The following is a 72,089-nucleotide window of genomic DNA, read 5'->3' as shown; positions in this document are numbered from 1 at the left end:
ATGTGTTTCAGCGCTAGTCAAAAAAAGGGGTTGGGCATGTATCTTTAGAATGTCCAAAGATGAGTACACTCAGGCACTGTCCGTGAGATGTCTGCTAGATAAAGCAGCCCATTTTAAAGTCCTCGTTTAGGCCGTGAGGGGTGAGGGTATTCAAACGATAAATCCATTTGAGTTCACGCTGTAATAAGAGTTTGTCTCTGTCTCCACCTCGCCTAAGTGGCGGTATGTGGTCAATGAGATGACATTTGAGGTGTCCGATATTGTGTCCTTTTTCAAGGTAATGTCTTGCCACAGGGAGTTGTTTGAGGTCCATGGTCGCATTAGTAGTAGATGAGCTTTTCTTAATGGATGACCTATGTTGTCCAAGTCTCTCCTTAATCATTCTGGTCGTCTTGCCGATATAGATCAGCTTACAAGGACATATTAACGCATAGACTACGTATCTGCTATTGCAGTCTAGTCTGTGATGTAATTTGTATTTCTGTCCAGTTGCTGGGTTTGTAAATTCATTCCCGGTGACCAGAAAGTTGCAATTGGTGCAACCTGAGCATTTGTATACTCCATGTTTGCGAGATAGCCAGGTCGTGGCGTTCTGGGTATTAGGAGATACATCTGTAACCACCAGGAGGTCCTTAAGGTTCTGTCCCCTCCGGTATGCAAACCTGGGGGGCGTCTTCAGTACAGGTTCTAAAACTGGATCACTCGCAATCAGGTGCCAGTGTTCTAGAATTTTTTTCTTTATGTGGCTGGACACTACCGTATAAGTGCTGCAGAAATTTAACCTGTTGTCCGCTTCAGTCAGAGTCTTGGTTTTGTGTAGGAGCAGATCTTCCCTTCTATGCTCAAGAGCTCTGTGTAGTGCTGTGTCAATGTCCTGTTTGTTGTATCCTCTCTCCAAGAAACGTTTTCCCATCTCTGATAGAGCTAATGGTAGTTCTTCTGGATTGGAGATGATGCGGCAGACTCTCAGCATCTGGGAGTAGGGTAAGCCCCTTTTGAGGGGTTCTGGATGGTAGCTGTTGGCATGAAGCAGGGTGTTCTTGTCCGTTGTTTTGCTGAACACTCTGGTCTGTAAGCGGTTGTCTTTTAGTGTTATGTTGACGTCAAGGAAACTGATGGTACTGCAGCTAAAACTGATGGTAAATTTAATTGTCCCAGGGATGTTGTTGAGGTGATTTAGAAAGAGGAGTAGATTCTCCTCACCCCCAGTCCACAGTAAAAACAAGTCATCAATGTATCTTACATACAGCTTGATGTATTTGTTGTAGGTTGGGTTCCCACTGATGTGTAGTCTTTCATAAGCCGTCATGAAAAGGTTGGCGTAGGCAGGGGCCATATTGGACCCCATGGCCGTGCCCTGGCGCTGGAGATAGAACCTGTTAAGGAAGAGGAAATAATTCTTATTCAAGATAATTTCCATCAGAAGGGTAAGGTAATCAATGGGTGGTCCAGTGTAGGTGTCACTGTTAGTAATGATTTCACGGCAAGCTGCAATCCCCAAGTTATGGGGGATGTTAGTATACAGGCTTGAGACGTCCAGGGTCACCAGTATTGAGCCAGGTGAGATATCAGTAATTCGGTTCAATTTGCGCAAAAAGTCAGAGGTGTCTTCTATAAAGCTTTCAGTGCTCTTGACCACTGGTTGCAGATAAAAATCCACCAGTTGAGAGATGGGCTGACATAAAGACCCTCTTGCCGAGATTATAGGTCGTCCGGGGGGAGACACAAGGGATTTATGGACTTTTGGCAGGGTATACAGAATAGGAATGATGGGGTTAGTCTGGGTCAGAAAGTTAGCAGTCTCGCTGTTGATGTAATTGTTTGCGACTCCAAGATTGATGATGTTGTCAATCTCTCTTTTGTATTGCCACGTGGGGTCCCGGTCAAGTGGAAGGTAACAGGTTTGGTCGGCTAGTTGGTTGAGTGCTTCTTTTACATAGTAAGAATAGTCCAGTAATACGATGCCCCCTCCCTTATCCGCCGCCCTGATGATGAGATCCTTATCATCCTTCAGTGTTTTGATTGAGTTCCTTTCCTTCAGGCTAATGTTATGATATGACACTTTATGTCTTTCCACAATAGGGCAAGTATCCCTTTTTAATACCCTGAGGAAGGTGTTGACTGAGGCGTTGAGTGAAGGGGGGTCGAATTTGCTAGGTTTCTTCAGAGTGCTGGTCCTAGTCTCAGTTGTAGTTTGAGATTGGGGTATAGGGTTTTTCTGGAAAAAGTCCTTCAACCTTAATTGCCTGCCGAACTTATACATATCGACTTGCCAGTCAAATTTGTCCTGGGACACCGTCGGTACAAATGATAGTCCTTTGTTAAGCAGTGTAATCTCAGTTTCAGTTAGTTGATGTTTAGATAAGTTATATATCACTGAGCCTGTTGGTGTCTGCTGCCCTTTCTTTTGTCTTTTTCGCCCACCCCTACGGGTGGGTAGAGGGGGTTTTTTGGGGGCCTTCTCTGTCTGTCCGATCGGGCCAGGTATTGCGTTTCTTGGGTGGTTGAAGATTGGGCGTCAGAGTCGCTTGCCGATGTGTGGCTTTCAATATCTTATACTATACATCTAGCCGCACTGACAGTTCAGCACAGCCGTGACTGGGATTTCCCTATGACGCGCTGAGCAGCTAGACTCCCCCTTGTAGTTCCTTAGCAACTAGACGCTACAGCACACCCCGTGGTGCTGAGTGACAGCGCTAGTACTGGAGTTTGGGCGTACTTGGCGCCTTTATTTGTATTATAAATGTAGCTGCCTTTGTAACTGTCAGTACCCCTGATGAGAGCTGGACGAATGGTCCAGTTTGAAACAGCTGTCGGGTCAGCTGTGATGTTGTATTAACCTATTGTACTATGCTGTGATACAACTTGAATACACAGATTTTTTTCATCTATTTACTGAGTGCTGGTCTGTCTCTTATCTTACTGCAAGGTTGGGTAAGTGCTTCCTTTATATATATATATATAAATAGACACACAAAGAGAAAAATTGATCAACAATAAAATGTCAAAAAATGGATTTCATAAGGTACCGGCCGATACCATACATTAAAAAAGGTATATAGGTATATATCCCACCGAGGTGATGGGGATAAGCTCTAAAAATAAAGCATGAACAGCACCCTAGGTATTAGTGGGTTAGGGTTAATCCTGCCATGGGTTAATTCCAAATTGATTTAGTCAATTCTCCAGAAAAAAAATCAAAAACAAAATTTTTGCATGCAGCCAGTCTGTTAGTAATAGATTATTAGGCAATGAACTTCAGCAAACAATGTAATATTTACAGGTTCCCAAATAACCGATTCCAATGGCATATAGGGATATACAGAAATGCTCCCAAAGTTAGTTTTCTCAAACCTGTGTACCGAATGGTGGGGGATAAAGCAGGCTCCGTTTTTTGAAAAGTGCAGATAGGATTCAGCTGGAGAAGGAGGCCGGCCGGCTAGTCCTTAAGAGCAGAGGTCTGTTATGGATCGACGCGTTTCCCCGCCAACTTATCACGGCGGCTTCATCAAGGATCAAGTGTACTAACGTAAGCCACTTTTATTATTTTTTATTTATTTGTGATCATTAAAAAACTCATTTTTATACTACGGAGTTAACACGCACCTTCTTTCATACCTGCACCTACTACACACCATGGGGAGTTGGGTCATAAAGGAAATCATCTTATGGGAAGGGACACCCCAGCAGCATCCAGAAGACTTCTGATAACCCACCATTGTGAAAGGAAGAATCCTTCAAAAGACCATATTCATATGAGCACAACAGCACAACCTAGGGGTACCCATATTACTTATTATTCACTTGGATCTTTGAGAATACTTTGAGAAGGTTGACCCCAATGCAGTACAGCCCACCAGGTGTTCCACTTTACCCCTGTAGGCCAGTCCGCTGGCTGTAACATTGTTTTTATTAAAGCGGAAAAAGGCGGCAAAATCAATGATGTCTCTACACTTTAATCAAATTAGTGAGAAATTAAATGAAAGCCTTAATTTCATCATTTTACTTTGCTTCTTTACAATTATGTATATGCTGTTTGTTACCACTGTTCTATGTGGTTAGGGATACATATAAAGGGTATGAGTCATTGGGTCAACCCACCAATGGTCGAGATGCATTAGGTTGGCCACAGAAGGTCCACATGGCTTAGGTCAACACCACAATTAGCTCAACATGCTTAAGGTCGATGGAAGGTCAACACAAGAATTAGGTCAACAGTGTCAATGTTGACAGTCAAAAGGTCGACATGGGGTTTTCACTTTTTTGTGTGAATGTCGACATGGTCAACATGGTGCACTTGCCATGCTTTCGGCACACTATATTTTCTCCCTCCATGCCCTAGTGGAAGGTAGGGTATGAAATACCACCTGTCGGCACATAAAAAGTGAAAAACCCATGCCAACCTTTTGACTATTGACCTTAAGCATGTCTATCTATTCCATGTGTGGACCTAAGCCATTTATAAGACCGTATACCTATATACAAAAAAGTAAGCAGAAAAAAATGGCCTCTTCTCACTTTATGTTTATCTTCCTATGTATTATTTCTCTGTTTTTCCATCAGTTTGAGTTTCAGCAAGTCAGTGGAATGCAGAAGCCGAGAAGAGTAACCCTTTAAGTGCCAAGTGAATTTGTCAAAATAGGTGTGAAAATTGGCAAGCAAACATTTAGTCATCATTATGACCTGTAATGTTTACCTTATATAGGAAGAATCATTTTTTTTTACGCAACATTTTTTATTTGAATTTATATAACAAATGTGAGCGACGGCAGCATCTTAGAGATGTTGGCACTCAAAGGGTTAACCAATTTACACTATATATTCCTGTTAGGAGGTGCACAGTAGATCTTATAGGTTCTGCCAGTTGCTGCAATGATACGTAGTGATAATGATGACTGCCAGAAGTACTATATCATCTTTTCATTGTCTGGTTCTATATTGACCCTTCTAGCTCATAGATTTTAATTATCAGCAATGCATATATACTGTATATGTCAGATCATGGCCATCTACATTAACATCACTTGTTTGACTTTTCCATTAAGACTATAGCAGGAAAGAATATCCTTTGAGATTTATAGAGGTAAGCAATTGATATTGAGGTGTTTGGGTTTATTTATTTATTTTTTACATGGAAAATGGGACTCACATTTATTAAAATCTCTTTCACCACTCTCTTTAATTAGCCCTTTATTACTTTATTGTGTATACATAAGGAAATTTTACATTACTGTTACTTCCCCTGAACAAACAGTCATTCAAAAGGGCAAAACTGGATGATACAGTTAAGTCATTTATTTGAAGGACTTTTAATTGAATGTATCCAGTGTAACTACAACAGTATGTGTTTGCATGAATACTATACTGTTTGTCTATGCTATTCTCAATCTTTATTTCAAATTTCATAAATATTTTTTTCTAATTTATTGGAAAGGGTGGATGTAGGTTAACACCTACATGGATATGAATACATATGTGATTTTAATTAGATTTACACTGAAAATGTCCTATTTTATTATATTTGTGTTTTGTACTGATACTCTTGTATTGTGGTGCATCATTCTATTATTAACCCACAGTTGAATACAATAGGTTATAATTGTAAGTGGGTCTCTTGAGAGTATTTTGAATTGATGAGAATATTTCAGGGTATTTTGGTTTAGATCTATTACATACTGTAGATCTATTATATTCATATTGTGGCCATCAACCAAATTTCAACATAAGGTTATAAATGCATAAGAAATGTCAGGTTTGTTCTTAATGGGTTGGTTATGAAATCACAACAGTCAGAAGTCTGACAGCGGATTCTTGATGGATCCCAATACGTGTTTAAAACCCAACCCCTAACCATAACAAACCCCTGCCATAGGCTCAACTTAACCTATCTCTCCTGCAACCTAACCCTAACTGTCCCCTCCTGCAGCCTAACCTAACCACCCCTTCCCTCCCACAGCCTAACCCTAGTTCCTATCCCTAACCCCAGTACTTACTTCCACATTCTGTTGGATTTCTGTCTTCTGATTGTCAGGATCCCCATTGTCAGCATCTCTCCTTTATAACTACATTATATTTGCAGTTATAGATTATACCAACATATTTATATGATGTCAAATCCAACAACTACTACTATTATGTAAAGGTCTGAGCAGTGCAAAGTACCATGTGCTGTGTCTGCACTTGTGTTTGAATCCTTTATTGAAAGACCTGTTCTGTCTCTCTTTGCTCGGGTGTGGTATAGGGTTTGGACAGTCGGGATCCTGACAGTTATTAGCCCGACGTCAGGGTTCCCGACTGGCCAGACTCAGACAGCATGGCAAGCGCAACAAAGCCCCTTGCGGGCATGTTGGCTCACTATGCTCCCCATCTATTGTATTCTCCCTCTATGGGGGTCGTGGACCCGCATAGAGGGTGGCAGTCAGGAACCAGTCTGTCTGTGATTTAACAGTCGGGATCCCGACGTCAGGTAAATTACTGTTTGAATCCCGACTGTCGGGACCCCATCTGGCACCCCTTTGCTCCAGGTGCCGACTCACCGATATATGAAATACAGTAAATGTATATCCTGTATATAAACAATTCTGTCCTGGTAATATCTTAGATTAGATTATAACCTGGTGCTTTCAAATATTAAAACATTTTTAATTTGAGATGTACAATATACAAAGATACAGGGGTGGATTAAGGGCTGTGGGGGCCCTGGACAACAAAATTGTGGGGGCCCTCACAGCCACCCCCCCAGGGGAAGCTGGTACCTGGGCAGCACAGGCGGGCAGGGGGTCCCTGCAGCGGTCTGGGCAGTCAGCACCGGGGTCCCTGCAGCGTATGAGAAGTCAGCAGCGGGGTCTCTGCAGCAGATGGGATCTAGTAGCGGTATTGGCTACTAGTTCCCATCCGCTGCAGGGGCCCTGCCGCTGACTTCCCATCTGTGGCAGGGATCCTGGCACTGACTGCCCAGCCCTCTGCAGGGACTCCCTGCTTGCGCTTTGCCACCCGACCCTGCTGCCCGAGCACGGGGTGACAGGAGCTCCACATCAGCAGCAGTACCAGTGTGAGGGCCCCTTATGTGTTGGGGGCTCCAGGCGACCGCCCCTGTTTCCCCATGCTTAATCTGCCTCTGCAAAGATATGATTTACCACATATATGGTGAGCTTCAGAGATGGAGGCTATTGCTGTGTAATAATATGCTAATGCTACAGGGAAGTCAAGAACACACCCAAGGGCCACCTTTGGCCAGGAGAGGATAGAGAAAGAAAGACTTGTGAAGTGGGTGTGTTGTTAGCTAGAGGGTACCATTCTGGTATGGGTGTGTTAAGGGGTAGATGGTGGCAGGCTGAAAATGTGGGCATGTAAGGAGTCTAAGGTGGATATGTATTGAGAGCTGATACTCGGCTGATAATTTTCGTGACCCAAAAAACATTCTAAGGGTTCAAGTTAAGAGCATGAGGTTACCTAGGTAACTCAGGATGGCCAGTGTTTTTACACTGCTGGTACAAGTGAAGCTGCATCCAAAGACACAACCACCCGCTTAATCATGAACAGAAAATTCCAGATCATAATAGGCCGCATCATGGCAATCATGCTGCAGCTTGTCTGTCATCACCAAATTAGTTATGCATATGTGTAATGGTGGATTTCCTATTAGGCACATGAGGTAAGCTCTTAGGGGTGACACTTGCTGGAGGAGAGGGGCCTCCCACAGCAAGTGTTGAGAGCCCTGCTAGCTCTGTTGAACAAGCCCAGCATGATCATGAGAGCCCTGCTAGGTCGAGGGATGGGTCATTTAAACATATATTTTAAATGTGTAACTAGTCAGGATGGCCTTGATGGCATTGGGGATGGTGGACGGTGGAGGAGTTGAGGTAAGTGTTGCTTTGGTGATTGGGAAGCCTGTACATAAGTGACCTGATTGGGTGACCAATAATGTTGTGCCTAGTGGGTGAATTGACTATTAAATTTGCTGCTGTTCATATGCAGTACAGATCCGGCACATTTGTCTATAGCTTAATGTCGGAGATGTACGTAAAAAATGATGGTTGCGTGCCATGTAAGCACAATTTACTTAATTGTATATTTTCTGAAGAAAATCTCAATAAGAATCTTTGGTACTTATGTACTAACTGGGCTGACGATTTTGAAATCGGGTCCATCGCATCGCATCCGACCATATTGCATGCGATGCGATGCGATGGACCCGATTTTTCCATAGGATTCAATGTTAAAATGGACTGAGTCCATTTTAACATGGAATTCAATGGGAAAAGGGGTCCTTTTCATACCCCTACTATCCAAGTGGGCATGGAGTTGGATATAAACCTGTGGCGAGCGTAGCGAGCCACCGAGCCCGAAGCACGACGAGCGTAGCGAGCCCCGCGAGGGGACACAGAATACCGTCCCCTCGCCACGCTTCGGGCTTGGTGGCTCGCTACGCTCGCCACAGGTTTATATCCAACTCCATGCCCACTTGGATAGTAGGGGTATGAAAAGGACCCCTTTTTCCCATTGAATTCCATGTTAAAATGGACTCAGTCCATTTTAACATTGAATCCTATGGAAAAATCGGGTCATCGCATCACATGCGATATGGTCGTATGCAATGTGATGCGATGCAATATCGCATCGCATCGCATCTGATTGTATGCCTTAAGTTAAGGCATACAATCAAAAAGTCGGCAGCCCAGATAATACATAAGTACCGAATCTTTTGCCCTAAGGGGATTATGACACAATGTTGATGCTCTTAGGCACAGTGATTAAAAAAAATTGGTAACTATTGTTATAAAGGTTCCCCCTGCACTGTATGGTCGGCACTGCAGTCGCTGCTGGCTAAACTCAACTTAAATGCTGAACAGGATGTGAAAAACCCAAACAAGACACTATTTGCCAGTGCTGTAACTAGAAAGCATGGCACCCTGTGTTGCCCCACCCCCTGTGTGTGATATTGCGCACAGGGGCAGGGTCGCTGGCACCCAGAAACCACAGCGGTATCTTGAGTCTGGACTGCTGTGGGGGACACTACTGCCAAGCTAGTAGCTTACAGGGTGCTGTTTATTGTACCCTGCAAGCCAGAAGAGCGGGCAGTGCACCCACAGAGCCTCTGCAATCAGTGCACTGCACTAGTCGCCTACACGTGGTTACGGCCCTGCTATTTGTTAGTCCTAAAGGTTAATAGACAGGCTTGTATATGTACATTCTGATTTATTCATATTTGGCTACATTTAGGTGAAAGACACAATGTACCAATGTTTGGTATATTGCACATTTGCAGGACTCGTACTGAGCATGGACAGCATGATTCCTGCAATGTGGCTGCAAACATCAGGTGAATTATTGCCTGTGGCCATTTGCCGGCGTGGATGAGTAGTGATGGTCTCTGTTTCACAAAATATAGGCATGTTGCCCCTATCTTGTGGGAGTGCCAAAGCCTAGGTCTCCAGAAATTATTTGATTGCTGTTACTCATCCCTCATCCCCATTGATGTTGCACCCTTGGACTTAGCACTGGATCAGGCATGCATGCCAGAGGCTTCTTCATGCAGTACACCATACTGTATGCCTCCTGCTGCAGCATTACCCTATGAAAGAATGGCTGCTGCTTCCCATGAGTTCTACAACTGCACCAGGCTTGGCCTCAGAGACATTGATGGCAGTGAAATCACTACATGACAGTGCTGCAGCAATGGGGGTTCCAAACTCTATATTCGCTCACCAAAATGATTATAGTTAGACCATCCTGATGACATCATAAAGTTTAATGTGCATTGATGGCTGCCTATTTGCAGCTTTATAAATTACCCCTTTTTAGGATATTTTTTCTGAACTAAATTGTAAGCTCCTTAGACTAGGAATCTCATATTTCAACTGTCTTTGTTTATTGCCACTAATATAAATGATATTAGTGCTTGCCCTTTCATTTATGCACTCATAAAATATGCTGCATATCTCTGATAAAGATACAGTACACACATAAAAGTCCTATACATTTACCTTCATACTGAAAATGATTCCATTGTATTGACTCTGACATTAATACATAGCTTTAAGCAATGCAGTACACTATAGGATTTTTAATTATAATTTTTTTTCTTCATCTGAAATTTTTTTTTATGTTCTACAATCATTTTTATGTGTTCATTACGGATATGTTTTGCCTGAACGAGTTTCAATTGACTCCTGAAAATGATTGAATCATTTTGAAAATATCTCTATATAAGCCTCTTCTCAATCTGAGATAGCTTTAGAGAATACACTGATTATGTAATATAGAATTTACAATATGGAATGTACAGTACAAGTGAAAAGAGAGATATACAAAATAATCTATTCTGCAGTTTAATGTCTCAAAGTTATTACTCAGTTGTATAAAGCGGTGATTAGGTTGTTTTCATTTTAATATAGAAATCATTTGCACTGTTTAGACTCTTTTTTTTTCAGTTTGAAAATGTAAAGAAATAGAAAATTTAAGGAACTGATGATTCTTGGGTAATCGTCTACAATGGTAACTAATATAAAACATATTGATGTAGATACTGTAATAGAGTAACTGTACTATTGAGTAAAAGGAAATAAATGACACACATTAAAGTGTATATTTACTAAGCTTTTGGGGGTTATTCAGACCTGAACGTTTCTCTTTGAAAATTGCAGAGCCCTGAGATCAGATAGCTGCCGTCTCTCCATAATGAAAACATGCCCTGTGCAAGGCTGCAAATGGCTTGCAAAAAGCACGCCAATTGCTGAATAACTGCAAATCTACAGTATTTGCAACTCACTTACCATTGAATGATTTTCCTTGTATGTGCAGTCTGTGTGTAACCCAAAATCTACTATGTCGATGTGCAGAGGTGTAGAGAGGATGGCTCCGGGGGATTTCAAACTCCAGGTGCCCTCTCCCCTCCGCTGAGCCAGGAGACTTGGGTATAAGAAGCGGCGCCCCAGGGGTGCAGAGTCTCCATCATGCAGATGGAAACCCTGCACCCCTCCAAAATGGTGACTACCACAAAGGAAACAGGTACTAGAGGTCTTCTTGCACCTCTAGCATCTGTCAGGGGAGCACAGGATTCCCAGCACTACCCAGGTAACACTGGTACGTTTTGCCCCTGCAACTTGCACCATGGAGTCACCCTCTCCTCTGGGGATGCCAATCTGGGGGCATTTTTTCAATCCCAGGATAAGGGATAGAAAAATGCTCAAACCCGGCATTCCCAGGATCCCGGGATTGGCATTTCCAATAAAAAAATACACCTGTTCACCCACACCAGCCGCCCCGCACATTAACTTACACTGTTGGGTGGCCAGGAGCAGGGCAGACAGCAGCCATGAGGGGGTGCCCGGTGAGAGCAGTGATGTGCGGCTGGGAGGAGAGCGGCACTGTGCAACAGCATGACCTCAGCGTGATCCCGGTCCTGGGATTGGCCACCCTGCTCTCCTCTGCCTGCAACTTCTGGCAACAAGCCTTTAAGCCTAGCCCTCCTTCCCTGGGATCTTTTTCCATGTCAACTTTTTGCTTGTGTCGATCTTTTGAAAATGTTGACCTAGACACTGTTGACCTAATGACCCATATCCCATTGCTCTGTTTTAAAACAATAGACTAGAAACTGAGGGCTTTTCTGCAAAGCTCCATAACGATGCCTTTAGAAAGAGACAGGCTTTGCACTCAATACCACTTACATGAGATACTCAGAACTTACTGCAGAGCCTGCAAAAGACTTGGTTCTTCTATGGGCAGTTAAATCTCAATGCTTTGTCTGATGGCAAGGTCATGCAGATGTTCCATCTCAATCATACTTACTTGATTATCATGTTTGACCTTATCAATGATTGTTAAGAGCTAGACATGTCCAAGTCATGAGGCTGCTGGCTTATACGCATTTTATCGCCACTATCTTTTCAAAGTCAGTGACAACTAGAGTGAGGGCATGACACAGTCAATGTTTTCCCACCAACTCACCAATGTCTTCGTAGCCCTGGAGAACCTTTCCTACCCTTTTTGCTTCCCCAGTTAGAAGTCACAGTGGAATCAGGAAAGGGTAACTATCTCTGGTCCTTATTGCGGTCTATACTGAATTGCCTTAAGTCCTGGGAAATTTAAACTGCTAATACACATTGCAGCACAGTGCAGCACCTGGCTCCGGTCAATCAGCAGCAGTTGCCATTTTATAATGACCTTCGGTGGGTAACACCCCAAGGTGGTCTGCATCCCCGCATGAGTGCTGTATTGCGGGAGGGAGAAATTTTCACTCCACCGGTAAAGAGGTGAATCAGCAAGTGCTATAGCAACACGATGTGTACTGCTATAATACATCTACCCCTCACTTTACTTGTTCAGGCACTTTACTCATATATATATATATATATATATATATATATATATATATATATATATAATATTACAGTAACTAATCTTAAATAAAATGTTTTAGCTATTCCCAGTATGTCAAGTATAGCAGTACAACAAATAGTAAGAAGTAGACTATGGCTGTAAAAAACAGTAACTACAGTAGTCGCTGCGAGTCAGCTTAAATGTTGCAATAATCTTCCCACTTTTATGTTTATTAGAAAACTATTCATTTGAATAATGCTATAAATATCCAGCTGAGAATACTAAACTGCTGATCACATTTTAAGACCACAGTGTATGCTCTTCATGTACTTACTGTTGTCCTATAAACCAACTATTTTCATTACTAGAGATGATTTGTTAAAGTCAATAAATACAGTGTATAAAACTAGAGCCATTTATTTTTAAGTGCCCTACTGCAAAAAATCCATTACGGGATTTTTAAGTTCAATAACCTTGCAAAATAAACAATGCTTGCTATATTAACACATTTCATATTGTTTTATATTCTCTAACCCGGGAGGCCCAGTACTATTTATAAACAAGATTTCCCTGCAATTTCTGTATTAGCTCGGTACATCATATCCTCTATAAAATGTTTGCCTCTAAGACTATGTCATGGTTAAATATGACAGTGGAACCTTGATTATTAAGCTAAAGGAAGTTATCATCAATAGAAATTGATTTGTGATTCATTGTGCTTTATTGAAGTGTTTTAGGTTAAAGCGGGTCATATTTGAACTTAGGGGTAGATGTATGAAACAGTAATAAGGGAGAAGTGATAAAGGGCCTTATTCTAGTTCACTCTTTGAGGCAAATTCCTTCTTAGCTGGACAAAACCATGTGCACTGCAGGGGGGCAGATGTAACATGTGCAGAGAGATTTAGCTTTGGGTGAGTTACTTTGTTTCTGTGCAGGGAAAATACTGACTGCTTTATTTTTACACTGCAATGTAGATCTCACTTTGAAGAAAACCCCTACCCAAATCTAATTCTCTTTGCACATGTTACATCTGCCCCACCTGCAGTGCACATGGTTTTGTCCAGGTAAGAAGGAATTTCCCGCTAAGAGTGAACTAGAATAAGGCCCAAAGTGCCTAGTACTTTATCACCGGCCAATCAGCTCCGAACTGTTCCTTTTTAAACCCAGCCTGTAACTTAACAGTCAGGAGTTGATTGGCCGGTGATAAAGTACCAGGCACTTTATCACGTCTCCTCTCTTATCATTGCTTCATACATCTATCCCTGTGTTTCCTATCGTAAAAATCTAGCATTGTAACTTTCACTCTATAGACCAGAGGTCGGTAACCTTCTGCTATCAGTGTGCCAGCGACAATCTAGTTAAGCTCAGAAGTCAGAGGCTCACTTTTTTAAAGAGATTTTCCAGTATTGAAATTCAAAGATAAGATGGGTAAGGGGATCAGGTGCGGGCCCCCTCTTTATGTCAGATATACTGACTGAGAAACACAACTTGTTTTGCTAGAATAATGATTCAGAATCGCTCATTGTGGTCTGAATTCGGCCCAATCCTTGATGGTCAGGGTTTGCACATCTGCATGTGCATTTCTGCACATGAGCTTACGTGGCAGAGAACAGATTCGGTGAGTTACATGCTCGCCGAGCCATTCCCTGAGGGGAGGAATGGCCAAGGAGGTGGCAGCAGGGGAATGTCAAGCATTTTATGGGTGACCCCATGAAAACGCTGGGCGTTCCTCTGATGATGCCTGCTTGGGGAGGGGCTGTTGACATCACATGATGTCTGCGTCCACCCAATCTTTGGCAAACAGCGACGGAAGTAAAAGTCAGTATAGACTGACTTTTATTACCGAAGGTGCGAGAAATGCAAGGGGATATGTTCACGTAAACTGATCGTGTTGAATTCTGAACATATCTTAATTTTAACCCCTTCCCGACATTTGACGTACATTTACGTCATGGTCGGGAAGCACTTCCCGACACATGGCGTAAATGTACGTCATGGATTTAAACTGTCACCGCGTCTATAGACGCGGTGACAGTTTCAACATGTCTGCTGTCCCTGACAGCAGACATGTCCGTGCATGCCCAGGGGGGGCTGCGATGCCGCCCCCCCGTCGGCGATCGCTGTGATTGGCTGTTCAGTGTGAACAGCCATTCACAGCGTTTTCCTGTGTCACCGGCGAATAACGTTCGCCGGTGACACGGGATCGGAGGTGATTGGTGCTGTAAAGTACAGCACCAATCACCGCGGGGTGTAAGGGTGACACTGGTGTCACCCCACCTCACCCCGCCCGCCCCCAAAGGCCGTGATTGGTCCGTCGGACCGACGGACCAATCACAGCCATGGAGGGGGGTTTAAACTAACGGTGACTGCACTGCAGACGCCATTCCGGTCTGGAATAGCGTGCAGTGCGGTCACCGTGCCCACCTGCCGCCATATACTGACCAGAACCTTGCTCCATACTTACCTGATCACTGCTTCATCACTGCTTGATCACTGCTTGATCTGTGCTTGTAGTGTGCTGGATGCTTCCTGGTTCCTGTTGCTACTTGTGCCTTCCTGTGCTGTGAAATTGTGCTGCTGCAGTGTAATAGCTAGATAGAGAGATAGATAGAGAGAGATAGAGAGAGATAGAGAGAGATAGAGAGAGAGATAGTGTCAGAGAGTGCTATATTTTGTGCTGCTGCAGTGTGATATAGTTATAGATAGAGAGAGAGAGATAGAGAGATAGAGAGAGATAGAGAGAGAGAGATAGATAGAGAGGCCTAGTGACAGAGTGCTATATTTTGTGCTGCTGCAGTGTGATAGTTATAGAGAGATAGAGAGAGATAGAGAGAGAGAGATAGAGAGAGATAGTGACAGATTGTGCTATATATTTTTTATATAACTGACTGCTGCCCCCTCCTTTTGTGCTGATCAGTATAAATTAACTGATCAGCAACTTTTTGGGGGCGCAGGTTTTTTTTATATATAGATATACCTGTCAGTGCTGCTGCTGCAGTGTCATAGAGTGATAGATAGTGAGAGATAGAGAGATAGAGAGAGATAGTGACAGAGAGTGATAGAGAGTGCTAAATTTTGTGTCTGCTGCCCCCGCCTTTTGTGCTGATCACTATATCTGAGGTGATCAGCAACTTTTTTGGGGGTACAGAGGTTTTTTTTTTTTTATATATACCTGTCAGTTGCACTGTCAGTTGCACCAAAGGTTGTGCACCTGCTGCACCTCACTGGTAATCAGTGTCGCATCACTGATCACCTTTTTTTTTTTTGTGAGTGCTGTAGGGTCTTTTTTTAATTTTTTTTTTACACACACTGTGATTTTGTGGGTGTCCTGTGGCCACTGTGCGCTGATCAGTGACGTACATCACTGATCAGCTTTTTCGGCACAGGGTTGATCTATTTTTTTTTTTTTTGATCAAATTACTGTTGCCTTTGAGCGCTGTTCAGTGACAGACGTTACTGACCAACATCTGTGCTCAATTTTTGGCGCAGGACCTTTTTTTTTTTTTTTTTTTTAACCCCTTCAATTTTTTATTTTTAACCCCTTCATTTTTTTTTTTTTTTATTGGTATAAAGTATTTTTTTTTTTTCTGCACTACATACACACTACACACTACATACCCCCCAGGTTGAAATAAAGTTTGTACCCCCCCCCTACACTATACACGTGTTGAAACATTTCACTATCAGTAACACAAAAATAAAAATGGCATCCCAAATGTCCTCCCAAATGTCCTCCCAAATGTCCTCCCAGTCATCCAGGAGAATGTATTCAGTGGAGGAGGCATATGCCATGCTTGCCTCTGACTCTGACACAGCCAGTGATGCAAGCGGGGAATTTCAAGGATTCGTCTTAAGCTCCTCTTCCTCCTCTGGTGATGAGGGACCCCCTCAAAGACGCCCCCGTAGAGCAGCTGAGACCCCCCCCCAACAATTGATCTCGTATGGACCCCACCACCAGACAATTTTGAGCCCCAGGTTCCTGAGTTTTTGGCCATGCCAGGAATCCAATTTGATTCCACAGGTCTCAGAGAAATTGACTTTTTCAAATTATTTTTCTCTGATGATTTTATAAATTTAATGGTGGACCAAACTAATTTATATGCCCAGCAGTTTATTGCTCAAAACCCCACGTCATCATTTGCTAGGTGGACCCCTGTAGATGCAGTAGAGATGATGACGTTTTGGGGTCTGGTGTTTCATATGGGCATAGTAAAAAAGCCAGAAATTAGGCAATATTGGAGTACAGATGTTCTGTACAGTACTCCATTTTACCGTATGGCCATGACCCGGACTCGATTTGAGACAATTCTTAAATTTATACATTACACCGATAATGCACAGTGCCCACCCAGAGATGATCCCACCTTTGACCGGCTATTCAAAGTCAGGCCGGTCATTGATCATTTCAGTGCCAAATTTGAAGAGGTGTACATCCCTGAAAAATTTATTTGTATCGACGAGTCCCTTATACATTTTAAAGGAAGGGTTAAATTCCGCCAGTACCTTCCCAGTAAGAGGGCAAGGTATGGCATAAAAATGTATAAACTGTGTGAAAGCACCTCAGGGTACACCCACAGGTTTAGGGTTTATGAAGGGAAGGATTCAAGAATTGAACCGCCAGAATGCCCCCCCTCCCTCGTAGGTGTTAGTGGGAAAATTGTCTGGGATTTAGTGCACCCCTTCCTGGATAAAGGTTATCACCTCTATGTGGATAACTTTTACACTAGCATCCCCCTGTTTAAGGCCCTTGGTTCAAGAGGTACAGCAGCTTGCGGTACTGTGCGCAAGAACCAAAGAGGCCTCCCAAAAACGCACATTGCCCAAGTAATGAGAAGGGGTGAAAGCAGGGGAATATGCAACGAAAATATGTTGTTGGTCAAATATAAGGACAAGAGGGATGTCCTTATACTGACAACAATTCACGGAGACAGTACCACCTCCGTCCCTGTACGAGGTACCAGTACCCACACCTCCAAACCTAATTGTATCCTGGATTACAATAGGTACATGGGCGGAGTGGATCTTTCAGATCAGGTACTGAAGCCGTACAGTGCCCTGCGGAAAACAAAAATCTGGTACAAGAAGGTGGCCGTGTATATCATCCAGATGGCACTGTATAACGCTTACGTGCTATTCCGTTCTACCGGCCAGAGGGGGACATTTATGCACTTTCAAGAGGAAGTCATAAAGGGCCTAATATTTGGGAACCAGCAGGCAGAGGGCCCCAGTACTTCTAGTACTGGCCCCCGTATTGTACCAGGGCAGCATTTTCCTGATGAAATCCCCTCCACTGGAAAAAAGGGCAGGACACAAAAAAGGTGCAAAGTTTGCTATAAAAAGGGAATAAGAAAGCAAACTATTTTCCAGTGTGACACTTGCCCCGACAAACCCGGCCTATGTATAAAGGAGTGTTTTAAAATATACCACACATCTATGGAATATTAGGTTCATAATTTCACCGTGCTTCGGGGGTCTTGCTAATGCCACATAGCACCCACCATTCATTCCACCAGAATCTGAGCCGCAAAATCCAAAAATCACTCCTTCCCTTCTGAGTCCTGCCATGCACCCAACTGGTATTTTTTGGTCACATGTGAGGCATTGCCGTACTTGGGAGATATTGGGGCACAGATTTTGGGGTGCTTTTTCTCCTTCATTCCTTGTGAAAATGAAAAATTTTGAGCCAGAACTGCATTTTTGTGTAAAAAAATGTAATTTTTCATGTTCACTGCCCAGTTTTATCAAAATTGGTGAAACCCCTGGGGGTTTGAAATGTACACTATACCCCTAGATGAATTCCCTGAGGGGTGTAGTTTGCAAAATGGGGTCACTTGTGGGGGGGTTCCACTGTATTGGTGCTTGGGGGGTCTTGCTAATGCGACATAGCACCCACCAAAATTCCACCAGAATCTGAGCTGCAAAATCCAAAAATCACTCCTTCCCTTCTGAGTCCTGCCATTCACCCAACTGGTATTTTTTGGTCACATGTGAGGCATTGCGGTACTCGGGAGAAATTGGGGCACAGATTTTGGGGTGCTTTGTCTCCTTCATTCCTTGTGAAAATGAAAAATTTTGAGCCAGAACTGCATTTTTGTGTAAAAAATGTAATTTTTCATTTTCACTGCCCAGTTGTACCACAATTGGTGAAACCCCTGGGGGTTTGAAATGTACACTATACCCCTAGATGAATTCCCTGAGGGGTGTAGTTTGCAAAATGGGGTAACTTGTGGGGGGGTTCCTAAATTTTAGCATCTTATGGTGCCTAGAAACCTACATGGTGCCTAAAAAATAATCTCATAAAAAGGAGTCTCCAAAATCAAGTAGGTGCTCCTTCTATTATGAAGCCTGTGGTTTGGTCAACGTGCACACTAGGGCCACATATAGGATATTTTTGAAAACAAAAGAATTGGGGGAATCAATTTTTAGTCACATTTCTTTAGTAAAATGTACTGTGTTCCTTAGAAAAATGTATTAAAATTGCAAATCTGCAAAAAAAATGAAATTTTGAAATTTCACCTACACTTTGTTTTAATTCCTGTGAAACACCTAAAGGGTTAACAAACTTCCAAAATGCTGTTTTGAATACTGTGAGGGGTGCAGTTTTTGAAATGGCATCATTTATGGGGGTGTCTCACATACAAGTCCCTCAAAGTCATATCAGAACTGAACTGGTCCCTAAAAAAAATCAGTGTTTGAAATTTTCTTGAAAATTTGAGAATTTGCTATTCATATTGTAAGCCTCCTAGAGTCCAAAAAAATTAAAAGGAAGTTGAAATAATGATGGAAACATAAAGTAGACATATGGTCTATGTTAGTTATTAACTATTTTGAGTGGTATGATTATTTGTCTCACAAGCAGAAAATTTAACATTTTGCAAATCGCTAAATTTTCCATTTTTTCACGACATTTTGGTATTTTTCACAAAAAAACACAGACTGTATCGACCCAAATTTACCACTAATTTGAAGTACAATGTGTCACGAAAAAACAATCTCAAAATCACTGGGATAAGTAAAAGCAAAAAAAAGTTATCCCCACTTAAGTGAGACATGTCAGATTTGAAAAAAATGGCTCTGTCAGGAACGCAAAAACTAGCTCTGTCAGGAAGGGGTTAATCATGATGATCTAAATGCTAACACCATTAGTTGTCAACCGAACATCTGTTGACAATTCTGTCCAGAGCCGGCCCTAGCCTAAATGACACCCTAGGCAAGATTTTGGCTGGCGCCCCTTAGCACCGCCACTAGTTCTGCCTCTGACCCTGCTCCCCTTTCCCAGCACCATCAACCCTCATCATAGCAGTCATCATTTTGGTGCTCCTACCCGCAATATTTTAAATAGAAACAGTGCAAACATTCTGTGCACAGCCCAAACAGGGGTGTGTTCTTGCTGGGAAGGGGAATGGCCTCACTCACACACAGAATATAGGCATGCTGCATATCATTTTAATAAGCAGAAGCTGCTGATGCCCCTAGGCATTTCAAATGCCCTAGGCAATTGCCTAGTTGGCCTATGCCTAAGGCCGGCCCTGATTCTGTCTGTCCTCTTTCAGAACCTGACGATTTTCTGGTGTTGACATTCTAAATATCAGCTAGTCACACCCACTTTTATAGTTACTGCTTGTTAAAAATATTTGATCAGTACTTATATATAGTACATTTGTTGTAATGAAATAGTCACACACACAGTAGGAGATTCATTCAAGTAAAAAACAATGAAAATCTCATGAAGAATATGTAAAGTAAGAATACAGTATCATTAGTTGGCTAATGCATGATCCCTTTTTAGAACATTCTCACGGAGAAACCAGCATAAAAGTTGTCTCACTCTCATCAAGTTTGGATTTTAATCAATCTCCTACTGTATAAAGTATGTAACAGTTTATTTTTATTCCACTTAAAGTACTGTATATAAAAAACTGAATATTTTCATATTACATTAACTTTATGCAGTATGAGGCTATATATTGTTTTATAAGTTTAATTTTTTATATGTACAATTTGTTGTTTGTGGTGAATACAGTGGATATGTTTAAATGACATTGGTTCCATGTATTCAGATGGAATTATGAAATTTGTAGTATTAATAGTACAATCATTTTTGTTTGTTATTTCCTTGCTACTGTCTTTGAAGTTTACAATTTTCTTCTTTGGTTTCTGCTAATACTTTTGGTTTCCGCCTTGATTCCCAGTATTTCCCAGGCACTATATGAACCTTTTTTGATCATGGAATAAATTATTCTGATATTTCACCTCTATCTTCAGCCCAGGGTGTTTAACATTATGATACAGTTTACATTAAAAAAAATATATACTTGTTTTTGTTTTTTGTTTTTTTTGTACAGTACTGTAATAAAATGTTAACATTTCCTACTATTATTCACAAGTACATGTGAAAATGTAAGCGTAAGCAGGCCATGCACTAGGTGATTAACGCACGATTTAGGCTCTTTTCATGCGTTTGCAGTGATCAATCACGTAAAAAGTGCCCAAATCGCATGTGATTGACAGCAGGTCTGTTGGTCTGCACATAGCACCGGAGCCTGCTAGTCGCACAAGCTGCAGAAGCGATCTTTCGGATGGCATCAGAGCCGGGCAGGCTTGGCTGGAATTTAATGTGATATATCCTATGTGAAAGGACTGCATATGATATATATTGCATGCCTTCCAGCCACCTGGGAATGTCCAGGGTAATTGCGGGCGACTTCTCCACTCTGAGAAGTTGCCTTCGTTTAAGGTGGAGTCTTTTATATTCAATGTTTTTGTGTGTTTACAGTATAAAACAGCACCATCACAAAACAGACATGCAACCTCCACCAGACACCCCACCCTGCTGCAAATCCATCTGTCGAAACACATAACTCTATTAATTGTTACATAATAATGGACCATACAGTAGATGTTCATTTTTCATCATTCAATAAAGTAAAAAGAAAAAAAAAATACTATAACTGGTTGCAAATCATGAAATTTGTTTATCAGTTTGTGTCATATTCTAACTGCAGTATGTTTAAGCAAACCACAAAACCAAGTAAACACTTCTTAGACACAGAGACAAACATCATAACCACAATACTTAAGAGAGATACAGTAGGTGTCAAATATGCATTATACCCCTTTGTACTTTGCAACTCACAAGACGGTACAAAGACCCCTGCAGGGTAAATGTCTACAACAGTATCTAAAGGTAAAGATGGTTAAAGTGCCATATTATAGTATATAGTAGACAGCAATCAACAACATTACCAGATACATTTGCTGGGCTGCAGAAGAGCACAGCGTCTGACTTATCAATCTGGTTTTCAATTGAACAAATATTTTCTCTATCTTGCATCTAGTAATATTATAAAATATCTGTATATTTGTGGTTATCAGGAGTTTCTTGATGCAACAAACTTGTAAGTAGCCTTGAATGGCAGCTATAGTGAGGTATTCAATCACGGCTGAAATTTTGGCCATGCAAGAAAACTGCCATGATTTGCCTTTTTAGTATTCAGTCATGGGCATCTTTAATTCCATTTTTGTCGATGCCATTTAACTTTTTTGGGGAGAATCGGTATGGGAGAAAATGGCCGCAAAAATGAGAGAAAACTGACATCAATTTGCAAAAATATATGAATTTGTGGCAATTTCGCTGATACATGCGGTTTTTGCCGAAGCTGAATTTTTCCCCTGGTGAAAAATCAGCATTGGGATTGAATAAGCAAATCAAATTCACTGAAAGAAAAGGGTGAAAACGGACGTTTTTACACCTGTCGAAAAAGCTCAGCCGGGATTGAATACCCCCTATAGTCTTTGTAATCCTGGAGAGAAAACTCTATGGTAGGTAAAACTATGGTATGAGAGACATACAGACGCTAATCAGAGCGGCTCCCATTGTGCTGTCCACTGCCCGCCACTCTGTGCTGTCTGCCAGAATGGGGCACGCGCAAGTCCACCAGATCGCCATCTGCCTGAAACGTGAGGATGGAAGTCTAGCGGAAAAGGATGAGTCTGGCCCTGTCTGTAGCTATATTTCCTGAAACTTTTTATTGAATAACCCTGTCAGCTTTGCCGGGCTCATGGTGTCCGCTTCAATTGCTTTTCTGCAAATACGCTTCTGAATCTGTGTTGTCAGTGGCGACCAGGGGTGAAAGGGGATCTCCAGCCATTGTAGGAAGACTTCCGAGGGTGCAGGGGGAGCTGTGGGCTCTAGAAGCAGCTCGGGCCCCATACCAGTTACACCACTGGCTTTGGTAGGTAATATCTAGCAATTGATAAAGGAAGCAATTGGGTGGCCAATATTTATGTGGTATGGGAAAGGGGTTTTAATTTTTTTTCCCAAAGAACACTGTTTTTGACTAGCTTGTAATTAGTTTGCTACATTAAAATTAAAAAATGGAAATAGTGATACTTGGAACATTTCCATGAATAAGGACAAAGATGCATGATGATAAATTATTAACATTTTCCAAGTTGATTGTTGATTAAGTACTGTTTCAATCATTTGGTTTGATGCTGATTAAATAAAAAAGAAACTTTGACATGTAGAAGATCAGAAGTGATGTACTTTGAAAAATGGCTATTTGCTTCTTTCATTTTGAATAGGTGACACAGTACAGTGTGTGAGGCAGGGGGATATCAGTGGCAGAGTGCTCATTTTCAAAAAGTACCGGCTGGAAAAAGGACAGAACTGAAATCCTTGGAATCCAATTGGCATCTTCCATTTTGATTAATATCATGACAAAAGATGAAGCAATGTGGTTTTTCCTGGTTGCAGGTAAAGAGAGGATACATTTTTGTGAAATACTGATTAACAGAAGTTTGCCTTTGTATCGATAGATACATACATACATACATACATACATATATACACAAATACATACATATATACATACATTTTCTAATTTGATTGACATTATATAAATAAATGTATTCTTTCCAAAGAACACCATTCATTATGCGAATGGTGTTTTTGCGCGGGTTATTTGATTTTTTTATGGCATACATTGGGTTTAAGCACGTAGCGATCCAGTGTGGTCCATGTGCTTAATCCAATATAATATGTTAAAAGTGACAGATGTGTTTAACCCTTTGTGTGCCTAGATAATTTGTCAAAATTGGTGTGAAAATTGGCAAGCAAACATTTTTATTCATCATTATGACCTGTCATTTTTACCTGATATACTGCAGGAAATATCATCTGTTTTTGTAAAAAAAAAAAAATTACATTTATATAACAAATGTGAGCGACGCTGGCATTTTTAGCGGATATTTTTGCGCATCTCTCACAAAGATGTTGGCAATCAAAGGGTTAAGCCTACAAAAGAGAAGGTATTGGAACAGGTCTTAAAATAGAAATATATAATAGATACTTTATTTTATTTACTTATATCACCTGGTGTATTTATTATTAGTAATTGTGTACCCATACTGTAGTATATACAGGGCCGCCAAGAGAAATCCTGGGCCCCGGTACAACAACTTCCTGGCGCCCCATGGACGGAGATCCCCGCACACTCTGCGGACCCGGTGTTACGCCACTGCTTCTAAGGTGAATACACGTACAAAAATTTACACTGTAATGTCTATTACACATGTCACACACCCATTACATATTATACCACATGCCATCATGCTCATTACACGTTATGCCACACACCATAATGCTCATTGCATATTAAGAAGTTAACATGCTCTAAAAGGGGTTAACATGCTCTAAAAGGGGTTAACATTCTGTGCCAGGGTTTAATCTGTCTGCCCTGATTTACATGCTCTGCCAGGGGTTAACATGCTCTGCCAGGGGTTACATGCTCTTTGCAAAGGATTTACACATACCCTCCAACATGGCTCTTTCATTAGGTACAAAATGCTCTGTTCCTGGACTTCCCTGCCAGTGGCAATTACAGATGTGAGCCTGCAGCACAGTCCAATATTCAAAAGGGGGGGTCACATATACTGCCACCCCAAGCATCACTGTCCTGGACTCACTGTGACTGCCCCTCTTTGAATTTTGGACTGTGCTGGAGTCCAACCTCTGTAACTACCACGGGCAGGGAAGTCCAGGAACAGAACATTTTGTACCTAATGGAATGGGTCATGCTGGGGGAACTTGCCACCAAATAAAAAAAAAAAACCTGTGTGTCCAGACCAGGGCCCCCTGACAGGCCCAGACCCGGGTAAATTGTACCTGCTCCCCCCCTCTCTCGGCACCCCTGAGTATATACTGTAGGTCTGGTTCTACATCAGACACAGAGCTTTCATGGCAGCCGTGTCTGTGACTTTAGGCCTTATTCTAGTTCACTCTTTCTGACAAAATCCTTCTTAGATGGACAAAACCATGTGCACTGCAGGGGGGCAGATGTAACATGTGCAGAGAGAGCATCTTAAAGTGACTGGATTATTTTACATGATTCTTTTATGCCTCTGTTGTTGAAATCTTTCAGTCACATACTGTATAAATGATGGCTATTTGCTGTTCATGAGCAGTTTAATATTTGTCTTCTACTTTTAGCAGACTTGACCAAACAGCAGGGCCTTATGCAGTAGCTTATGTTACTGTACATATATGTTAGGCCCTAGGACCCAGGGAGGTTAGTCCTCCAATATGATGTGTTGCTGCACATGTGCTGCAGATCTTGTAGATCCTTACTTTGGTAATGCGTAAGACATGTGTGAGGTTTTACATGGTAAGACTCACAAGTCTCCATGCTTAACTCCAAAGAGATCTCCATATGAAGCTGCTCCAGCATCCATGCATACTACTTGCAAGCAGCATACACTCAACTGCTTTTGAGCTGTATAGAACCCCACTTTGCTTAAAGCTCTCCTCCATAACCCATGTATCAAGTGAGCATGACTGTACCTGCTATACAGTATTTCAATATACTAACATCACTAGGTCAGTAACTGGATTGTTCTTAGGGGTATGGGTCATTGGTTTGACCCACCAAAGGTTGACATTCATTGGGATAATGACCTTCAGGATCTCCCCTGTCGGGAAGTCTCCCCTGTAGGGAACTCATGAGTCATTGGGTCAACCCACCAAAGGTCATTATGCATTAGATTGACCACAGAAGGTTTACATGGCTTAGGTCGACACCTAAAATAGGCCAACATGCTTAAGGTCGACACAAGCATTAGGGTGACAGGGTCTAGGTCAACAGTCGAAAGGTCAATATGTTTTTTTTTCAGAATGTTGACATGGTCGAAATGGACACTTTATCGGTGCACTGTGTCCCCTTGCATGGCTTGCTTTGGGCACTATGCTATTCTCCCTCCATGCTCTACTGGGGGCATGTCAACCTAGTTCAAGTGTCGATATAAGCCATGTCTATCTTCAGTGGTCTAACTTGTCAACCATTTGTATGTCACCCCAACCACCATATACCGTTCACAGCCTGAATTGTTCACTGATGACTGGGTACATAACTCTGCAAACAACAAAACCTGCACATAAATTACTCCTAACAGCTTATTTACTTAGTTGTTTATAGTTTAGTTCTGAAATGTATTTATTGGGTGGCCTTGACACATTGCACAAAGCAGCATGAACTATATAGTAACATTGGAAATGCATAATAATAATGATTATTTAAAGAATTTATTAATTAATTTTATGAGTCCATAATGAATGGGCACTTCATCTGTGTTCATAACTATATAATAATATTTTCTAACATTCACCAATCTTCCCCATTCATTCTATACAGTATATTACTTTGTTGTACTTACAAATTGTTAGAGCTAATTTCTATTTCTCTTGAAACGATTCAGGGAACTCATTTTTAATCTCTTGACCTTGTTTGTTGCTTTTCATATTTTCTTTTTTTCTTTATAATTTCTATTTCAGTCCCTTTACAGGTTGTCAATCTGACTTTCTGAGCGTCTGTAATTTATTTAATCCATTAATGTTAGTTGTCAAGTGTTTTATAAAGAAAAATAAATTAAAACAACAAACAAAAAAGAATCATGAAAATCAATACGTGTAACAAGATGTGGTTGAGAGATACAAGGATTCTAAGAAATCTAACACTTGTGCTCAAAGGCAAATGTTATAGAAATGGAAATAGAAAATATTCCATCTACAGCTAATATTATAAGAAATGTATAAAATATGTATAATATGTCAATACATATATATAGTATATATATATATATATATATATATATATATATATATATATCAACACAGTAGTCTTTCCCTTTCCTACAGTATATACACATAATTAATATAAACTTTTTATACATAAAACATTTATTAAAATACAAATATATAATACAACGTTATTCTTGAGAATAAATCTTGTAGCAGAAGTGATTTTTCTTTAGATTATGGATCACAACAAGTACCCTTGGGTACAAGGGTACTTGTTGTGGTCCATAATCTAAAGTTGTTGTGATCCATAATCTAAAGAAAAATCACTTTTGCTACAAGATTTTTTCTCAAGAAAGGGATGAGACAGTGATATTGTCTATGCATAAAGCATTAGTAAAGCCCCACCTAGAATTCAGTGTCCAGTTCTGGGCACCACATGATAAAAAAGGACATCATCGAGCTGGAGAAGGTACAGAGATGGCCAACAAAATTGATCAAGGGTTTAGAATCATTAGACTCCAAGGAACAGTTAACCAGGTTAGGAATGTTTATGTTGGAAAATAGGTGATTTAAGAGGGGATATGCTAGGCTTCCGGTTCCACCTCTGATATGAGCGAACATGCTCTGGAGAGCTCCGCTGCACCCCGGCTCAAAGCTCCTGCCCGCACACGCTGCTGATCCGCCCTGCCCGTCTGCCTGTCACACACGGCTCCCGAAGCTCTGCTCTCGAGGTGAGCCGTGGTGGCTGGCACTGTCCCGCCGCCATCACACACCACGCTACGCACAGCGTATGGGGCCAGTGTGATTGGCAGCCCCAGACACTGCATCGTCGCTGCCCTATGCACACCAGCTGCTCCGCTAAGCTCCCCTTCTACAGCCCCTGCATATGGAGAGATTTTTCTCTCCACAAATGCCGAAACCAGGGGGAAAAAAAACAGAGAAGAAGGGGGCTGACTCTAAGATGGCTGCCGCTACTGAAGCCACACTGGATGTGCAGCCACAGGTACCTCTCACTACCTTGCTACAGGGTGACACTTCCTTAAGTGATGGGTCTCCAGCTACCTGTGATATGATAGTGAAGGCAATTCAGGCTACCATGGGGCCACTAATGGACGCTGAGGCAGATAAGTTTTCTCGGGTCATTAGAGACATGACGCAGCAGCTGCAGCAGATTACAAAGGCTCAGCAGGTCACTGACTGCAGGGTGGGCAAATTATTTACAGATGTTACTGATTTGAAAAAGACTACTTAAGATATCCAGTCTTCTTATTATCAATTACAAAATAAACTAGATAATTTGGAAAATAGATTGAGGAGAAACAACCTTTTATTATGGGGCATGAGGAATCCCTTAAAGGAACAAATCTCCTTAACGTTTTGCGGTCCTCATTACCAGAAATGCTCCAGATAAGAGAGGAATGTGAGGGGATGGTTATAGAGCAGGCGCACAGATTGGGCCCCCCATGTAAAGCCCCAAACAGCAGACCCAGAGTGGTTATTTTTCATTGCCTTTATTTTTTACACAAGGAAGCTATCTCGACAGCATCTAGGAAACAGAGAGACTTACTGTATCTTGGAATGGCACAAAAATATTTGTCTTCCAGGATTATTCGGCAGAGGTGATGAAGGTGCATAAAGAATTTGTTGCGGTTTGTGCACGTCTCTTTAATGGCAAGGAAAAATTTGCCTTGCTGTATCCCGCTAGACTGAGGATCTTTGAGGGGGACACTTTCAGAGACTTTATGACGGGGATATCTACAGAAGAGATCTAGTTCCACTGGAATGGATTCACCAACGTGGCCAGATGCCGGGGATTGTTCAATCCCTCCCCTTCTTCTATGCCATTTTGAGCCGTCACCCCAGCTTGTCCTCACTTGGGCACCCCTCTCCTCTTACTTGGGTTTCCCTGTACTACCTCCACATTGCAGGGTCTTGTTATAATGTTATTTCAGCTAGAAGGACTTTATGCTACTACATGCCCCCCACAGGATTATCGGCATCACTCAGACTGGGTCCTTGATCGTGCTATTGTGGGAGGTGATTGATGGCAGAGATGGGGGTGTCACCTTTGAAGCACCCTTGGGAAGAGTTTCATGGGGTCTGATGTGCTTTTCTTCCAGATTTTATGGTCTGCAGTTTCTATGAGATGTTGTTAGAGATTACTGTATATGTTCTCCCTATTTAGTTTTGTTTGACGAGCTTTCTCTTCAGTAACAATGTTCTAAGTAGTTTTTGATAATAGGTATTCATAACTTTTATTTGTTTACCAGTTCATTTTGATAATTGAGCCGGGGGCCACCAGGAGCGACCCAGTTTATGCTTATAGGCCTACCAGTGGCCTAATGGTGTGATATAACCAGCAGTTCTGATTTTGTGAATGTATCACTGTGGCTTTGCGGCCTATGTGACTGTTGTGTGTGTATGTGTGAACCCATTGTTTGTTTTTGTGCTCCCTACTGTGTCCTGTTCTGTCTTCCCTTTCAATTTTATCAGTCATGTGATTTTGCACCCTGTAATATATACATGTCTAATTAAAAATTAGTTACACTAAATGTGGGTGGGATTAACACATCTGCCAAGAGGAAGTAAATATTGATTTACCTGAACAAGTTGAAGATGGATGTGGTTTATCTACAGAAGACACATTTACTCCCTCCCGAGATAGAGAAACTAAATATGCTACGGTGCTGGGTACTGGCGTCTGCTGCTCAAACATCTAAAACCAGAGGGGTGGTTATTTTGGCCTGGAGCTCCCTTGATGTGACTACTCACAAGGTATAGGCAGATCCCCAGGTGGGTTATGTTTTGCTGGACACCACCATTCAGGGAACCAGGTATGCTTTGTGTAATGTGTATGCACCTTTGGTTAATAGATTGCTTACCTTCTCTACAGAATCGATTTTTATGGGGGGAGATTTTTTGAAACCAGGACCGTTTTTTGAGCCTGGGGCTGGTTATGCCCAGGAGGAGGGACCACGCACTGTTTTTTTTTTTATTTATTTATTTATTAACGCACATTACCATGTCTAAAAAAATGCACTCATTGCTAAAAATTGCACATGTCTAAAAATCGCAAATTTTCATTACTAAAAACCGCAATTTCCCTTGCTAAATAAAGTACTAAATCGCATGTGAATTCCGACTTTGTCTAAAAAATTGCACCCTATTACATTTGCAAATTTTTGTAAAAATGTATGTTTTTTTCACATGCAATTTAGTGCAATTTTAAAACATGACTTAAAATCGCACCCTATTAAATTTCAACCCAGGTGTCTGGGTTGCACCACATGCTCACACCTGGAAGCAGGGGAATACTTTTTGCACCCAAAAAGACCCATAAAACACATCCTCACCTGCAGCTCTTCATATGTAATTTATTACATTCGCTGCCCATGTGCCAAATTGTACATTGGGAAAACAACAAGTAAAATCAAGGAATGGATGGCACAACACAGAAGTGCCATACATTTAGCATTATCAGGAAAGAACACAGATCATCTGGTGGCTAAATATTTTAAAGAACAGAGACACAGTTTAGCCCAACTCCGCTATAAAATGATAGACCATGTTCCACTTAACCCGAGAGGGGGTGATCATGACAGAATCCTGTTGCAGCGTGAAACTAAATGGATCTTGGAGCTCAATATACTGTAGTATGCCCAAACCGCTTAAATGTTTTTCAGTTACCTGCTTCCTGTAACCAGTGTGTCCACTAAAATGAAATTGTTATTATTTAATGGAATCTTCCTACATTCTTGATTAAGTAACATTGTTGTAATTGGATGGGAATGATCTGTACCTGGTTACACTATGTCATTTACGTATCTCTGCTCAATTTATGAACGTACAATGCTTATTGACATGTATTTACAATATTATTCATTTTCCATGGCATTCCGTCCCCTAAGTACATACTGCATGATATTTGTTATCATATTAATTTTTTTCCATTTACTTATTTATATAGATTGGTGATGGTTTTTGTTGTAAATTGTCACTAATTTATTAGGCAATTAATGATGATGCGTCAGCAGCAGGATGGTCCGCACCTGGGTGGATGGGAGAAGAAGGTGGGCCCCATCCACAAAGGCCAGACCAGGGCTTGTGGGTTCCGCAGCCAGGATGGCTGAGTAATTGTGAACCTGTGGGAAATCTAGAAAGGGCTAAAGGTTTCATAGGTGCAGCACCTCTGATGCTGACTAGCAGCCAGAAGCTAGGGCCTGTAAGGACGGCTAGTGTCAGGTATCTGGAAGACTGTGTAAGCACAAATGGTGACCCATACGGGGACCTTAAAGTGAGCTTCCAGCCACTTTTCAGTGTGCCACTAAACCCACTTCCTGTCCCTACATCTAAAAAAAATGGATTCCTCCTGAGGACAGCCCCTCCCCATGTTATGAATTTGTGGAATCGGCCACTACAGACACATGTGTCCCATAAGAAGGGAGCCCATGGATTGTAATGCTGCAAAAGCAGCAGAAGAGGACATTGTGTTTTGCTCTATTTTTTCACTACTGTAGTTTATCTAGCTTTTATAAATGTACTTATAAAGACAGGGATCTATGACCTGGGGCATCAATAACCTATGTAGCCCAATTATTGGTAAAGTAACCATTCTGCAGACTTTTTTGTGTAAGAACTGTCCAAAATAGAGAGGCCAGTAGGGTAGATTAAAAGTCATCAGTAACATGAACTAGTACCTATGAAGACTTCAGTCTTAATATCCATGTGATATGGATGGTAACAGAGACTCCATTAAAAAAAAAAAAAAAAATTCCGGAGGGGTTTTATCAGCAATAAGAAATAGAACTTATTGAGACCTTACAAATGAATTTAATTTAATTATCATAACTCTGCAAATTTCACTAATATAATTATATATTAGTGAATTATAATTGTTAAGCACAGGTATCCGATATGAGAGAACTGTAATTGGAAGCCGCCGGTGATGTTCATACAGCGTACCCACAGTGTTGCTAGGATACCGGCAGCGTCTGAGGACTCCCAGTGTTCGCAGCAAGCTGGATCACGCGGAATGTCTTATGACGCGTGCTGTCCCTGACGCGCTGACGGGATGCACGCTGAAGTCAGGAGCCGGTGGTTCGCTTCCACTTCCAGCGTCCATACGGAAGGGCCTGGCTCGGGGGGATCCTGCACTAATCGTTAAAGTATAAATACCGTCTTATGATTTGTTTGCTGTGCACCCTGATGAAAAATGTTTAGTAACATTTGAAACGTTGGTATATCCGTGTAACTTTATATCTGATTGGAGTGCCGCCCATATTCCGACGCTATTTAAATAGCAACTTGCTGTATCCCTGGATGGTGACCACATTGTTTAAACAGAAATTGTAGGGAGATGGTAGAGTCACTTTCTCTCATGCACCCTGTTTTAACCTTTATTTCATAGCTTATGTTAACCACTTCCCTAGATGATTAGTGACAGGTGTGTTGGTAACCATTAACCTTTAAAAGCATATTCTGCTGTGGACTTTAGACCAGATAGCATGCCTGGAAGCAAACATTAATGTGATAGCTATGTATATTGTAATAATTTTGAGCAATAGTGTTAGGACCTGCAGAAAAGTGGGGTCTCGTGAAGGGGGCTGCAGGCTTAAATGCATTCACCAATTCATGAATTAAATCTCCACTGTTTATTAGTATCAGTTAATTTAGTGAGTGCAGAGCCCCTACAAAATTATATATAATTAATAATTATAATTAATAATTAATAATTAATAATTAATAATTAATAATATATATATATATATATATATATATATATATATATATATATATATATAGTCCAATAGAATAGAGCACTCAGGAGACTTCTCAATAAAGCAACATCAACTGTATTACGGTATGAACAGCCGTTTTCGGGACCACAGCCCCTTCATCAGATACCTAAAGCAGTTTAACACATACACAAACCCCCCTACATATACCCCATTACTTACCATGCCGCGGCATCTCTGCATGCTGTCTCTGTCATGTCGGAAACCATCAGAAGCCGCACTTCCGGTCGCAGTACCCGTGGTGCCATGGTAACCGCCACATTTGCGTTCCACAAGGCCCACTGTGCGTTCCACAGACTGCACGCACGTGCAGCCTGTGGAACGCACAGTGGGCCTGGTGGCTTACTCTATAAGTCACCAAGTTCCAGGAAGTACATTCCCATTTTTTAAAGCAGCAATAATCCTTTGGTGTGTTCTGACTCGCAGAAATTTGTACTTCTTTGGCAACTCATAGGCTAATATATCAGTGATTATAAAACTGAAGTATAGAGGATTTGGGCTCACAAATTGATTTATTATATATATTATATACTGAAAAACTAGACATCTTCAAAGAAAAGAAAAGCTTAACAAAAGCTATTTTTTCTTATTATTGAAAGATGTTTATTTTCTTTGTCACTATAAGTAATAAAAAAATAAATCTGCAATGAAAGTGGTTAGAAAATAAACTTGTTTTCTTCCCCCCCTTAAATAAATAATATAAAGTGCATATATCTTTCTTGGATCAAACTACAGTCATTTTCTGCTATATTTTTCATGCTGTAATTTTCAGTCTTTGTACTTGGATAAATAGGCCATACAGTGTATTTCCAGGTAGCGAATGCATTTTTCCTGATTAAATTGGTTCCCTGAGGATATGTGCTTTCAGATGCATAGGTATGAAAATCCCTAATGGGGTCCCCATGTCTCTAATGGTTCTGGCCCCAGGATTCTTTCTACAAAATCGTGGTCTGCCACACTATGGAACAGTGGTTTTCAACCCCGCAAATGTATTCTAAAATGTTCCTTTGTGCAAAAGGGCTATTTAGAAGTGGAATAACATTTGCAGCTTGCAGCAGCAATTATGCCTAAAAGTCTGGAGCAGATTATTTAGCTTAACCTGCAGTTACTTTGGTAGGAAAGTTCTTAAAAATGCATTTCTAAAAATACACACATAAAAATACATTGCAATACTCAAATCTCCCGGGAGTGTTCCATATTTGTTAGTTGTGCAAGAAGGAGATACAGTGGCTAATGAAACACTAAGATAAGAATTTAATGAGAGCAAATACAGACTGAAGAAAATGTGTGGAAAGGGAGTGAATAAAATTATTTAATTTAATATAAAAAGAAAACTTTCATTAAAAAATAAAAATAAAAAAGATTTGTAAAAAATAAAAATAAAAAAGATTTGAAAATTGTATTAACGTACTATTACACAAAAGAGAAGGTAAAAGAGTTTTTTTGGTTTTTTTACAATACATAATTTTATATGTAGAGTTGACATCTGAGTTGGCGTGCATACCTTTCCTGTAAAACTCACGCCTTGACATTAGTATTAGTATAACTCTTGGGGCCCCATAATAAAAAGGAATGCATACTGTAGCAAAAACCAAATAAATGAACTGTAGAAATATAAATAATAGTATAACTTCTAACTAAAACATTGGTTTGCATCTTGTAAAATTAACTCTTTGAGTTAGTGCCGTGTGTCTTAATAAATCATAATAAAATAGAATTACCATAACACAAGGGGTGAAATTTAATAGGATGAGAGATTCAGAAAGTGAGAGATACGATAGGAAATCTCCAGTTTTTTTAAAGCGGCAATAATTTACACTGCAATATCAAACTGTTTTTGCAGTGTAAATGATTACTGCATAAAAAAAAAAAAACATGGAGATTTCTTACCAAATCTCTCACTTTCTGTATCTCTCATCCTATTACATTTCCCCCAAGGTTTCCATACTTGGTCCACAAAATATCCTAACAGTCCCTTTCTTAAGGATATCCATGCTTGAACAAAGTTGGTATAATCAAACCGACTGAGATATTAATGATGTCACCCATGCCTAAGCATTTGTATCCTTAAATAGAGGCAAAGCAGGGCAAAATCTGTGCCTTGTGCTGGCCCTGCCCCCTACTAAGTGAGTGACATCACAAAATTGTGTGTATTAGACCATTAAGTTTTGCAGTGGGGTGTGGCCAGCAACCCCGCTAAGTATGATGCTGACTGGGGTGTCCTGAGGACTCTCTGATTGGCTGCATAGACATCAGGGCACCTGTCAGGAGTTTTCACAGGATGCTGAACAGAGGCGTACTGTAAGTACAGATTGGTAGGCCCCATAGCAAAAGTTTGTAAGGGCCCCGTATTTAGCAACTGCTGGTTATAAATGTATGTAAAAAATATTACTTACACTGCAATGTTGGTCCCCCTTCAGTTCTGGGCCCCATAGCAGCTGCACCCCTTGCAGCTATGGTAGTTACACCCTTGATGCTGAGGTGGCACTGCAGCAGTGACTTTGTTTGCAGGATGCCCTTCCAAACACCATGCTAGCTAGAAGCAACCCGGCATGTGACATGCTCTGTGTGGATGCAACGCATTAATACTGCTACTGGTGGTCCAGACTTAAAACCTTGACTTTTTGGTTGTCCTGAAGACTGAGATTGGCCAATAAGAAAATCTCAGTCAACAACTTGTACACAGAAAATATTGCTTTAATTAATGAAGAGTTCATCACCAGTATTGGCTAAATACATAGACACACGATGCAGCATGTTGATATTATTTTAGTAAATACTATGTTATATTTGCTTAAGCCAAACATTATGTGAATTCATCACCATTGCCAATCAGTTATTATAAGAATTAGCAAGTGATATGCAACAAATATTGAGCCTGATTCTGGTTCATTCTCAAAAGCAAATTCTCTCTCTCTAATGGACAAAACCATGTGCACTGCAGGTGCGGCAGATGTAACATGTTGGATTTGGGTGTTATTATGTTTCTGTGCAGAGTAAATACTGGCTGCTTTATTTTTACACGGTAATATAGATATCAGTTTGAAGTGCAAACCCCACCCAAATCTAACTCTCTCTGCACATGTTACATCTGTCCCACCTGCAGTGCACATGGTTTTGTCCATTAGAGAGAGAATATGCTAGTGAACCAGAATCAGGCCCATTGTGTAGTTTCTTATTTGCTTCAGCATGCCTAATAGCTAAACAATTTGACGCCCGATAGACAGCTCATCTCGTTCTGCTCTTAATGTATAGTGAATAAAATGCATGCTATTTGAATTTAATAAGCCCTCCATATATTTTTCAATTTTGCAATTGCTAGATCTGATTGGTGTCATGACTTTCTCTTCTTCACAGGTAAAATGATTATTATCTTTTATTTACATAATACCAACATGTTACACCCTGCTGTAGAACCAGAATATAACTTTTTTAATTTAAATCTGTCTCTGACCCAGCTGAACTTGTAGTCTCATTTATTATCATAAGCATGCAAATACAAGCACAAACTAGGGCCAATTTAGCCAGAAGCTAATAAATCATCCAGTATATTCTCAGTCTGTGGATGCAACTTCATCATGAATACTCTATGCAGATACACCTGTCCGGGATTCACATCAAATTGCCCCATTCTGCATGCCATGTGTCTCAACACAGAGGCAGAACTCTGGGAGGCAATGGAGTCATCTGCCTGCAGGGCTCCTGCTCCCAAGGGGGCACCACTCCACCCCCTGGAAGTTTAAATCAGTTGTTTAAAAGCCAACGATATTGCTTCTGTGGCTGAGTTCTGAAATATATATGTGTTCTCTATCTATCTATCTATCTATCTATCTGAACAGAAATATATATTTTATATGCAGTATTATAGGTTTGTGTGTGTGTGGGGGGGCGCCAATATATATCTTGCCTCCTGGCAACTGGAACGAACTTACGCCACTGTCTCAACACAGACATTTTCACAAAACATGGGACTTACAGTAAGTCCTAGTGCAACAAAAGTGCAATGTACAATGTACAGTATGGGCAGCAGTAAGTGCTGTGTATGACGGATTTTGTGTACGCAATAGGTCCTCAGACCCACATATACGATTAGCAAAAGATCAGGTCATATAAAGGTCATACCCCTTGTCCCACTGTGGTACAACCAGGGGCGAATTTAGGGGTCAGGCCGCCCCTAGGCACAGCATTTTTGGCCGCCCCCCCCCCTTTTTTATGTAATCATAATAGTAATATTTATAAGTCCTAACTTGCCATTATGCTGTAACAGTAAAATTAGCCTAGAGATAAAACCATTTTCAATTATTTTATGTTTTTTTCTTAAGCATGCTTAAAGGAAAGGTAAACATGACAAAAATAGAATCAAAATAGTCACAAGGAGAACAACATTTTATTTTATTCTAGAGCAGAAAAACAAAGGGATCAAAAGTGTGTATATATATATATATATATATATATATATATATATATAATATAGTGGTTGAAGTGGGGGTATGGAAAAATCGAAATGATCTTTGGCGCGTGCACGCTCCAGAGCCTCCAGTACCACACCATATACACATGGAATGATGCATAATACCCACGGAATGAGCCAAAATTCACACAGATTGAGACAAAATTCACCAGAATAAGTAAAAATACACATTATGCCACACGGAATAAGCCAAAATTTACATGAACTGAGCCAAAACTCACACATAAGTCAAAATTCACATGCCACACGGAATGAGACAAAATTCACATTATGCCACATGAAATGAGTCAAAATTAGCCAATATTCACATTATAACACATGGAATAGGCCAAAATTAAGAGACATAGAGACAGTGACAGCGACAAAGGGACACACACAAGGACAGGGAGAGTGACAGGGGGGACAGGGAGAGTAAGAGTGACAAGGAGGACACAGGGAGAGCGAGAGTGACAGAGGGGACACAGGGAAAGAAACAGCGGTGATGAAAGACTGACAGCAATGACACAGTGACTTGATGGGTGCGGGGCTCCAGCGGCAGTGTGAATGTACTGGGTGAATGTTTCCAGTGGACTCCAGCGGTGGCTTCAAGGGGACCAGGGGTGTCCATTGGGCTCCAGTGGTGGTTTCAAGGGGACCAAAGGCAACCAGCGGAGGCTGTGAGGGGACCAGGGGCATGTGAGTGCACAGGTGCCGGGCAGGAGACTGGAGCAGGCAGACAGTGGCAGGCAGGTGGCAGTGCAAAGTATAATGCGGGCCGCAGACAGGGGCGTAACTAGAACTTTGCGGGCCCCATAGCAAAATCTTGAAAAGGCCACTCCATTGTCACTACAATGCACCTCAGGGGGACAGAAGACAGAATGAGGGGAGTGAAAGACAAAGCAGGTGTCAAGAAAAAAGAGAATTGGGAGAGAGATGGGATGAGGTAGTGAGGGGAAGGGGAGAGAGATGGGGGAGGTAGTGAGAGTATAGAGAGATGATGAGGTGAGGGGTGTGGGGGATGGGGCAGAGAGAGATGAGGGGAGGGGGCAGAGAGGGATGGGGTGAGTAGGGGTGTGGAGGGATGAGGGGAGGCGGATATAGGGATGGGGTCAGCGGAGGGGGGCAGAGAGTTGGGGGCACAGTGCTGGGTTTAGGAGGTTGGTGTGGGGGATGAGGAGATTTGGGGGGGGTGCTCAGGCTTTCTCTAGGGTACCAAGAAACCTGGCACCGGCCCTGGCTAGAAGAGTGACATCAGGGGGAGTAACAACAAAGACACGGAGTGCAGAGACTGTATATGCGTTGCAGCACTGCTTACTTTTGAGGCCTGCCATGGCTCCAGCCGCAGAGGAGGAGAGATGGGCCACTTGGAGAGCCAGTTCACCCGGCAGGAATGCGGCAGCCGGTGAAGGGAGGGGAGCCAGGCCAGCCACAGTGGATCCAGCTGCAGCGTTAAAAATATACGGGCCACACAGCGGGTATGCAACGGCGTGAGAGGGGAGGGGAGATGTGCCATCTGCCGCGGATCCAGCGGCATTGTTGAGAGAGCCGGGACTGTCTGCGGGGATGCGGCTGGAGGGGGGAATGAGCAACCTGCCGTGTATCCATTGTGGCAGCATTGAAAGAGCCGGGCCAGGATGTGGAGGTGAAGGAAGACGCAGGGACGCCGAGGGTGCGCAGCTCGGCTCAGCTGCTGTACCTGCCCATTGTATACACAGCAGCCAATAGGCTGTGTGTATACAGTAGCCAATGGGTGCCGGCGGCAGTGAGACTGAGCTCACCATTCAGCGCACCCAGCGGCGGTGCCTTCGTGGATGCGCAGCGGGACCATCAGATGCAGCTGGTGATGTAATGTGTGGCAGAGCGGGTGGGCAGCAGCGGGTGACGAGCAGCACTGCCGCTGACATATGATGAATCATGGCGGCGGCACCACTCGCCGCTGCCCACACGCTCTGCCATTAATTTAACAGACTGTCAGCCTTCTGTGCCGCCCTTAATTGCTGCCGCCCCTAGGCCCGTGCCTCACAGGCCTAGTCAGAAATCCGTCCCTGGGTACAACCCAGCATATTCCTGGGTTGGCACCTGTCATACTGCATACAGGTGCAGTGTCTTTATCATTATCTCCCTCGGAAGCCTACATCATGCTCGGGTAACAACAGCACTCTGGCAGCTGCTGTGCTGCCCCCAGCCTCCGTCTCTATGCAGTAAATGGGCAGACAGCAGTGGAAGCTGTGTGCGCCCTGTCCCCCAATCTCCTGACTGCCTGCAGGATGCTGTGTTTTGAAGATCTGGGCTCTCCTACTGCTGTAAACAGGAGCCGGATTGGATGATCCGGGTTTCTCATTAACAATGGCCTGAATAATAGTTATACCAGTATCAAGCCTTGCTGAAATCCCAGGTTGGATTCTTTTTTGGGGGAAACGGTCGTATTGTCGACAGCACTTAGGCCGACAGTCATAAGTTCGACACCGTGGGTTTGACAGGTGTCAATGTCGACAAGGGTAAAGGTCGACACATGTGTTAGGCCGACATGGGTTAGGTCAACAGGTCGTTAGGTCGACATGGGTTTTTTCACAGTTTTTTGGGCCAACATGTGCGGAAAGGCGGTATATCATGCCCTACCATCCACTAGGGTGTGGTGGGAGAATAAAATAGTTTGCCCTCGCATCGCAACTGTGTCCATGTCGACATTCTGGTAAAAAAAAACTGTGAAAAAAACCATGTCGACCTAGCGACCTGTCGACCTAACGAGATGTCGACCTAACGCATGTGTTGAAATAAACTCATGTCGACCTTGTCCCATGTCGACCTTCACCCATGTCAACCTTGCCACCTGTTGACCCAACGGTGTCAACCTAATGACTGTCAAACTAAGTGTGGTCGATAAAACGATCCACAACCATTTTTTGGGAGGCTGTTTACACTGAGCCCAACCTGGGTCACCAGAGCTTTAACCTGGGATTTCGAGTTGGTGTAAAAAGGGCATTAATACTATGATAACTCCTCTCTGGAAACCAATCTCTTTCAGTAGTTCCACATTTTTGTTCCATAGGGCTGTACACAGCCCAGATATAGTGAAAAGTACACAGGAGTAACAGAGAACCTGTCTCTGCTAACCTTAATGGTAAAATGGGGAAATTAAAACTGTCTGAGAGATGGAAATGTTTCTCTGTGAAGTGTTAACTAATAAGAACTTGAAGATATAACTTGTATTTACAGAGCACGGCCTTAGAGCCGGAGCAAAATCAATACTACTAATGCATTTAAACATTTTCAATTAATGGAATTTCACAAAAGAATAAAGTAACTTCCCCTCTTGCTAAACACTCTCTGCTGCTAATCAAACAGCACAAGTAACAGTTCAAGAGTGAAGTCCACATTCGGAATAAGTGTTGTCTTACAAAAACAGTGATAAGTAAAAAAGAAACCAGCAGAGGTATTATTGATGCCAAAATAGCAATTACATATCGCAATGACTGAACCAGCTGAATTCAGATACTAATGAGTGGCTGGTGCATGAAGGAACACTGGGGTCTATTTACTGTACTAAGAGCCTAATTCAGGTCTGCTTGCTAGGCTGCATATACTCAATGCCCAGCAAGCAGGAAAACTCCGGCCCGCCAAACGCACACATGTCGGTCGCAAGGAAGATGGTCGCTCACATCCAATGATTTCTCTAGCCTTCGCTCTGAAAAGTAAGTCTACTGTATAGTTACTTTTCAGATGCCCGCTATCTGCCGAATTGGGGCGGGCGCTGACATCATATGCCATCAGCCGCCCACCCGAGGATACATGAGTACCCCTGCCCACCCACCATTGAGTGATTGCCCCGGCGAGTATGAAAATTGTCAAGCCGTTCGCTCCAGGGGCTTGAGCATGAGCAAACTCCCATTATCGGGACCAGGTGCGAATTCTGACCTGAGCGATCACGTGTGAATCATCCATAAGTCTTGCAGAGAGATCAAGTGGAGAGAGAGAGCAAAAATACCCACCAATATGCTCCTAACTGCCATGTTACTGTGTTTGAAAAATGACAGGACCTGGATGGTTTGGATGTTATCTCTCTCCCCTTTATTTTTCTCCAAGGCTTAGTAAATAGGGAGCTGGGGTATTAAAATGCCTCCCATCACTGCGCTCAGTGATGGCTTCAGTTGTGGGGCTACAGAGCAGTCTAAAATTAAAAAAAGTAGCAAAAAGGAGAGCCACAGCAACTGCCAGTGAGTCTCAGAAGGCAGAACTTGGGTGGGCAGTTGGTATGGTTCCCCTATGACTGTGCCAATGACAGTTACATCTTGCTTTGTTCCTTGTTTCTGCAATGCCAATGCCAGAAATGTTAGTTCTGAAATATAGTGAAAAGAATCAGCGGTGTGGGGTTTTTTGTAACTCATTGCTCCAACCGTCTCTTCCTTGTTCAGTATGTATTACTATAGTCTTTGCAATGTGGTATGCTCCTAGGCAGGCTCTAAAAAAAACCTCGAGCTATCCAGGGCAGTAATTAGAGGTAAATCATCCAGGGTGCAAGGCCCTGGGTGTGGCACCATTGTTGCTTGGAACGGCAATCTACAGCCAAGGGATGATCCAGGAAGGCAATACTGTATGCATGCTGTGGATCTTCCCAGAGCATTCTTAGGATGCTTTTGCTAGAACTCTACTTCCCAGTGTGGAGGCACTACCACCAATGTGTGACATCATGACATCCCGGGTTTACAGGACTGGGATGACACGGAACACACTGCTGCCTTCTTACGGCAATGGATTAATCATTGCCTCCTTTAGAGTGTTAAGGGGTAGTTAAAACTTGCCGCTGACCTGTAAACTAGACATTTAGCCAGCAAGCTAATAATCATTTACATAGTACTGTAACAGGGACCCAACACCTCACAGGTTGGCAGTCAGGGCCAGATTTTCCACTAAGCTCATGAGGCACGGGCCTATGGGTGGCAGATATTATGGGCGGCAGGCAGCCAGGCTGCCGGTAAGTCACAGAGTGGTGACTGGTGATTCATGTCAGCGCCGGCGATGCTTATCACACGTCACTGCCGGTCTACGACTCCCACTTCCCAGTCCAGAGGCTCCACCGCTCTGCTCACTGAGCCACTGCCACCCACCGCCCATTGGAATACATGAAGCCTATTGGCTGCTGTGTACAGAATAGGCGTGCAGGGATGGGGTCAGCTGATCTGAGCCACCAGGTCCAGGGGGTGGCCAAAAATATTGTGACTAGGGGCAGTCTGACTCCTAAATCCAGCCCTGTTGGCAGTATGAAAGATCTGGTCAAGTATTGATTGTGTTCTTCTTTTTTATTCTGTTTACATTAAATATTCCCAACAGAGTTCCAATCTGCTGCTGACCACCATCCGGAAGTTGGTATTACTGCTTATCCATAGCTTTTATAATATTTAAAGCCTGCAGGCCATCATAATAAAATATATGAGATTCACTGTGACAATACAGTTACAGTATGCCATGTGTACTCTATGTAAATATACCTACAGAGAGAGAGTAATTTTCTTTGGAACCACAAAACCTTGTCTTGTCAATGAGCAGACTAATGATTGTTCAACACTTAATGCCACATTGTGCAAAAAGTTTGACTACAAAAGGATGCAACACTCTAAACTCAGCACGCGTCATCCTCAATGTAAATTATGCTTAACTGGTAATGCTATTAAACGGCTTTTTTCTGTCCTTTTTTTCAAAAGCTTCTGCGCAGGGAAGCTAGCCAATACATATATAAATGTATTTATTTCTTTTAACAGAAATCAGAAATTGGCAGAATCACTGTTTTTCCCTAGGCAATATGTGTGCCTTTGTTCTCTAGCACTGACCTCCAATTCTTCTGTAGAGTAAGAAATGGAAATGTTTTTACATGGAAAAGCTCAACATATCTTTCTGATTGCCAGTGAAGCAGAAACTGTAGCCTTTTTTTCCCCCCTAAAAAATAGAAGCTGTCTTATCTTGACTTTCTCTGCTTTACTTGATGATTTTCGGTTACAATAATCACACAGTGCTTCAAGTAAAACATTGCAAGTGAAATTTTAGTTCTTAAATGGAATTTTAATGCCTGAACAATGTATTCATCTTAATACAGTTTTAAAATCTTTGAAGAAAATAAAAAAAGTATTTCTAGTGTTTGGTATGGGAAAATAATACAACTCCAAGTCTGGGTACATGCATCTCTATTTCTCATTGTATGGGCCTAATTCAGGTCTGATCGTACAGCTAATTTGCAGATCCCTGCTCTCAAATATGCTCTGCCCTGCCAGAGTGAAATCCCACCCCGTGAATTTCTTAGCATGGCCTGCAAAAATTAGCTGGATCGGCAATTAGCTGTAAATCCATTCTCGCTCACCAGAAGACGCTCCCCAGCAAATGATTTTTCCAGTGTGTGCAGTTTGTGCGTAGCCCAGAACTTACTCTGCGACTGCGACAGAAACAGGCTGCTCGGAGCCAGAGCTGATGTCACACACCATTCCTCCAAACACCTGGCCATGCCAGATATTTCCCTGAGACTCCCAGAAAATGGCCGGTTACCAGCTCCAAACACCGGCTTCCTGTCAATCATCTTGGGTACAGCCAGTGATCAAAAATGTATCAGGATTTTATTGCATGATGGCCTCTCACATGCATACTATGAGCCGTAGACATGTGTAGTTTATAGATAATCAGCTGGCCTGTGAATTTGCAGCCGTGCGATCAGGTCTGAATTAGAGATGTGCAGGTTCTGATTTACTCTGATTTACTCTGATTTCAAAGCAGAATCTTATTGGCTATCAACTGTCAACAACTGTCATGTGATTTGGGATAGCTAATAAGATCCTGATTTGAAATCAGAGTACATCAGAGTAAATCAGAACCTGCACATCTCTAGTATGAATTAGGCCCTATGTTGCCATGGCTTTGTTAAGGTGCCCATACACTGCTGCAATGTCTCGAAGCAGTGTACGGACACCCAATACCCTGCGAGCCGCCCGGGACCAATTTGTTGTGATGGATTGCATGCATCCCTGCTTCCCAACCGTCTCGCCGCCAGGAGGGAGGTCCCAGGATGGGTGGTCTGACGGCCAGCAGGTCTGACCACCTGCTCGGGTCTGATGGCATGTCAAGGACAGCCGATTTGGTCTAATTTAACGGCCCGATTGGTCGCAATCAGCCAAAATTGGACCAAATCGGCTCAGTGTATGGGAGCCTTTAGTTTCTCTTCTCCTCTACATAATAACTTATACCTTCCATTATTTAAAAAAAAAAAACTAAAAATGTATTTTATTATTGTATGTTGTAACATTTTATGCACAATAATTTATTTCAGGTGTTTTCCACTTTGATATTAATGTTGTTGCTGTATAAAAGCTGTAGGTTTCACAATGACTTTCTCATCACAATTCTGATTCCCTCCTCTCTCCCACCTTCAGGATTCTGCCCACTCTGCTCCCTGCCTGTGAAACATACTTCCATGTCCTAATATATGATCTACTAGTCACACCGCTCACACAGCACACACTCATCTGCCCTCCCGACAGCATGTCATCCTACTGTAGCAATGAGCATGTAACCCACCCATAGCAACTAGCTTGAAACTCCTGACTATGAGCATGTTACCCTTGGCATCGAGCAAGAAACCTCTGGAAATGAGCATGCAGTTAAGTGGCACTTGTGGGTTAATATGTAAAGGGAATTACGGTGTGTGGCATACGGTGCAATGGGCATTATGGTGTGTGTGGTATAATGTGTAATGGACATTATGGTGTGCGTAATCCTAGCACAGTGTGTCCAAGGGGCTCTACTTGGTGCAGTGTGCCTAATGTGCTCTCACAGTGCAATATGTAGGTGTTAATATTGTTTGGTGTATTGTGAACTGTGGACACTACTGTGTGATGTATTGTGAAATGGTACTATTGTGTGGCCATACCCCTTCCCCCAAAACCACGGCCTACATTTTTGATGTTTGCCTATGGCATGCACTGACCCTATTTTTTCAGTGACCAGTAATTTTGCAAGTCCCAATCAGAACCCCCTTCACACAGAAAATCAGATTATTGGGTCAAGCATTTCTATTTGGATTTAATTATGATAAAATATGAATTAATGACTAAGATAATGCTAGAATCACAATGCTAGAATCACAATAGAAATGTTTTTCCAGAAACGTACACCCTTATGTAATGAGCTGTGCATGCCTATGTCCATGGTAAAATACCTTACCCTAACAGTCCTTACCTGGTCTTTCAGGAGGGTGTGTGACATCCAGGGCAGTGGAGAGCCTGGCTGGGCCCAGGTATTTCTCTGTGGGCATGGGCTAATCACATGAGGCGAGGCCAAGTGCCCTTTAAATACATAAAAATTGTATACTTAACACCTCTCTGAAAACACTGCGCCCCAGCATACAGCAGCATATGCTGGTCCCAGTAACTGTCACCTGCATTGTACAGTCATGGCAGGGAGGAATGTTGGAGGAGCAGCAGCGGCTGGGGATTCTGGCATCATGGACAGGGACAGTTTCCCTCCTACAAAGAGGTAGGAGCCGCTGCTGCATATAGAGATAAGATGCACGAAGATTGCAAGTGACGGCATGGCAATGGTCCTTGTCAGTGGTTATCACAGCTGTAACACGGTAACCGTGGTGCAGTTTTGCTGGAAGAAAACCACAATTGTGTTGTTTGTGTGATAGCTCTTAGGCCTAACAATCATCTGAGCATCCAAGAAATTATACATGTTAAGCATGTCTCCCCTTTCCCAGCGTAAACATTCCTAATTGGGCTAGTCTATCCTAAGAGCTTAAAGATTTCATCCCTTTAAATTAGCTTGGTTGCCCTTCTTTGGACATTTTTCAGTTCTATAATGTCCTTCTTGTAGTGCGGGGGCTAGAATTACACTCCAAATTCTAGATGATGTATAACCAATGACTTGATATCACTAGCTTCCATGTCTCTTTTTATACAGGCCTTGTTGACCTTATTGGCTGCCGCATGACACTAATCACCGCAGCCAAGTTTGTCGTCAATTTGCACTCCAACTCCAACTCCTTTTCCAATTCTGATTTTCTCAACTCTAACCCTTTTATATTATATTTAAACTGTGTGGAGACATCCTTGTCATTTCTAATCACCCTGTCCAGTTTTGTGTCATCCGCAAAGATGTATCATTTACTGAGTATTCCCTCCTCTATATCTTTAATGAATATGTTGAATAGGAGAGACCCTAGCAGTTAACCCTGTGGTATGTTACTTACTGTATTACTGGTATCAAACCTGATCATGCACGTTTACAATAACTCTCTGTTCTCTATCCTGCAGCCAGTTTCTTACCAAGCTACACATTTTTATCCCTAGTCCCAAATCCACCATTTTATTGATCAACTTCTTATGTAGCATAGTATCAAAGGCCCTTGCTAAATACAGGTATACCAGGTCTACTGCATTCTCAATATCCAGCTTCTTGTTGACTTCCTCATAAAACCTTATTAGGTTAGATTGGCATGAATGATTCTTTACAAACCTATGCTGGTTTACACTAATTTTACGAAGCATCTCTATATATTCATGGAAGCCATCTCTTAATTTTCTCTTAAATTGTTTCCCTATTATTGAAGTTCTAGGGTACTAACATTTCCCTTTTTGAATATTGGTACCACCTCTGTTAATATCCAGTTCTTTGGCATCGTACTGGCTGAAAATCATTTATCAAAAATGTAATGTAGAGGATATACTAACTCCTCGCTTAGTTCCATTAAAACCCTGTAAAATAATGAATCCCAACTGGACTTGGTGATTTATTTGTTTTGATTTTACAAAGCCTCTTGTGGATCTGCTCTTTAGCAAATACAGGGTGACATTTAGAGTTCGATGTTGCGTTTTTGGCGATTTTTATCGCAAAAACTACAGTTTTCGCACTTTTTCCCGAATTTGCATAATAAATGAGATGCGAAAATCATCAAAAATGCTGTATTTCCCACGAAATCGCACTTTCTGAAAGTGCGATTTTTTTTATCTCCGGAACTCGCATCCAGATGTTTTCCCATTGAAAAATATACAATTTGCATATTTAATGAGATGCGAATTTGGAAGTCGCCAAAAAAATGGTCTAAACATCACAAAAAAAATAGACCTGATCCTGACTGGCGAATTTGTCAGAACCATGCTCAGATCATTGCGATCTGTGTATGGTTCTTTGGTAAAATATGTGTAAAAGTAAAAAAAAAAAAAAAAAAAAAACGGCGTGGGGTCCCCCCTCCTGTACATAACCAGCCCCGGGCTCATTGAGCCGGACCTGGTTCCAAAAATACCGGGGACAAAAAGCGTAGGGGTCCCCCGTATTTCTGCAACCAGCCCCGGACTCTTGGACCGGTCCTGGTTCCAAAAATACGGTGGACAAAAAAACTGGGGGTCCCCCGTATTTTGAAACCAGCAGCGGGCTCCAACAGTGTCATGCCACAGCCGGGGGACACTTTTTACATAAGGTCCCCCGGCCGTACCATGAGCACCGTGGCTGGTCAGCCTTGGACGGGGTACCTGGAGGAGTGGGGACCCCCCAATAAAGGGGTCCCCCCCAGGCTTTACCCCTCCAGGGCTGAAGCCCAGGGCTGTCACTGGCGTCCCTGGCCAGTGGACGACGGCCTGATAGGGTTAAACTGACATTCCTAACATTGCTTAATACAGGAGAACTACAAGTGCCAGCAGACCACCCCCGCATGCTGGGACTTGGAGAACCACAAGTCCCAGCATGCGGGGTATTACTGGGCCCGCTGGGACTTGTAGTCCACCTGTAAAAAGAATGTTAAAAGAAAACACACACACAGAGAAGTATAACTTTATTACATGCACATCCACACACCTCACTTTTACACCCACATACTTACCGATCCAGGATCCAGCGCTGGTCTCTGTGCAGCATAGCCGGTCAGCCCGCACTGTCAGCGGGCTGAACTGGCTTTCTCTGATGGAGCTAACAGCTTCTGTCGCGCTGTCCCAGCGCGACATAGGCTGAGAGCATGATTGGGCGATGCGTCTACCATCATGCCCTACCATCCACTAGAGTATCCACAAAGCATTGCGAGAGAAAGGAGCGATGTGAGGGGATGCGGAGCACTTCAAACTGTGTCCATGTCAACAGTGTTGACATTCGGGGTAAAAAAAACAGTGAAAAACCCCATGTCGACCTTTTGAATGTTGACCTTGCCCATGTCGACCTAATGCTTGTGTCGACCTACACCTATGTCGACCTAGACCCATGTCGACCTTGACCCGTGTCAACCGAGACCAACGTCGACCTTGCTGCCTGTCGACCTAGTGGAGTCAACCTAATGCTTGTCGACCTAGTTGCTGTAGACCGAACGATCCCAACCCCTTGGTACAATGTAAGCAAAGGAATGGCTCCGGGCTATTTCCCTGTACTTTTTTTTGATGTTGCCTATTTCTGTTCACACTTGTAAGTATTGTATTAAAGTTATGGAAACTCCTCTGCAAGCAGCAGACAATAAACTGCTTTAAACACAACTCAAATAACTTGAATAATACATATCGGTACTTGTTTCCTATCTGGGCGCCCATCGCGGGCATCGCGGGTACATTGCATGTCATTATAATGACATGCGATGCGACCGACGCGATTACCGCGATTTTACATAGGGACCAATGTTAAATGTCCCAATTGACCCGCGATGACCGCGATTTACCATAGGAAACAATGTTAAATGGATCAATTTCCCCAAATTATCATAGGGAACAATGGGAAATGGGGCAAAAACACCCCTCGCCATGGACACCTGGGAAGCCTGCGAAGGGACGCGTTTACCTGTGAAGGTATCCGCGTCCCCTCGCCACGCTTCGGGCTCGGTGGCTCGCTACGCTCGCCACACTATTCTATTCTCACTCCACGCCCTAGTGGATAGTAGGGCATGAAAAGGTCGGAGGATGCGTACCGCCGCCCCTTGCGGGCTCGCTGCGCTCGCCACGCTTCGGGTTCACGTTGATGGCGGGGTGGCGTCAACTACTTTTGGGGGGACATTTCAATGTTCAGGGGTGTTTTTGGCCCTTTTACTATTGTTCCTATGCTGATTTGGGTAAATTGATCCATTTAACATTGTTTCCTATGGTAAATCGTTGTCATCGCGGGAAAATTGAGGCATTTAACATTGTTCTCTATGGGAAAATCGCGGACATCGCCCCGATTTTATCCCCGATGCCCGCGATTAAAATCGTGGGCTCCCAGATAGGAAACAAGTACCTACATATCACTTATCACTGTGAATTTTCAAATTACACTATAATTGATGACCATCACATCCTGTATACAGTAACTACTATACCCTGATGAATGAATTCTGAGGGGTTCTGAAACGTGGGTGATGTGATTATGAAATGCAGTAATGATCTGATCTTTCTGCATGAATAGATTTACAGAACAAGAAACCCAAAGACATGCTTTTTTATAAGGTAAGGTAGATATATCTTCTAGATTTTTTTTAACTAGATGTGAGGGGAGGCTGATGAGTTGGAGTGAGGCCTAGCTTCCCTACTCACATGAAGTGAAGCATTAAGGATGGTGCCAAATGGTTATGTAAAAGGATATTTGTACAATGTTACAATAAAACTCTGGGGACAAATAAAATAACTTATGCTAAACACAAAAGAAATATAAACCCTAACAATTGGATAATATTGTAGGAGAGGACATAGTAGTAATAAACAAAACACTGCACTATTTCAAATATCCCATAATATTTATTAATTCCAAGGCATTTATTGTATACAGTACTTTTACACAATTATTAGCATTTTCTTTTTTTTTTTCTTATTCTAAACAGTACTTAATTCTGTCCCTAATACAGCCTGAATTTCTCTCTCTCTCTCCTTATTTCTTTTCACCCCCATCCACTCTTCTTGATCTGTCTTCCCCACACTTGAAACTGTTATAGAGATTATTATAGAATTACGTTTGTTCTTTTCAATTTTACCTTTTTATTGTATTTCAGGATGCCCTCGCTTTTTCTCATCTACACAGTGCTTTTTTCTTTTTGTATGCGACTGGTGCAATCCCTTGTGTGCCTTTGTCCTTATATATTTTGGTGGATACTTTTGTGGGTTTTCTTTTTGCTTGTTTTTTTTTAGGAACGTCTTTGCTTTCATCATGATGACATGTGATGAGTAAGTATGGGAAATGCAGAAGAGATTGAAAATGCACGTGGGTTATGCTAGAACTCTTTGCAATTGAAGGCACTGGCACTGATGCAAAAGGATTCTTTTCTGAATTTGACCTTTAAAATGTTTAAAAAATAAATGCAAAAATAAACAAGTTTGTGTTGGGATGTTCTTATTTTCTTTCATAATAAAGACCAATTTGAATAGTGATGGACCTTTCAGGTCATTTAACAAAAAAGCTATATCTAATGGTAAGTTCACACAAAGTATCACACACTTTTTTAAATTATATTTAAGTAAAAAAATATAGTGAGTGATAGAAAATTGTGTTAGGTTCCGTAGACAGTTTTCCAAGTGTCCATCACAATATAATTCTGGACATAACATTTAGAAAGTTCTAAACTAATGATTATTATGTTAAATATATGTAATATCTAATAAAAGTTCAGAAATTAATAGCACATTAACATTCAGAGCTCATATTAATAATGGAATAAGGAAAATAAATAATAAAGCAGGGGGACTTCGTGGGTCATCTAGGATATTAAATTTATAAACCTGGAGGTTAATCTCAAATTAATTAATAATGTTTGTTCTAAACTATGGAAATATGTTTTAGAATTGTGAGGTTTTGTCCTGAATACCATACTAGTAAACCATTTTATCATAATTATGTATTTTGTGTAAAGATCTAAAATGAAATAGTTTCTATATACGTTGAAAAACAATATTCAGAGTTTATCTAGATAATAAAAATAAATGAGTTGATTGATGGATGTGAAATTATATTCTTTCAATGACCTAAAGAGCTGCTTAATGACCTACTGTTCAGTGACTTGCTCATTCAACCTCATGAAATTTACAGAGAAAATTAGTTGAAGTACTAGAAGTAGAGAGCAAATTACAAAACTGTGAATATTAAAAAGTCATATCACAAAGAAGTTCAATATAGAAATTTAAGAATGTGCATGGAACCAATGCGCGCTCTCTCTCTCTCTCTCTCTCTCTCTCTCTCTCAACAGAATCAGATGAAAATCAAATAAATCATAAAAGTTAATCACAGTTGGAGTAAGGTTTCCTGATTTACTATCTGTAGGACAAAGTTCTATATCTACACCAGATTTCTGGGTATATACTGTACTTTATATACTATTTAACTAATTATGTCATACTGTATGTGTAATTTGTATGTGTAATTTAAACACGTATGGGTTTATTTACAAAGCATTGTCAAATCTGCCACTTCTGATCATGTGTATACCCAAAATGTAATGTTTGTACTCTCAAGCCATGACTAGTAAAAGTATTGCCCTTTTAAACATGAACAGAAGCACTGCCTTTGCAACCCAACACTTCATAAATAAACCATTAGACCGTAATTGATCCTACTCAATGTACAGTATCTATTCATTTTATTTTATAAATAAACATTTATTTATTTTTGTCCTCTGTTTGTATTCACAGTATGGTCAAATGGCTGACTTTGATACCCTCAACTTTTTCCCTGTAAGTGGAGACAAACTTTATTAAAATAATTGGATTTGTTGTCTCATTAAGTATATTCTTAGAATTTTCTACATACGTAAATGTTCTTTTCTTGTGGATTGACCCACAGATTTCTAACCACAACCATGTTTTTCAAAGGCTACCATATAATCTCTACCTTTCACCTGAAATTGAGTCCATCACATCACCTCAAACCAGACCCTCATCATCCCATCCTCTTCTTTCCCAGTCTGCTTCTCCCCATCTTCTTAATTTTATTAACCAGTTTCAGTTGCAGGACCAGGTTGCAGTGCTGATCATGAAGTGAGGGGGGGTGTTGCTAAGTGCATATATACACGTATATATAGTATGGATAGTGTAATGGTTAGCATTACTGCCTCACACCACTGAGGTAATAGTTTTGATTCCCACCATGGCCGTAACTGCGCAGAGTTTGTATATTCTCCCCATACTTGCGTGGGTTTCCTCCGGGTACTCCGGCTTCCTCCCACAATTCAAAAATATACAGGTAGGTTAAAAGGGATCAATTCAGCACATATATTACATACATAATAACATGTACAGATGTAGATGTGTTCATCAAGCTTGTCTGTCATGCTAAATTCAGCACTCATTTTTTGTCTCCTTTCAGGATTCCATCTGTCCACCACTTCCACTATCAGATATCTTGATAAAGGTCATAACGACCGAAACACGTAGATCCTGCCAGAGGAGAGTGAACAGCCACCACCGCGGATGTATGTATGTCATGCTCTTTTATTTTATGCTTTGGTTTTTTTTTTTTTTTTTCGTGGATCTTGTCTATTTCTGTGGATGTCTTTGTATATGTCCTCATGACCTGCCCATGGGACTTATGTTAAGTGTTTTTATGGATTAAAACATTTTTGGAAATTTTCTACCTACATTGGCCTTCTGGTTTTATACAAAGGGATTTTTTGGGATATACTCATAAAGAAACCGCTACGGGCTTTGAGCCCCCATTTTTAGGGGTGAGTAAGGTACACCTTCAAACCTCAGGGTGACAAATTTATATAAAATATCACCTATTGAATATACCCTAATCACATTGATATTTCTTTCCTTATACACTTGGGAGCACTGAAACACCTAAAGTATTTACGAGGAACACATGAGAGAAAGAAACCTTTATAGGTTTGAAAACATCATATAACATCGTGAGTAGGGAACGCTTCTCCTCTATCTTTAAGGAAAAGAAACCTTTTATTTATGTTCTTTCCTCACCACTAAAGTAAGTGAGGTACGCTGTCACAACTCATTGTGTTTTGTACAGCTCTCACATATACGTAATTTTCACTACTGAAAAGAGACTCAGACATTGATTTCTCTTTTCCATGAGCACGGCTGGAAAAGCCTTTCCGATCACAAGCATTTGGAGAAATATTGACACTGAGACTGAGCCCCTTCAGGACAAAAGAAACCTTTATAGGAGGGAAACCACCATTTATCCAGTGAGTTCTGGTACGCCTGAAGTGACCCAGTCTCTTGATATAAAAAGAGCACCCACTCTCCAGAGTGTTTAATTTATTTTATTTAAAAAAAAGAGACACACACCTATGTAGAATTGTAACTTTTATTTTTCTGTATTTTTCCACACGTGATACACCCTGTGGCGAACCTTGCTCATTTGAGAACAACATCTCACAAAAGAGGAAAAAGCTCGAACCGAAGAAATCTAAGTATCATCTTCTTTGCGCCATTGATTATTTATCCCTATTTTTTGTATGTTATATTGTTGAAGTAAAGGTGTATCTTCAGGGATAGTGATCTTAGGCAGCACTGCGCCACGCACCTATTGTCATTTTTGTCTTTCCATCATATCTCCAGCTGTCTCTCTGCTATTTCCATGTAAATGTAGCAGTGCTTTCTTAATTGTAATGTCTAACACTGTGATGATAGTCTTTTCACCCTAAATGGCCTCATCTCCCTCAATTTCATTATATGTTGACAGTACCCCCACCTCTTCTAGTCTGAAAATGTGCTATCTTGATGTTTTTTTCTTGTCTCCACCCTGTCAATCTCAGAAATATATCCAGAATCAGAATCCAAAAGGAAACTGAGTCTCTGATGCAGTCTCTTCTCATTTTTAGACAGGACTACTGTAGACCTCTTATCTGGCCTTCTTATCATTCACCTCTCTCTACTCCAATCTGGATTCAGTGCTGCTCTTGGGCTTATCTTCCCCTCTGAATGAACTATGTCTGCCTCATCTATGTTACAGGTTCTTCACTGGCTGGCATGTCCCCTTCAAAAGCAAATTCAAATCTTAAAACTTACTTACAAGACCTTTACCCAATATGTTACCATTCATCGCTATGATTTATGTTCTTTCACACTGTTGCTTGGAGTACAAATAAATGCTACCTCTTTTGTTAACTTCTTACTTCCTCCCACTCCCACCTCCAACATGTTGCCCATGTTTTCCCTACCATTGTAACTCTCTTCCTCTCCCTATCAGACTCTCCCCCTCTCTACAAAGACTAGGTAGCAGGAAGCTGGACAGCCTAATAAAGTTTCTTCTCATACACTGGAGTAAAATACAACTGGACTGATACCAGGAGTACACAGCATATTATATAAAAATAACTAAATTGAAAACTACAAGAGTCAAAGGAGATGTATGCTAAATTCCAATCAGGAACTGAAGAAACGTGATGCTGAACAGTCACCTGGAACACAAGAAGAGACAAGTAATTGGAACAACCTGGGAAGTGATAGAAATCTACCACAAGGTGGCGCTGCTTTACCACAAAGTATAATTTTATACCATATTTTTGTGATATCACTTAATTTTATTAAAAAAAACATATTAAACAATTCATATGCATATACAATCAATACACTCAAAAAGTAATTGGAACACTGGGCTTCTGGTAGTTGTGGTATTAAATAACCACCCGATACACTAGGATAGGCAGTTGTCAGGAATACTGGATCATTGAATAGTGCAGTATTAACTTGTAACTGGGATTCTAGTGAGCTGAGCAGAAACTGGACTGGGACTGGAATGAGTAGGAACCAGGCTGGCCCCTGGAGAGCTGGAAGCAAAATGGCACCAGAATGATCTTGAAGCGGTTTGAAACCAGAATAAGGAGGAGCTTTAATGGCCCATAAAGGAGTAGGAACGAGAAAACAACAAAAACAGCACAAATGGCATTTGAATGTCCAGAAACTGGACTGTTACCATACTGAGCAGGAACCGGAGTGGAACCAGAATGACTGTAAAGTGGTAACTGCATTTGAGTTTGCTATAATTAAAACAGGTAATTCACATTGGGGAGCACAGCATTTCTGGACACAGGGCTGGCAACCTGTAGCCTCTGTAGAAAGTGAGAAATTAAAAACAATCGTAGATATTGTGCTGCTGACAATGTATGTACTATCACCATTGTTGGCAACCATCAATGGTGACCACAAAGATAACCATCCCTGCTGAATGTGGGAGGTAGAGCCATCACATCTCCCACATCAATAGATCTAGCAAGCGGCCAGTGCTAATCCCGCCTCCAATAGTCCCTTATCTCAGTCCCTCCCTCTAGCCATTGGCAGAGATAGCACAGTGATGTAATCATCATGCATCTGCCTGTGCTCAGTGTCACAAATAGAGTAGCCACCTAGGTCCATAGAGAAGTACAACATCTTAGGACCTAAACAGATGCTGGATAAGGACACCTGTGATGTCTGAGGAGGCCTGCATGAGGTGAGAGGTAAGAAAGCTACATGATGAAAGATAGGCTGCATGAGATCGGGCACAATCAGTCTTATATGCACATGAGGGGGGCATATCCCTGGTGAACTGCTACATGAAATGGTACACAACTTTAAACATACAGGCTCCAAGCCTGTTTACAGATTTAATGATCCAGTTAAAATGCTTGCTGGGGGGTGGGAGTAAGGGCCTTCAATTGCTGCATCGCCCCGAGTGCCAAAACCCTAGTCTCGGCCTACATTAAATATACAAGAATCATTACAAACTGTCCTTTTGTATTTCAATCTGTATGTAAATTGTGAAAGAGATAACAACAAGGTATCTGAGATGGGAGAAGATTGGCATCTATATTATTAGAATAAGGTAGTCTGACTATCTGGCAGTTATTACATAATTTGAATGAACACAAATGTTTAGAAACTAATGGGTATATTTATTCAAATGTGTGGCTTTATAGAAGTGGGTATGTTGCTCTTAGCAATCAATCAAATTCTACTTATCCTTTTTCTAGAACCTTCAATAAGATAATACCTGGGATCTGATTGGTTGCTACAAGCAATATCTCCATGCGGCAGTGGCCCTTATTCTGGTTCACCTGCAAAGACAAATTCCTTCTCAAATCTACAAAACCATGTGCATTGCAGGGGGGGGGGGGGGGAGCAGATGTAACATGTGCAGAGAGATTTAGATTTGGGTGGGTTATTTTGTTTCTGTGCAGGGTAAATACTGACTGCTTTATTTTTACACTGCAATATAGATCTCACTTTGAAGTAAAACCCCACCCAAATCTAATTCTCTCTGCACGTTACATCTGCCCCACCTGCAGTGCACATGGTTTTGTCTATTTGAGAAGGAATTTGCCTTTGCGAGTGAACCAAAACAAGGGCCAGTGTGTGTGTCTGATTAAAGATCTTTATTAAGTAACAGGAATGATTCCAGTTACTCTATTTGGAGCCCAGAGAATAATGCATTTAATAAGACTATTAGATAATATTTAACCAGAACAACCTTAGGGCATACATCCCCTTTGACATCAAGTCACCTGATCAGATACACGTGAGCATGCATTTGTTATTAGAAAGGCAAATATTAGCTTTTATACTCCTGGGACTAGTATAAATGATTTCAACTTTAAGTGTACTAGTTATTTCATATCTTCTCTAATTTCCTAAAAAAATGACTACATTTATATATGAAAAAAAGATCAATAGCAACTAATTAGAAAAAGTAACATTTCTGCACAGTAGGTTACTTTCAATGTCATCTGCAGCCAAGAGGCAGAAGACACTTCTGAGAGCTTGCAGCTCTTTGAACCATTCAGTTACATCAAGTCTTTACCTATCACTTTGTTCATCTACATTTCTATATTCTATAGATCTTCAATTTCCTTCATTTTCCCTCAGAACTGGGTGGAATGCGTAATGTGCATCATTTATTGGCAGAATTTTCATCACAAAAAAATAAAAAAATCCAATGTTAGCCAATTCTATAAAGATTTTTTTTTTTGAGAATTAATATTCATTATCGAGAATTGTCAATAGTAACAGTGTAAATCTGTAAATATCTGTAGATATGATAAGACGTGCCATATTTTTTCATTGCGATCGTGTACCAGATCAAAAAGTCAGAACTACTTTTAATGGGTTAACTGGGGTGGGTATAGAATGCTGGTTATTTGTTCAGAATCAAGCAGCCGACTCTCTTTAGTACTGTCAGCAGGCATGATTTCAGAATAATGCCATTAGAAGAGTACAGTATCTGAATGACAATAGTAATAAGCTAATTGCACATCAAAGTGTTTTAAAGTATTAATCTAGATCACCCACTTTACACCTGCCTAATTCCACAGCAGTAAAGCTGAACAACAACTATCATAGTGCCACAAGGAGATGTACGGTACAGTTTTTTGGGCAGCATGAGGGCGCAGAGGTGTTTCACATGAATGAGGTCATGGGTTCAAAACATCAGCCTCCTGCATGTGTGTGTGTGTGTGTGGGGGGGGGGGGGGGGTTGATGGTCCTCCAGATATTCTTATTTTAAAATGAACTGGTGTAGGGACTGATCTTGAGGACTGATCTTGATGATTAAAATATTTTCTGTACCTGTATGTGAGATATGTAGAACAAGTTGACGGATTATAAACTTGTATATGAGGGCAGCTGTTGGAATTAACTTGTTTTTGCCTTTGCTCTTTACGATGTATTAGAGATGGACTAGTCTACAGGTGGAGTAGTCGACAATATACAGTGTCATGTGAGTGGATGTAGTCAAAATACCAGCATTTAGAATCCAGACAGCCAGAATACCATGGGATCCCAATGATCACACTGCCTGTGGATCTCAGAGGTAATAGTGGGGTTGATATTAGGGTTATACACTTGAAGGAGGGTTAGATTTAGACTGCAGGTGTGTGTGTGTGTGTGTGTGTGTGTATGGTTAGGCTGCAGTGGGAGATGTTAGATTTAGGCTTCTGGAGATGAGGGTTAGAGCATGGCTGGACTGGCCCACAGGGGAACAGGAGGTGGGGGAAATCCCAGGTGGTTACCACAGAGGAACTCAACCCCTCCTCTAATGTCAGGTTACAGATAGTACACTTAAATTATATATTGTTACTTTTCTAGAGGGCAATGGACATGGCCTTTATTGGCTGTTCAAGCCTCTGTCTGGGACAGTTCTCAATGTGTGGTAACTGGCCACACCCTTTAAGAAGGGGTCCTTAACAGTATGTTTCTCCAGTGGGCCCTTCTTGCTCCTATTGTATCACACAGTCCACCCAGATGTTTTGGAACACAATCTAAAAAACGATAACTTGTTTCCTAGCACGGCGCCTACGATTTTCAGTTGTATGGCATCTTATGCATTGTATTGCATCGCATGCCATATAGTCGCATGCGATGCGATGCAATTTAAGCACCCTATATGACTTTTAATTATATAAGCAACCTAATGGGTGCTTACAATGTTAAATGCACTCCCACGCCACCCCCTCTATCAACGCCAACCTGAAGCGTGGTGAGCGCAACGAGCCGGCGAGGGGCAGCGGTACGCATCCTCCGACCTTTTCATACCCCCACTATCCACGTCGGCGTGGAGTTGATTTTATATAGTGTGGCGAGCGTAGCGAGCCACCGAGCCGGAAGCATGGCGAGCGCAGTGAGCCCCGTGAGGGGATGCATATTACTTTACATGTATTCCACATCCGCTCGCCACGCTTCGGGCTCGGTGGCTCGCTGCGCTCTCTACACTATCTAAAATCGACTCCACGCCGACGTGGATGGTGGGGGTATGAAAAGGTCGGAGGATGCGTACCGCCGCCCCTCGCCCTGTGCTCGCCACGCTTCGGGTAGGCGTTGATTGTGGGGGTGGCTTGGGGGTGCTTTTAACATTGTAAGCACCCCTTACGGTGCTTATCCAATTAATAATCTTATAGGGGGGTCATTTTACAGTGAAAGCACCCATTAGGGTGCTTATACAATTTAAAATTGTATCCCATCACATTGTATGCCATTCTATGCCATTCTATGCCATATACGCTGGTATACGATTTAAAATTGTATAACATCGTGTGCCATCGCGTAACATCGCATCACATCGCATACCATTGTATGGCTTATGGTATACGATGCAATGGGCGCCGTGCTAGGAAACAAGTACCAAAAAGTATATAAGAACATTCCTAAAAGCAGTTAGTATGGTATCCGTACGAAAGTAAAATCATCTGTTGTGGGCTGATTACCACATGGTTTTAAACAATGATCTCACTGGCACACTGCTGCTCAAGAGGTGGCCGCCGCTCAGTATGTCACACTCATGGCACCACTCTCCTCCGGAGTGCGATGTCCAAACCTGGTACCAGCTGCAGCACTCCGCCTCCTGCCTGCCATGCACATCAGGAAGGAACGTTTCCCTGGTAACTCAGCTTCTGTCATGTTATAAGTTGTGTTTGAAAAATGACAGGAGCTGATTAGCTTTATTTGTTTTATCTCTCCATTTTATCTCTCTTCAAGTTCTAATAACTCTTCATGAGAAGGTGGATGTGTGCCAACATCACCGGTGGGCTTCTTTTCTATTATTGATTTACAATTCAAAATAAGTGCACATTCAAGTCCATTCAGAGATCTCTGTCTAGCTTCAAAAATCTATGTAGAAAGTCTGATGCTCTCAAGTGCTGCACCACATCGATCTTCTCAAATCACTTATTTAGAAAAAGTTGCTTACACTATTCAAGCCACATTGATCTTTTGAAGTCACTTGTTTCTAAAAAGTTGCTCCCGCTATTCAACTGCTGCATTAGAATAAGAATTTAGTCGAGGGAAGGATGGTTTGATTCAGAATGCAGTCATTTATTTTCATTCTGGTTTTTAATTAATTTTGACGTAGAGTTAGATTTTTACATTATCACATATTTTGTCTTAATTTAGTGGAGATACATTTCAATTAAATCCATCAGTCCCATTTTATAATGGGGCTAAAAAAGCACAAAAGTGCATAATAGTGAATATATGTTAAAAACCAATATATGTTTACTTCAAATGGACATACCGTACTATAATAAAGGCACATTTAAAAGGCTGTTGACCTAAACATGAGCTACTAAGTTTAAAACTCCTTACATAGGAAACAAAGTCTAATGATAGTGATGAAATATGCTTTGATGAAGGCAATTCCCACTTATTATTTATTATCAGTTTATTACATAGCGCACTCATATTCTGCAGAGAATATTCGGACATTCACATCAGTCATTGCTGCAGTGGAATCTATCCTACGACATGTACACGCACACACATTCTTACTAGGGTTAGTTTTGCTGGGAGCCAATTAACCTACCAGAATATTTTTGGATTGTGAGAGGAAATGGAGTACCTGGACGAAACCCACACAAGCGAGGGGAGAATATACAAACTCCACACCGTTAGGGCCATGGTGGTAATCAAATGCATGACCTTGGTGCTGTGAAGCAGTAATGCTAACCATTACACCTGCATAACAAGAAAAAACAATTACCATTCACATGGGGCAAATTATTAGGATTGTGGGCCTATGGGGGTTATTCTGATTCACTCAGAAAGGCACAATCACTCTCTAATGGTCAAAACCATATGCACTGCAGGTGGGACTGATGTTACATGTGCAGAGAGAGTTCGATTTGGGTGTTTAATTGTTTCTGTGCATGGTAAATACTGGCTGCTATATTTTTACACTGCAATTTAGATATCAGTTGGAAGTACACCCCTCACCCAAATCTAACTCTCTCTGCACATGTTACATCAGCCCCACCTGCAGTGCACATGGTTTTGTCCATTAGAGAGTGATTGTGCCTTTCCGAATGAATCAGCATAACCCCCTATATCTCATAATTGTATCTCTCAAAAAATGGGAAGGTGGGCAAATTGCCACCTATGCCTTTAACGCATGAGCACATGTCAATGTCTATTATACTGTATATTTAAAAATCCTCTAAAAAAAACTTCAATAACTTTCAACATTAGTTCTGTTTTATACAAGTAGAATGAAGAAGGAGAAACATTTATCTATAATACTCAACTATTTTATCTTATCAAATGTTCAACTTAACTTTATTAAAACAGTGTTTACAACTGTCCCAAATCCCCACTCAAATTAAGACTCTAAAGCAGTGCTTCTAAAACTTGGTCCTCAGGTCCCCAAACAGGTCATGTTTTTCAGGTCACCTAGAAGGAACAGAGGTGTATTCTTTACCTAGTGACATGTTTTAAAAGATTTACCGGTGGCATTAATTACTTTTGATACTGTGAGGAGATCTACAAAACTTATATAAAAAAGCTGTGTGGGGGTCTGGCACTCCAAACATCAAGATAGTCAATGGCTCCTGGTGCCCTCACAATGGAAAGGGATATAAAGCGGGGAAGGTGCGGCACTAAAGGAGGCCACACATGCACCGATGCGGGCGGTGCGATGCTGTACGATGGGGTGCGCCCTCCCGCGGCACCTCATCGTACAGTACAAAAAGTATGTGCTGCACATACTTTTTGTACTAGCTTTTTTTAGCACAGCATCGCATCGCATGCACATCGTATGCACAAGGCATACGATGCAATGCTATGTGTGCTAGTTAAGCCCACAACGCACGCCGGGATCGGTGCGTGTGTGGGCTGCATAAGAATGATGACTATAAACAGCGGTGTAGTAAGACGTTTCAAGTTACAAATACACAGAAACAAGTAAGATTTAAATAACATACCTAATGTGCAGATGCTTGCATGGCGGCAGCGCTTAATGATGATGTCATCCTGCTGCGTGGCTCCTTCGGCTGACAGGGATCGCCATAGCAATGGAAGACACTAGACAAACAGTGAAATAGAACAACACTTCCTGTACAAAAGCTGTGAAATACAAATATGAAATTAAGTAGATTAAGACACAAGTACCCTTGTGAGGGATAAATCTTTAACAACTCCTTAACAAGACTTTGGGCGAGATGTACTAAAGGGAAAATGCGGTAAAACCCCCGTTTTACCGCATTTTCCTATGTACTAAAATACGTTCGCAGCGATATCGCGGGGCAGGGTATCGCCACCTTTGGGTGGCGATACCCTATAGAAGCCTATGGGCTTCTTTTCGCCGCCCGCTGCCTCGCCGCAACCCCGCCACCTCGCCGACCCCCCCTTTCCCCCCTCCCTTGGGCTTACCTTCTTGCAGGTCCTCCAGGACCCCGGAAGGTAAGCCCTTCCTCCCCCTAGCAACGCAGCCGGACGTCCTTCCGGCTGCAGGGGGAGGAGGAAGCGCCGGGGACAGCTTGCTTAGCTGTCCCCGGCGTGAAAGCAGCAGAAGCCGGCTGGGAGGTGACGGAGACCCCCCGCAGACCACAGTACAGGTATCGCGGGGGGTCTCCGTCACCGCATCGCGATGCCAGCCGCATATGTTAGTACATATGCGGCGGCATCGCGGCGGGGGGGGCGCGAAGGGCGGCGATGTATTTTAATACATCCCGCCCTTTATCTAGACATTAACGCATTAACCAGTGCATATCGGGACACAATTATTATACCTTATTATTGTGATATAGTATCATATGGCTCAACTTGATCTAGCACTATCATATAAGCCTCTGTATTTCTGTATATAGTGAGAATAGCGCCTCCTAGTGCAGTATTTTTCAGTTTGAGGATCCAGACACCAATAAATTAGACACACCAAGAATAAAGGTGTACCCTTGAAAGTTTTTATAAAACCTTATTGGTGGTGGCTCATATTGCGATTGTAATGTCTCAAGTTGATAGAGATTAAACCAGCTTCGGTCCGAATGGTCCTTTATATGTTATTCTCACCACATCTCATTTCATAGATGTATATGAACATATGAACATATGTGAGAAGAAAGGGAGAGAGATTGCAATATTATAATATTGTATAAGACACTTTAATCTTCAAAACAATGATATTTGCTCGTACAATATGGTAAAATAAATGCAGCTTATACGAGTGTGCTAATTACTGTACCACATATGATGTATCAAAATCATCTATATATATATATATATATAAATATATATACAAAATGTAGATCCAGACTGCGCACAGCCACAAGCTTCAGAAAATAGGAGTGCGTCCTTGGGTCAGGATGTAGTGCAGCTCTCTCCAAATAAAGCCAGACCTTAGCTTTAATTGTCCCAAACACATGTAGAAAGAAATTGGAAAAAAAAGCGCAGATATGAACAAAGTGTAAAACAAATTTTACTAAAAGTGCAGGCTCACATACACCACGTGGCCTAAACTGACAACGCTGTGCTTTTGGAGTTCCTGACCAGGGAGGCCCTGGCGGCGGCGAAAAGGCTGGTCCCGGCTATTCAAGTCGTTGGTGCACCGTGTTGGATATCACTGTGGCAAGCTGTTTGCTGTTATCTATGATGTATGTGAGAATGCACTTTTAGTAAAATTTGTTTTACACTTTGCTAATATCTGCGCTTTTTCTCCAATTTCTTTCTAAATATATATATATATATATATATATATATATATATATATATATATATATATATATATATATGCTCATTCTGACAGAGCCTTTTACCAGTGCACATCTCCAGAAAGTGGGAATTGCATCCTGAATAATCCTGACTCTGCACAGAATTTTTCTATATTTTAAATATGTATAGCGAACCCCTGATGAAGTCCCACGTAAGGACGAAACGCGTTGGAAATACTTGTTTGCGCTTTTGAAGTATCTGAACCTTATAACTGTCTGGAACAGCCACTGATATTATGTGAGAAAGAGACATTTAATAAATGTTTGAAATTTATGGACTTTACTTTGCTTGTTTTATAACTATTACAAGGCTTCACTGATCTAATTATAAAGGTCACTATCAAGGGCGCCATCTGACAATTGTTGTCCATAGCCTTCCTTTTCCCCATGCAACAGGGGATTCTGTAAGTCAGGCAGCCCAGACATAACAATTATTAATTCTGTGGAACGAAACAAGGGTCTGTTCTCTCTCTCTCTCTCTCTCTCTCTCTCTATCGCTCTCTCTCTCTCTCTCTCTCTCTATATATATATATATATATATATATATATATAGGGGGGTTATTCTGATTCACTCGGAAGGGCACAATCACTCTCTAATGGAAAAAAAACATATACACTGCAGGTGGGGCTAATGGCTGATATAACATGTGCAGAGAGAGTTAGATTTGGGTGGGGGGTGTACTTCACACTGATATCTATATTGCAGTGTAAAAATAAAGCAGCCAGTATTTACCCTGCACAGAAACAATAAAACACCCAAATCTAACTCTCTCTGTACATATTACATCAGCCCCACCTGCAGTGCACATGGAATTGTCCATTAGAGAGTAATTGTGCCTTTCCGAATGAATCAGAATAACCCCCAAAGAATATATAAATACACTTACTCATAATCTTACAGAATGCTAATTAGGTTCAAATGTACTCTAGTGTTAGCTGTTCACACAAAGGTACCATAAATCACCTTCATCTACTATATATACTACTGTATATATAATTGAATATTCTAATTTCCCCATCGATACTGAAAGTTCCTTACAAATACACATTGAAAATGATTTTGTACGATATGAAAGATTATTTTATTAATGCACAAATCATGTATCATGATTATCTCAAAGTGTTCACAATGTGAGATAAACCCAAAAAAGAAGACGAAAGAGTGTCCTAAAAACCAACCCTGTCTGAAAAGTAAATTACATTCTGTAAAGTAATTTTTAAAGCAGCACAAAAACATATATATTTGGAACGTTAACTACAGTAGAAAATACATCACATAAGCCATGCTTGCCATTTTAAAAAAGTGTTTTGTTTAAATTAAAAGTTTGATAATAAAATTTCAAATTCAAGGACAAAAGTCATTGATTGATATACAGACCCCTGTTAATCAAAGCATTGAACTGCGTCAGAATTACATATTTCTCATTTAGTCTGCCTCTGAAATGAGGGCATAAACACCTGTTCTGACAACAGGAGGTATTTGTTTATGATAGTTTTCCCACTGAGTTTTAATCAGTGTACAGCTGCTGAAGCCAGCAGAGCCAACCATACGCAGTAATAATGTATGTTTGCATGTAAGGATGGATGGATAGATGTACATTTTGTCTCAAGAAAAAAAAAATATGATGAGGAGACAGAAAAGAGCAGATGCCATAAATCTTCATGTTGTTTTCTTATCTACTGAGTTTACTACGGCATATTGCCATTTCTTGGGAAAGTCGCACATCTAAGTTCTGTTTTTCGAATATAGACTCCATTGGAATGTACATTAAAATGATAAACAATAAGAAACAATATTTTACATGTGTTGTGTACTGTAGTCTTTTTTTTACTATGCTTTATCCTACACTTATTAGATCTGGCTGAGATTGTCCTAAATTTTTTAAATTACAATTGAATTAAATAGAAATTATTATAATTATTGTTATTGTTATTATTATTATTATTATTATTATTATTATTATTATTATTATTAGTAGTAGTAGTAGTAGTAGTAGTAGTAGTAGTAGTAGTATTTAACAACCAATGGAGCTTACAATATATCATTTATATACCAACATAGTATAAAATAAAGTCCCCAATAGAATATTTGTCGAGGAAGGATTACCTATATTAAACATAAATACATGATAAAAAGGATCCAAGCAGTGAAGCTTTCAATGCTTAATCTGCCTAAACCATTAAACATATATCACAAAAAAATTATTTTATTTCATATTATCTAGAGATTGATACCTATTATCTGGGTTTTTCAGAAAAAATTATGTACTGTAAGCCCTGTTTACTGATACAACATTTCTGTTTATATCTTCCAACCCGACATCTTCAATCCTCACAAGACCTATGTCTCCCATATACACTCATTACTCCTTCCCATTTACGATTGCGGGACTTATTTTGGGCTGCACCCACTCTGTGGAATTCCCTCCCACACACAATAAGACTTTCTTCCAGTCTGTAATCTTTCAAGCGTTCCCTGAAAACTAAATTCTTCCTTTAAGCTTAACAAAGCTAAACCTGTGGCAGTGCAAGCTGGGGTGTGTAGTTTTACAACATTAGAAGAGTCATTGGAATGTGTTACATTTACTTGATATTACCTGGACCAGATTATGTTTAGAGAGAAACTTTATAACACATCAGTACTCTGAAAATAAATAATTCATAATTGTATAACTGTTTGCCTACAATACTTGCTCTGTAGGAATATATGCTAGCTGTGGATGCTGTATAGTAAGTTGACTCCAAGCCTCAATATAATACTATGACAGTGATTCCAATGGCATGGGAGTCTGTTGAACTATAGTGTACAGCATAACCAGCTGATGGACCATAATCGGTAACTGAGCTGAAGAAAACACAAACTGCTGAGATTTGAAACCATATTACTGTATAATGGTTACTCTTAAAGCTGGCTGCACTTTCTACATAAGACAAAGTAATTAGCTTCTCAAATGATATACAATACATAAAAGCTTTTACAAAATCCTGCAATTGTATGTAAATGGAAGCTATAATTCAGTACAGATGGTGTCCTTTAAAAAAGCACCAGTGTTCAAATTTTAACCTGCTTCACTTTGAAGTGTGGTTCATTTATACGAATGATTTCCTTTGTATACAATTTTGAAAAAAAAAAAGATATTAAAGCAGCACTCTTATTATCGCCTTTAGATGTGGATGCATTTTACATCCAAAACACTGGTACAAAGTGTTTCCAAAAAGGGGAAATTACTCATCTCAAGATGACATTGACTTCAGCAGAGAGATTGATGCCAGGAGTAAACAGGAGCATATTCTTTTTATTTAGAACAGACGTGACAAAAACCTTGTGGCTTGAGAGTTCTAATAGTAATACTGGGGTGTGGATTATTAGGTTGACAGTGTCTAGGTGGACACTGCGCTCGCCATGCTTCAGGCTCAGTGTCTTGCTACACTTAGCACACAATTATATTCCCCCTCCATGCCCACTTGGATCGTGAAGTAAAAACAAGTCGGTTTAAGGAAGCAATCATGGAAAATTTGTGTTGACCTTTTTATTGGTTGACCATTGACATTTTGACTTTTTGCTTCTGTCAACCTTTTGTCAATGTCAACCTAGACCATGTGTCGACCTACTGTCTTTTGGATAATGGTTGTCCTATTGACTTTCGACCCATCAACCGGATACCATAAAAAAAGTTATATTATTGAATGTGTACACAATATAATACTGAAAACTATATGTAGTGAAGCGAATGAGAGGCAGTTACATGCGGATGCCAGCTGGTATACACTTCAGTGGCATAGCGGCAGGGATTAATATAAGGCAAATAGATGACTCCATATTCATGTAAAATAGCAAACCAACCAACAATATATTTATAATCAAATTATAAATCTAAAAGTGAAAATGCTCAAAGTCCAAAACCTCATAAAAGACACATAAAGATAAAAGACGTAAAAGATATCTGCAATTCTACCATAATAGCTTATGCAGTAGTGTTCCTCATATTTTTGGTGTTGATATAGGAGTATAATTGTTTTCTTGAACAGTATTTATCTCAGTTTAGTTATACTGGAGGTTTTCACACGCCCTGTCTTTTGGTTCTAAATCATTGTATTTTGATATTGCGGAACCACCCTCATGTGTTTTCAGTTTTGAACTGGAGGGAAGACCCAACTCAGGAGTCAGTACAATAGGATCCCAAAAAGTGATCCAAGCTGGGAATGAATTCTACTTGAATCACCAAAGTTCAGGAGTATGGTTTTTAAATAAACTGAACTGTTGTATAAAACATAAATTCAAGTAAAAACATTGGTACTTGTGTATTATCAGGGCGCCCACTAAGCAAATTGCTTAGCGGGCGATTCTGCGTAAGAAAATCGCATTGCATCGCATGCGATTTTTGTGTGCAATGTGATCGCATGCGATTTCCCTATGTAATTTATTCACTTCACTCTGGCCGCGGGTGCGATCGGATCGTATCGCATGCGGTCGCACCGCACCGCAAAATCGCATGCGATTGCATGCGATTGTATAGAGTCAGATGCCATTGACTTTGCTATACATTTGTATGAGATTTAGGCACCCTCCCAGTAGCACACGCAGGGGGGGTTTCTGAGTACCCAGAAATCACTCCAGGAGTCTAAGAGTGCTAGACTGAAAGCTGAGGGTCCCCTCTTTCCATGGGTACAAGATTTTTAAAAATCGGCCCTTGGGAACCGGAGATATTTGACTTCAAAGCAGTGGTCCCCATCCAAGCCTGTTAATTGCTCTTCCCAGTCAGATATTTCAGGTTCTTTCTCACTTAGGGTTTTTCTGAGGGTATATTCCAAAAGCTGAGACTCTCCCCCTTTGATGGACACTAGGAGCTTGTCTCTACTGTTCCCAGAACCAGAGATATCAGCCTTCCAGCAGCTGGTTACTGCTCCAGCTCCACACACCTGCTATCTAGTTTTATATACTCGTTGGCAGATTGCTCTGCCTCCTGAACTCTGATCCCCTAGTGCCCAATACCATTTAGTAGGTGGGATTCTCTAGTTTTTAAATCCATTAAAATCTAAGAAATTTATTTCCGGAAACTGGAGATATCTTCAGTCAAGCAAGGTGTCCTTCCACCAGAAAATTATGAATAATAAGCCCACTCCACTATACACCCCTCCTCTGCATATTAAACATCCTCTACCACCCTGGAAGTTATATATCAGGGGCCCCTTCATTTAGCCCAGTGGTTCCCAACCTTTTTTCTCTCCCGTACCCCTTGATTAGGTCTTTCATTGATGAGTACCCCCTCCTCTCAATTTAAAATATAGACAGTACTTATGAGTGGAGTGGAAGTGAGCGGTATGCGTATCCTTATGCATGTCCTTATATTAAGGAGTAGCAGACAGGAATCGTGCCCTTCCATGTCTGGCCTCTGGCTGTGTATTGTCTCCAGGGTTCCCAAACCTGTAGGATTAATGCCGCTGCTTCTTCCACCTGTGTCAGTGCAGGGCAGAGGATCGCTGATGTCTGAGTGCAGCACGGGAGGCTCCCATTGGATTGCTGATCAGGCAAAAGCACAATGAGACGCTGATGACGCTGAAGACAGAACCATAAGTGACACAACATGGTTCTTCTCCATAGCAATGGGTCTTCTTCTGCCTTCAAAATACTTTTTTCATCCTCCGCCATTACCAATATTATTTTCAAATACCCCCAACTGGTCTGCAGAGTACCCCCAGGGGTACTAGTACCCCAGGTTGGGAACCACTGATTTAGCCCAATGCCCCTTTCTCCCCCCATCTCCCACCATGTGTGCAATAAAGGGGTAATTAGTGGAAATTACTGATCCAGGCCCTACAGGCTGAGCGGTTGATATAATACCCCCTACCACCCGTGGGACATCAAAGCTTCCCCCACCCCTACCGCTGGAGGATTGGTAGGGGCCCCAATACATTGCTATGCCCAGGGCATATATATATGTGTGTGTGTGTGTGTGTGTATATATATATATATATATATATATATATATATATAATGTGTGTGTATATTATTATTATTATTAGTATACATTTGGTCTATCTATAACACTGTAACTGACCCGACATATACTGGGTCACCTAAGTGTCCATCTCCGTGCTCTGCTCCGCCCCTCTGGAAACCCCCTTCTGAAAATCCTGCATTTGCCCCTGCCCCCCCCCCCCCCACTATCCATGCCACCCCGAAGAGTGGCGAGCGCAGCGTGCCCCGTGAGTGGTGGCGGAACGCGTCCTCCCGACCTTTTCATACCCCCACTATCCACGTCAGCATTGAGTTGATTTTATATAGTGTGGTGACTGCAGCGAGCCACCGAGCCCGAAGCGTGGCGAGCGGGCGTGGAAAACATGTAAGGTAATCCGCGTGAGCTCGCCACTCTTCGGGCTCGCTGCGTTTGCCACACTTTATAAAATCAACTCCATGCTGATGTGGATAATGGGAGTATTAAAAGGTTGGGAGGATGAGTTCCGCTGTGCTCGCCACGCTTCGGGGTGGTGTGGATAGTGGGGGGGGTGCCTAAATCTCATTGCATCTCAAAGTCAATGGCATCGCACCCTATAAAATCGCATTGCACTGCCCGCGGGTAGAGAGCAGTGAATAAATTACATAGGAAAATCGTATTGCACGCAAAGAATCGCTTGCGATGCGATTTTCCTATGGTGCCGTACGTATGCTAATTGGGGGCCCTGATAATACACAAATGCCAAAACATTTTAGTAATCCATAAAGAAAAATGCTGGGTATTGTATTGGATATAGATGTTAACTCCATGTATAAAAAAGGGTCCAGATCTAGATAACTGGAACTCCACAAATGCCCAGAAGAAAGGTAGGTTGCCAGAGGTTATGGGGGTATGGATACAAAGCGCTGATAATGAGGATGGGAGGGAGGGTAAGACAAACGAGGGAGAATGAGGAAGAGTTTGGGTAAAAGATAAAATTAAAAGTAAAAAATAATAATAATAAATAAAAATGAATAAAAAAAATAATAAAAAAAAAATTTAAAAAAATGAATAAAAATAAAAATAAACAACAAATATATGTAAAAAAAAATACAATGCAATGAATTAAATGCAATGGTATGTTTACACTCTTTTTGAGTAATGTGGGTTGGCCTGGACCGGGTTGGAGCTACGTTATTCACTTGGAAGTCTATTGTCCGTGGTGGGTGCAAATAGCACTGGGGGAGCGTTACACTAACTGTCCCTTACTTGCTGGGAAATGGTCCTGTTCTGCCGCTGTGATACACTCGCGGCTCTCCTCTCTCCACACTTGCGGTGACTTCCGGTTTTCAGCTCCGTGCTTTTTATCCCGGCTGCCCTCGAACCAATGCGTTTTGAGCTGGGATCTTACTCATGGATCAGCCAGGACCGGAAGCACGGAGCCGAAAACCGGAAGTCACCGCAAGTGTGGAGAGAGGAGAGCCGCGAGTGTATCACAGCGGCAGAACAGGACCATTTCCCAGCAAGTAAGGGACAGTTAGTGTAACGCTCCCCCAGTGCTATTTGCACCCACCACGGACAATAGACTTCCAAGTGAATAACGTAGCTCCAACCCGGTCAGGCCAACCCACATTACTTAAAAAGAGTGTAAACATACCATTGCATTTAATTCATTGCATTGTATTTTATTTATTTTTTTATTTTTTTTTTTTTATTTTTTTTACATATATTTTTTGTTTATTTTCATTTTTACTCATTTTTTTAATTATTTTTTTTTATTCATTTTTATTTATTATTATTATTTTTTACTTTTAATTTTACCTTTTACCCAAAGTCTTCCTCATTCTCCCTCGTTTGTCTTACCCTCCCTCCTATCCTCATTATCAGCGCTTTGTATCCATACCCCCATAACTATTGTATTTCAACAGAGCAGCTCCATATAAATCCCAGGCGCAACAAGCATAATATTTTATTTGGTTGCCAGAGGTTGCTCAATGGGTGTCTCTTCCATTTCCACTGAAGTGTCTTGGTCAAGGTTATAAACATCAATGGTCAATGGGCATCGCCAGAATAATGTATTTTGGTGATACCTTATATGACCAATGTTTCTGAAACATTCACTGGTTTAGTTTGTGCATGGGCAAAGGGGGTAATTGTAGTGTATAACAAGATTACCAAGATATATTACTTGATAAAAAGCCAGGATATTTGTGATGTGACTGGGATCAGGTGTTCTGTGCAGCAGGATCCACAATATTGTCACATTAATTCTACTCATAAGCTGGCACAATTGGTAGAGCATGCCATCCCTGGTTCAGACTGCGCCTGGCTCAATCAAAGCACTATGGGCCTTATTTTGGTTCATTCTTTCTGACAAAATCCTTCTTAGATGGGCAAAACCATGTGCACTGCAGGTGGGGCAGATATAACATGTGCAGAGAGAATTAGATTTGGGTGGGGTTTTACTTCAAAGTGAGATCTATATTGCAGTGTAAAAATAAAGCAGTCAGTATTTTCCCTGCACAGAAACAAAATTACTCACCCAAATCTAATTCTCTCTGCACATGTTACATCTGCCCCCCCTGCAGTGCACATGGTTTTGTCCATCTAAGAAGGATTTTGTCAGAAAGAATGAACCAAAATAAGGCCCTATCTCTGATGGTAACCCGGGCACCCCAGAATATAAGAATGCCATCTTGTCTCATCTCTTTCTATGTGGCTATTGTTGGAGGTAGACAGACCACCAACCAATAAATGTCAGCTTCTTATTCAGCTTATTATTCAGGGAGTATGCATAAGTAAAGCGATGCTCCTTCCAGGTAGAATGCACAACTGATACAGAAGTCCTTAATGCAATTTGTCACATTACTTTCTTTCAAAAGTTATATACTGTAAGTGGAAATTACTAGATATTAATGTTATTAAGGATAAAATACTATAGAAACAAAAAAGGGCCCAGTGCTTGCTTTTTATTTCTCCTGTGGGCGACATTGTGTGTGTTTTTTTCTCTCACTGTGGAGGCTATTGTGTGTGCGGGTGTTTATTTTTCCCCTTGGGGTCATTGTTTTTTTCCCCCTGCCTTGGACAACATGTGTGTGTATGTGTGTGTGCGTGTGTGTTTTTGTGTGTGTATGGG

This window comes from Crinia signifera, chromosome 1 (assembly GCF_055691185.1).
Source record: "Crinia signifera chromosome 1, ASM5569118v1, whole genome shotgun sequence".
Taxonomy (NCBI): domain Eukaryota; kingdom Metazoa; phylum Chordata; class Amphibia; order Anura; family Myobatrachidae; genus Crinia; species Crinia signifera.
The sequence above is the reverse complement of the archived record's forward strand: the minus strand, read 5'-3'. Positions refer to the sequence as shown.